At 40.5% G+C, this 70042-nt stretch overlaps 7 protein-coding genes and 1 gene segment (V, D, J or C); 5 read left to right on the top strand and 3 right to left on the bottom strand.

Annotated features, from left to right (window-relative positions):
- Positions 1 to 636, top strand: part of LOC120302017 (olfactory receptor 1509-like) — a 3940-nt gene extending 3304 nt beyond the window's left edge. The window contains exon 2 of the mRNA XM_039329918.1: positions 1 to 636. This exon is cut by the window's left edge and continues 742 nt beyond it. Coding sequence (XP_039185852.1) covers positions 1 to 225 — 225 coding nt within the window. The 3' untranslated portion in view covers positions 226 to 636.
- Positions 637 to 4539: 3903 nt separating this feature from the next.
- LOC120302006 (olfactory receptor 1509-like) lies at positions 4540 to 7450 on the top strand. Of its 2 annotated transcripts, XM_039329896.1 has the most exons (3): positions 4568 to 4658; positions 5442 to 5667; positions 6263 to 7450. In XM_039329896.1, the coding sequence occupies exon 3, from the start codon at positions 6297 to 6299 to the stop codon at positions 7308 to 7310; it is 1014 nt and encodes a 337-aa protein (XP_039185830.1). In that variant the 5' UTR covers positions 4568 to 4658; positions 5442 to 5667; positions 6263 to 6296; the 3' UTR covers positions 7311 to 7450. The 2 variants fall into 2 exon arrangements, with proteins under 2 accessions (XP_039185829.1, XP_039185830.1); XM_039329895.1 differs by lacking the exon at positions 5442 to 5667 and having other exon boundaries at positions 4540 to 4658.
- Positions 7451 to 16735: 9285 nt separating this feature from the next.
- LOC120302050 (olfactory receptor 1509-like) lies at positions 16736 to 22912 on the top strand. Of its 2 annotated transcripts, XR_005555085.1 has the most exons (3): positions 16736 to 16931; positions 19324 to 20627; positions 22734 to 22912. XR_005555085.1 is itself a non-coding variant. In XM_039329962.1 (2 exons), coding segments are annotated over exons 1-2 (972 nt in total). In that variant the 5' UTR covers positions 16736 to 16929; the 3' UTR covers positions 20294 to 21165. The 2 variants fall into 2 exon arrangements, 1 of the variants encoding a protein (XP_039185896.1); XM_039329962.1 differs by lacking the exon at positions 22734 to 22912 and having other exon boundaries at positions 19324 to 21165.
- Positions 22913 to 27970: 5058 nt separating this feature from the next.
- On the bottom strand, positions 27971 to 33898 carry LOC120302051 (olfactory receptor 4E1-like). 2 transcript variants are annotated; one of them, XM_039329963.1, is made up of 2 exons: positions 32828 to 33898; positions 27971 to 29165 (listed from the first exon to the last, which is right to left on the bottom strand). In XM_039329963.1, exons 1-2 carry the CDS (start codon positions 32831 to 32833, stop codon positions 28215 to 28217), a joined length of 957 nt encoding a protein of 318 aa, XP_039185897.1. In that variant the 5' UTR covers positions 32834 to 33898; the 3' UTR covers positions 27971 to 28214. The 2 variants fall into 2 exon arrangements, with proteins under 2 accessions (XP_039185897.1, XP_039185898.1); XM_039329964.1 differs by having other exon boundaries at positions 32832 to 33898.
- A 515-nt stretch (positions 33899 to 34413) lies between these two features.
- LOC120302063 (olfactory receptor 4E1-like) lies at positions 34414 to 40810 on the bottom strand. Of its 3 annotated transcripts, none has more exons than XM_039329991.1 (2): positions 40676 to 40810; positions 34414 to 35689 (listed from the first exon to the last, which is right to left on the bottom strand). In XM_039329991.1, exon 2 carries the CDS (start codon positions 35680 to 35682, stop codon positions 34720 to 34722), a length of 963 nt encoding a protein of 320 aa, XP_039185925.1. In that variant the 5' UTR covers positions 35683 to 35689; positions 40676 to 40810; the 3' UTR covers positions 34414 to 34719. The 3 variants fall into 3 exon arrangements, with proteins under 3 accessions (XP_039185925.1, XP_039185927.1, XP_039185926.1); XM_039329993.1 differs by having other exon boundaries at positions 34414 to 35684; positions 40676 to 40728; XM_039329992.1 differs by lacking the exon at positions 40676 to 40810 and adding an exon at positions 38107 to 38185.
- A 2880-nt stretch (positions 40811 to 43690) lies between these two features.
- Positions 43691 to 44884, top strand: LOC120302003. The segment is given in 2 exon segments: positions 43691 to 43786; positions 44556 to 44884. Coding segments are annotated over 2 exon segments (357 nt in total).
- Positions 44885 to 49376: 4492 nt separating this feature from the next.
- LOC120302030 (olfactory receptor 958-like) lies at positions 49377 to 50303 on the top strand. The gene has a single exon (XM_039329947.1). The coding sequence runs from the start codon at positions 49377 to 49379 to the stop codon at positions 50301 to 50303; it is 927 nt and encodes a 308-aa protein (XP_039185881.1).
- Positions 50304 to 59386: 9083 nt separating this feature from the next.
- On the bottom strand, positions 59387 to 67376 carry LOC120302002 (vomeronasal type-2 receptor 26-like). The gene is made up of 6 exons (XM_039329886.1): positions 67192 to 67376; positions 65906 to 66191; positions 62499 to 63350; positions 61050 to 61277; positions 60376 to 60502; positions 59387 to 60285 (listed from the first exon to the last, which is right to left on the bottom strand). Exons 1-6 carry the CDS (start codon positions 67374 to 67376, stop codon positions 59387 to 59389), a joined length of 2577 nt encoding a protein of 858 aa, XP_039185820.1.
- Between the last annotated feature and the right edge of the window lie 2666 nt (positions 67377 to 70042).

The raw sequence follows: 70042 nt of genomic DNA, 5'->3' as shown, positions 1-70042 counted from the left end.
TCCACATGTGCTGCCCACCTACTTGTGGTGGTCTTGTTCCTGGGACACTGTATTTTCATCTATACTCGCCCTGCTTCCAGCTTCCCAACAGACAAACTGGCTGCTGTCCTTTACACAATGGTGACCCCTTTCCTCAACCCTGTGATCTACACCTTGAGGAACAAAGAGGTAAAGCATTCCGTTAAGAAACTCTGGAATCAGAGGCAGATCTTGGCCAGGAGATGAGTTGGCCATCTTCCTTGTGTAGAACAAAATAAGTCAGCGTATGGAAAGAGACAATTTTACGGAAAGATTGATTATGTTCAGGCAGATGAGATATCTTAGTTTTGTACAAGAAGCCCATTCTTCTGTATCTGGAGACCTAAGAAGCCTGCTAAGTTTCCATATGAAGGTGCTGTAATAAGTGGACAATTCAATATTTCATCCCTTTGGGACATGGACAAGCTAACTGACTAAAGACTATCATGCAAACAGTTGGTGGCAAAAGCTTTAAACTAGGATCCTACATTGCCTTGAAGATGGATTGGATTTGTCTCTATAGGTAAGAGAGAGGGAAGAGGCAGAGATAAGAGACCAAAGAAATTACTGAACGAAGAACATATTTTGGTTTTGGTTTTTTTTGCCAACCAAAGAAAATGAACGACTTTGGGTGCTGAACACAATCTTCAGTTTTAACACTGGACAAAAAGCAACATTATTGGCTTTTAGTAGCTGTGGTCCAAAAAGTTGTATTTTAATGTATTAATGCACTGTGATATAATTCTATGTAATATTGATTTACATATTTACAGTATGATTATTTATAATTGGGCCAACTGCTTTTTAAAATTAGGTTTGCTTGTTTGACATGTATTCCCACCAGAATCCAACAACTGTTGACGACTTTCATACTGTACAATATAATAAATATTTTAAGAATCTATGGTCTAAGCAGAAATACTGATGATGTTACCTAGTTGGGTCATGAAACTTCTCCAAGGAAACAACCAAATTCAGAGAACACCAAAGACCAACACCAACACCTCCTCCTCCTTCTCCTCCCCCCTGCAAACCCACTACCCCAGCGGTTCTCAACCTGTGGGTCGCGACCCCATTTGGGGTCGAACGACCGTTTCACGGGGGTTGCCAAACAACACAGTCCGCCATTTCCCCCCCTTTTCTTAGCTGTGCTACTCCCTTTTATTCTATTGGCTTTTGAAAGCCAATAGAATAGACTTTCTTGAATAGAGTCTAATTCTATTGGCTTTCAAAAGCCAGTAGGAATTGTCCAGGCTGTCTCTGCCCTGCTGAGCCTGCCAAAAGTCCCATTCTGCAAACAGTGCAGCAAGTTGTCTGCAGCGAAGGCGAGCTGTCTCGAAGCTTCCACCCCTCCCTGCTGAGCAATTACTAAAAATGTAAGTAAAAGAGGGCCAGGGGTGGGAGGTGGGAGGCCGGTGGGCGCAGGGAGGGCTGCTGGCCCGTGTGGGGCCTGGCGGGTGCCTTACCTCCCTTGGGCTGGGCCAGCTGGTGGCCCAGCCAGTGGTTGGCCTGCTCTGTCTCTGCCGCTTGCCAGCTACGCCTCGGCTGGCGCAGGGGGCGGCACCACACATGCGCAGCGCTCCCGGGCAGGGAAAGTCCTCGACTTACAACCGGTTGGGCAGTTCTCAACTTACGTCTGGTTTAGTCCTCGACTTACGACCGGTTGAGTAGGCCTCGACTTACGACCAGTTGGGGGTCACGGCATTAAAAAGGTTGAGAACCGCTGCACTACCCTCTAGCACTGATGGTGTTACCTCCTTGTGTCATGAAATTTCTGCAAGAAAACAACTAAGCTCAGAGAGCATCAAGGACCCCACAGTCTTCCTCCTCCTCTCCACAAATCCCACTCCCTTCTAACCCTGATGATGTTACTTAGTTGGGTCATGAAACATCTGCAAGAAAACAACCAAGCTAATAGAGCACAGAGGACCCCCACAGTTCATTCCTGAGCTACAAATATTTTCTTCTATCAATATTCTAACTTTCATTGGCATCTTGGATAGCAGACAAAATGTGTTGACCTCTTAACTGGGCAGTGTATGGGGGTGGTGGGGGTGGTGGAGAAGAGATTATGATGAGGCTGATTGGCAGTTAATAGCAATTTTGTATTTATTATCTGAGCAACTACTAATAAATGTCGATCGCTTAGTTCAGGGGTCTTCAAGCTTGGCCCCTTTATGACTTGTAGACTTCAACTCCCAGAATTCCTCAGCCAGTGAACCTGGTTTCACCCATTTACTTTGCTCAGAAGCCATTTGGGAAAGTTGGGACACCGCAAAAGGTTGTGAGTAATGCCAGTTGCCAAATTTTGACCACTTGACCATGGGGGTGCTGCAATTGGTTGAATGCGTGAAAAAACTGGTCACGTCACTTTTTCCAGTGCCGTTATAACTTTGAACGGCCACTAAACAAATGGCTGTAAGCAACTCGTGACATTTAAATATCCTTTTTTAGCTCTTCATGGCTGCTCTATCCTGTGTTAGTTTGCACCGTATCACTTGCTGTTCCTTCCAGTTGATGGTGGATCCCAAAATGCAGAAGCTATAATGAAGATACCTTCATTATCATTTCTAAGGCTGGTTGCTCTCCTTTAATGAACTCATTAATCAAAGAGATTCCTATTGCTCTTTCCAAGACTCTATAACATACTACCCATTTGTGCATTGAAGACAGGGAATTTTTGCTCCAGACTTAGGCTATGACATAGGGCTAACATACACAATGAAACATGGTTCAGTTAAGTGGAGGAAAAAGTGCAAAGAAGAGCAACAAAAATGATCAGGGGACTGGAGGCTAAAACATATGAAGAACAGTTGCAGGAATTGGGTCTGTCTAGTTTAATGAAGAGAAGGACAAGGGGGGACATAATGCTGTGTTCCAATATCTGAGGGGCGGCCACAAAAAAGAGGGAGTCAAGCTATTCTCCAAAGCACCTGAGGGCAGGACAAGAAGCAACGGATGGAAACTAACCAAAGAGAGAAGCAACCTAGAACCAAGGAGAAACTTCCTGACAGTTAGAACAATTAATCAGTTGAAACAATTTGCCTCCAGAAGTTGTGAATGCTCCAACACTGGAACTGTAACAACAACAACAACAACAACAACAATAATAATAAAAGTTGGAAGGGAGCTTGGAAGTCATCTAGTCCAACCCCCTGATCAGGCAGGAAACCCTATACCATTTCAGACAAATGGCTGTCCAGTCTCTTCTTAAAAACTTCCAGTGTTGGAGCATTCACAACTTCTGGAGGCAGGTTGTTCCACTGGTTAATGGTTCTAACTGTCAGGAAGTTTCTCCTTCGTTCTAGGTTGCTTCTCTGTTTGATTTGTTTCCATCTGTTGCTTCTTGTCCTGCCTTCAGGCACTTGGAAAATAGCTTGACTCCCTCTTCTTTGTGGCAACCCCTAAGATATTGGAACACTGCTATCACGTCACCCTTCGTCCTTCTCTTCATTAAACTAGACATACCCAATTCCTGCAACTGTTCTTGATATGTTTTAGGCTCCAGTCCCCTAATCACCTTTGTTGTTCTTTTCTGCATTCTTTCTAGACTCTCAATATCTTTAGTACTGAGAGTAGTAACAGTTGCTACTATTAAGCAAGGTACCACCTGTACTATACCTGTGCATTTGGCTTTTCTTGCCTAAATGTAGAACCTTACTTTTTTCATCATTGAATTTCATTTTGTTAGAATATAATAGAATAGAATCACCTTTGTTGTTCTTTTCTGCATTCTTTCTAGACTCTCAATATCTTTTTTACATTATGGTGACCAAAACTGGATGCAGTATTCCAAGTGTGGCCTTACCAAGGCATTGTAAAGTGGTATTAACACCTCACGTGATCTTGAGTCTATCCCTCTGTTAATGCAGCCTAGCACTGTGTTGGCTTTTTTGGCAGCTGCAACACACTGCTGGCTCATATTTAAGTGATTGTCCACTAGGACTCCAAGTATTATTATCCTTCTAACAGTTGCTACTATTAAGCAAGGTATCCCCTGTACTATACCTGTGCATTTGGTTTTTCTTGCCTAAATGTAGAACCTTACTTTTTTCATCATTGAATTTCATTTTGTTAGAATAGAATAGAATAGAATAGAATAGAATAGAATAGAAAAGTTGGAAGGGACCTTAGAGGTCTTCTAGTCCAACCCCCTGCTCAGGCAGGAAATCCTATAACATTTCAGACAAATTGTCCAAACTGGTTTATTCTGAAAGAGTCAAGTCCAGATTGATCTGTGTTCTTTATTTGCAGTGAACCTCTGAATGTCATTATGGACCTATGCCTTCTGGTACAATTAATTTTGCCCATTAATTCTTACCAAACTTTGCTTCAAACTTCTGATACTCTTGGGGAATCTTTAATTAAAGATTCAAGCTCCGTGGTGTATTAATTACAATTAGGATCTCCAATCTCCCAAGATCTTCCCTTTTTTTCGGTCCTCCTTGAGTTTCCAAGATACCTGGAATGTAATTCATCGCTTATTTTCAGAGAATCTAAGGTTTTATAAAAGAGAAAGAGCCAAGATCAGATGGTGCTTACGAAAACCATCTCCCCAGCTAGCTGAAAAAAAAACAAAGATGGACAAAGAAGAACTCCTAAAGCTTTCTGTGTGATCTTCACGTTTCTTACCATGTCAGGTAAACCCACTCTCTTTCTTACAACAATTTAAATCTGAATCATAAAGTTATATATTAATAAGCAGATTTTTGATCACTTATGGGAAAAGAAAGGTGAATGCAAGCAAGACCTTGGAGGTCTTCTAGTCCAGTTCTCTGCTCAAGCAGGAGATCCTATACCATTTCAGACAAGTGATGATTCAGTCTTTTCTTAAAAACTTCCAGGGATGAAGCACCCACGGCTTCTGGTGGCAAACTGTTCCACTGGTTAATTGTCCTTGCTGTTAGGAAGTTTCTCCTTTATTCCAGGTTGCTTCTCTCCTTGATTAGTTTCCATTCATTGTTACTTGTCCTGCCCTCTGGTGCTTTGGAAAATAAATTGACCCCCTCACCTTTGTGGCAGCCTCTCAAATACTGGAATACTGTTATCGTGTCCTCCCCTAGTCCTCCTTTTCTCTAGACTAGCCAAACCCAAATAGTTATGACTAGCCAAACCCAAGTTGTTATGGGTCATAGATTAATATTAGAATAACAGAGTTGGAAGGGACCTTGGAGGTCATCTAGTCCAACCCCCTGCTCCTGTTTCCAGGATGGCTTTGCGGGCCACATGAAACCATTTCGCGGGCCGCATCCGGCCCTTGGGCCTTGTGTTTGACATGTCTACCCTAGGGATTAATGATAGTTGATGGCTTAGCCCAGCATACAAACCCAGCTAACCATGTCTGTTAACAAACAGTGGTTCGAACAAACCACATATAATGGATTGGTTTCTTCCTCTATCGCACTCAATCAAAAACGAAGCAGATCATTATCGGGCTCAGGGACATGTATGAACCCAGACTGGAAACATCTTGAAAAAGACACATCTCTTTTTAAAGACATGAGATTTTGGCACCACGATAATGAAACTCATGTCTTGATGAAGAAGGAATCAGAGTTATAGAGTAATTTGGAAGAAGATTCAACAGAATTTGGAAGAGCCCTTCCAAGGTTCAGCAGAAACAAAGACAGCTTAGACAGCACAGAGAAGGTAAATCCTGCCTATGACTTGTACGTTTACATGTCCTTTCCCATTCATGAAAGTCTGTTCATGGCCACTACGTAGGTTCCAGAGTTGTTCAAATTACCCCAGAGACTTTCTTTTTCCATATTACAGTTTTTATTAATTTATAATATAAAATGCAAATAGATGAGCAAAAGCAAATAGTAGGAAAAATAAGGGAGGGAAAGGGGAAAGGAAAAGTGTAGAAAAGAAGGGAGAAAACAGCAAAAAAAAAAGGTGTTGACTGTTGACTGCCTCTGGTGCAGTAAAATAAGACAATAACATCAAATCTCAACTTTTTTACTTTAACACAATCGTATAAACTAGCTACTTCTATAAAAACAAATCTATCTAATCAGTCAAAGCCAAAATCAAAGTTTAATTTTTTTCCAACTCAAGCACAAAGTCCAGAAGCGGTTTCCAAGTAGAAACAAAAGTAATTGTGTTTTTTTTCCCCCCTTTGATAAAGCAATCAAGTTAGCCAGCTCTGCTAGCTCCGTCAACTTTTGCAGCCATTCCTCAATTTCTACACCTACACACTTGGAGATGTTTTGAGCAAACTTTATTATTTCTCTTTGTTTAGGTTGAATGTATGGACTTCCATCTGTCCTGTTCCAATGGCGGAGCCGAACCAGACAGTGACCCATTTTGTGTTCTTGGGACTGACTGATAATCGGAGTCTGGAGCTGTTTCTATTTCTCATCTTCTTCATCATCTACCTGCTTACCTTAGTAGGAAACCTCTTGATTGTGGTGACAGTGGCTTGTGACCGATGCCTCCACACGCCCATGTACTTCCTTTTGGGAAATCTGTCCTTTCTTGACATCTGCCATTCCTCTGTCACGGCACCCAAGATGCTCCTGGACTCTGTCTTCAGGCAGAAGATCATCTCCTTCGGAGGCTGTGTGGCACAATTCTTCTTCCTCCACATCTGTGCCTCTGCTGAGATCTTCCTCCTGACCATCATGGCCTATGACCGCTGCGTTGCCATCTGCTATCCATTACAGTATGTGACTCTTGTGAATCTGAAGATCTGTGTGTGCTTGGTGGGTGCTCTGTGGATCGGGGGCATCATCCATTCTCTGGTCCAGACTGTCCTTACCCTTCGCCTCCCTTTCTGTGGTCCAAATGTCATCGATAGCTTTTTCTGTGACATTCCTCCAGTCATGAAGTTGGCTTGCGCTGATACATACTTCACTGAAGTGCTGATGATATCCAACAGTGGTGTCATCTCCTTGCTTTGTTTCTTGGCCTTAGTGTCTTCCTATGCCATTATCTTTCTCTCCCTGAGAAAGCAGACAGCTGAGGGCCGTCGCAAAGCCTTCTCCACATGTGCTGCCCACCTACTGGTGGTGATCTTGTTCTTAGGGCCTTGCATTTTTATCTACACCCGCCCCACTTCCAGCTTTTCCACCGAGAAGATGGCCGCTGTCTTCTATACTATGGTGACCCCTTTCCTCAACCCTCTGATCTACACCCTGAGGAACAAAGAGGTGAAGAACTCCTTGAGAAAACTCTGGTTCCGGAGGAAGGTCTTCTTCATAAGCAAAGGGGTTGGTCAACTTGCTTTGGTGGAAAACAACTCCGTCAAAAAGGAGAAGACAATTCAGTGCAATGAAGGATCTCAATGAAGTCAAGTGAGGTATCTTAAGCTACAGTTGTTTTGTAAGTACAGGTAGTCCTCAGCTTACAACCAAAACAAAAATTTCTGTTGCAAAGCAAATCAGTTATTAAGTGAGTTTTGTCTCACTTTACAACCTTCCTTGCCATCATTGTTAAGTGAGTCACTGCAGTTGTTAAGTTAGCTACACAATTGTTAAGTGAATCTGGCTTCCTGCTGACTTTGCATCTTCTTCTTGTTGTTGTTAATTGCGAAGTCATGTCCGACCCATCGTGACCCCATGGACAACATTCCTCCAGGTCTTCCTGTCCTCTACCATCTTCTGGAATCCATTTAAGTTCACACCTACTGTTTCAGTGACTCCATCCAGCCATCTCATTCTCTGTCGTCCCCTTCTTCTATTGCCCTCAATCTTTCCCAGCATTAGGCTCTTCTCCAGTGAGTGCTTCCTTCTCATTAGGTGGCCAAAGTATTTGAGTTTCAACTTCAGGATCTGGCCTTCTAAAGAGCAGTCGGGTTGATCTCTTCTAGGACTGACCGGTTTGAACGCCTTGCAGTCCAAGGGACTCGCAGGAGTCTTCTCCAGCACCATAGTTCAAAGGCCTCAATTCTTTGGCGCTCAGCCTTTCTTATGGTCCAACTTTCACAGCCATACATTGCAACTGGGAAAACCATGGCCTGGACTATACGCACTTTTGCTTTGCCTCTTACAAGGTTGTAAAAGGTGATCACATGACACCAGGACACTACAACTGTCATAAATATATGCCAGTTGCCAAGCATCCGATGCGACCATGGAAAGGGTGCAACGTTCGTAAGTGTGAAAAATGCTCATAAATCACTTTTTTCAGTGCTGTTGTAACTTCAGACTGTTGGAATACATGTTTGAATGTATTTTTGTATTGCAACAACTACAGATTTATTCAGCCAGTATATGGCAGGGTTTACTGTGCATCAATGGTTATAATCTATGATTTCTTTATTTTCTGAGGGGAGTTTCCTGATTCCTGTTACAGTATGCAGTGTTTCTCAACCTTGACAATTTTAAGGCATGTGGACTTCAACTCCCAGAATTCCACAGCCAGCATTGCTGGCTGTGGAATTCTGGGAGTTGAAGTCCACATGCCTTAAAATTGTCAAGGTTGAGAAACACTGATCTATAGAGTTGAGCAGTAAAGCACATGGTGACTGTAGTCTTCGTTGGCTCTGTGGTGCTATATATATAAACAGAATTTCTAACACAAATGGTCACTAAATGAATGGTTGTAAGTTAAGGATTACCTGTGCATTTAAGGCCCGCTTTTCTGCATTTGGAGACATGGAAAACCAACAAGCTATGTGAAGTTTTTAGGGCATTTGTAAGAAGTTATTAATTTCTTTAAAAAGCGAGGCAATAGTTTTGGAGCATGACCAACCCAAAGGCCTGAAATCCGTCCTGGAAACAGTTCTGTAGGAAAAGGACAAAACTACACTTTAATATATAAGGTGACCAACTTTTTTACAATGAAAAGGAGGACACAAATAAATTGAAGAAAAAAATACCATAAATAAAAGAAACATTGTATTTATTGCAACTATAATACAGAATACGCTATAATATGATAAATGCATAATGAAAAACATTTGTAACAATAAAATTTTATATTGTAATTATGCTTACATGCCTATTAATTATTATTTAAATGAGTACTGCACGGGGTGGGTGGCAGAGGCAGGTGTTGCGGGCCAGGCGCTCCAGGACGGCCACGTAGGCGTGCAGGGTGAGATGGTGGCAGCACAGGTCAGCACTGCGTAGACCACCAGCTGGCGTGGCCCATGGAAGGTCAACTGCCCGCCGCGCCCCCGCCCACAGCCGCTCCGCCAGCACCGCTGCCCTGCCGTGGAGAGCCGGCCCCGCAGCTCGCAAAGCACCAGCCGTGCCGGCTCTGGCCCTGCAGCCACCCCCCCAGCTGCCCCCAGCACCACTGCCCCCACCCTGCGCATCCCCGTAGAGCCAGCCCCACGGCTCGCAAAGCACCAGCCACGCCAGCTCTGGCCCTGCAGCCACCCCCCCAGCTGCCCCCAGCACCACTGCCCCCACCCTGCGCATCCCCGTAGAGCCAGCCCCACGGCTCGCAAAGCACCAGCCACGCCAGCTCTGGCCCTGCAGCCACCCCCCCAGCCTCCCCCCCCAGCACCACCGCCTACCCTTTGCATCCCCGTGTAGAACTGAACGGGGAAGATCAAGAGAAACTTACCGCTCCAGTCTCCTCCAGCTATCTTCGGAACTAAGTAGGAGATGGTGTAGTTGGGTAGCAGTGAGGGGTGCAAAGTTCCTGCAAAGTTTGCTGCCTGGATGTTTTGGCGTGCTCAGCAGCAATTCCTATTGGCTTTCAAAAGCCAATAGTGGGAATAGCACAGCTCATGCAAAAGTTGAAAAAAACCATCAAAAAAGGTCCCGAAACGCCTTCTGAGCGTTCTATGAGTAAAAAAAAGCCCTGCAGATTAGTCTTCAAATATGAAAAAGGAGGACATCTAGTCTTCAAATATGGAAAAGGAAGACATCTAGGAGGACACTTTTTGAGGGAGGACAAAACTTAAAAAAGGAGGACTGTCCTCCCAAAAGGAGGATGGTTGGTCACCTTATTATATAGGACTTGATAAGAACTGGTGAGCTGTCCCTTCCTAGCTAAGCTATAGGGAAGAGATGGAGTTTAGAAAGGAATCAAGGACATATATTTTGTTCTAACCAAAATAGGTATAAATGAATATTGGGGAAATAAATCTCAAAGATCAACGATGAAAGAAAAGGTCATTTGTGCTAGACCCCATAACACTAGTAGTCTGAAAAAGCTGGAGGACCACCAGACTGTTGAATGTTGTATGTTTAAATTCATTCTGTATTTTATTTTTATTCTATATTCATGAATATGACTCTGAGATTAATTTGTAATAGGACCCATTGCTTTCTTCTTTAAATGTTATTTAGGTTGTTGTTTATTAATTGTTATACTTATAGAATATACAGAATAATACAGAAGAACAGAGTTGGAAGGGACCTTTGGAGGTCTTCTAGTCCAACCCCCTGCTCAAGCAGGAGACTCTGTACCATTTCAGACAAATGGCTGCTCAATCTTTCTTAAAATCCTCCAGTGATGAAGCAGCCACAACTTCTGTCTAGTCTCTCCTTAAAAACTCCCAATGTTGGAGCATTCACCGCTTCTGGAGGCAGCTTGTTCCACTGATTAATTGTTCTCACTGTCCACAAATTTGTCCTTTTTTTCTAGGTTGGTTCTCTCCTTGATTAGCTTCCATCCTTACTTCTTGTCCTCACTTGGAATAGTGCATCCAGTTTTGGTCACCACGATGTAAAAAAGATGCTGAAACTCTAGAAAGAGTACAGAGAAGAGCAACAAAGATGATTAGGGGACCGGAGGCTAAAGCATATAAGGAACTGGAATTGGGTATGTCCAGTTTAACGAAGAGAAGGACGAGGGGGGACAGGATAGCAGTTTTCCAATATCTCAGGGGCTGCCATAAAGAAGAGGGAATCCAGCTACTTTCCAAAGCACTTGAAGGCAGGACAAGAAGCAACGGGTGGAAACTAATCAAGGAGAGAAGCAACCTAGAACTAAGGAGAAACTTCCTGACAGTGAGAACAATTAACCAGTGGAACAACCTGCCTCCAGAAGCAGTGAATGCTCCAACACTGGAAGTTTTTAAGAAGAGACTGGAGAGCCATTTGTCCGAAATGGTGTAGGGTTTCCTGCCTGAGCAGGGGGTTGGACTAGATGACCTCCAAGGTCCCTTCCATCATCATCATCATCATCATCATCATCATCATTATTATTATTATTAAAAATATTGGAAGACTGCTATCAGTTCTTGTTAATGATATTACTTATTGTAATACTGTTTTTATGAAAAGAGTCTGGAGTTGGAAACTTATCCAGCATTCTTCATATAAACATAAAATTTAATTGCATTGTGCTAGCATTCAAAAAGCTAGTTCCTGGAAAATTAAAATATTGAAGGGCATCTAAAATACTGGAGACAAATTTATCAGATTTGTCAAGGAATTCCTGGATACCCAAAATAACTTTCTACTTCTGTTTTTAAAATTATGCAGTTCAGTGCCATGTTACACTGTTCTTAAATATACCAGTATTTGAAATTAATTTATGATATTGAGTTCACTTCACTACATATCCTTAGTATACATTATCTCTTACACACTTGAATAGTAGAAATAGCAGGAGCACTTTTTCCTATGCTAATAAGTGGCTGCACTATAAAAGAATGCCAAGCAACTTGATTATCGATACAATAATGCACTAAATTGTACTTTCACAACTAAAACATGAAGTATAAGTATAACCTTAATGACCCATAATATTTAAAACCGTCATTTGAACTGGCATATAATTAACGGTCAATTTCTGCAAAAAATATTTATTCACGTCAGCTATAATTACACTTTGCTTAAAGGACCACACTAGCAAAATTAGAGTTGATAGAAGTTTACATCAGTATAAGGACTCTAAATTTTTTGTGTGAAAAGTGATAGCTGGGGGTTGATTCATCCTGTAAATCAGTCGGGAAGAAATTGTGTCATCTTTGACAAATAAGCCTAGTATATTTTCTTAGTCAAGGCAATGAAGTGACAGGAGTAGGAATTATAGAAGGAAGAGTATCTTTGACATACAAGGATGAAGAAAACAGGACAAGAATAAGAGAAATTAAGAAAATCTGGGGGAAAATGCTTTAAGAAAGAGCAGAGGGAATAGATGATAGATGATGATGATTGAAAGATAGATAGATAGATAGATAGACAGACAGACAGACAGACAGACGATAAATGATGGCTAGATGATAGATATATAGATGGATGGATGGATGGATGGATGGATAGATAGATAGATGGATGGATGGATGGATGGATGGATGGATGGATGATGGATGGATGGACGGACGGATGGACGGACAGACAGACGATAAATGATGGCTAGATGATAGATATATAGATGGATGGATGGATGGATAGATAGATAGATAGATAGATAGATAGATGGATGGATGGATGGATGGATGGTGGATGGACGGACGGACGGACGAACGGACAGAAAGACAGACAGACGATAAATGATGGCTAGATGATAGATATATGTATAGATAGATAGATAGATAGACAGACAGACAGACAAACAGACAGACAGGGGGAGAGAGAGGGAGGGAGAGAGGAGGGAAAGAGGGAGAGAGAGAAGGGGAGAGAGGGAGAGGGAGAGAAGAGGAGAGAGAGGGAAAGAGGGAGAGAGTGGAGAGAGGAAGAGAGAAGGGGAGAGAGGGCGAGAGAGAGTGGAGAAAGAGGGAGAGAAGGGAGAGAGAAAGAAAGAAAGATTATTTTGTATTGCTTTTCTTGAAACAGCATTGTGTTGCTGAAGTGAAACCTTGGAACTGCTGGTGGAGAACATTTTTGTCTCCACACAGGTAGTCCTCAACTTACAACCATTTGTTTAGGGATAATTCAAAGTTAGGACACTGGAAAAAAATGATTTATGACCAGTTTTCACACTTAACATTGTTGCAGCATCCCCACGATCACGTGATCAAAATTCAGACGCTTGGCAACTGGTTCACATTTATGCGGTTTCCGCGTCCCAGGGTCACGTGATCCCCTTTTGCCACCTTCTGGCAAGCAAAGTCAACGGGAAAAGCCAGTTTCACTTGACAGCCATGTTATTAACTTAACAACTTCAGTGATTCACTTAACTGGGGCAAGAAAGGTCTAAAGTGGGGCAAAACTCACTCAACAGTTGTGTTGAGACTCTAGAAAGAGTACAGAGAAGAGCAAGAAAGATGATTAGGGGACTGGAGGCTAAAACATATGAGGAACAGTTGCTGGAATTGGGTATGTCTAGTTTAACGAAGAGAAGGACAAGGGTGGACATGATAGCAGTGTTCCAATATCTTAGGGTTGCCACCAAGAAGAGGCAAGAGTCAAGCTATTCTCCAAAGCACCTGAAGACAGGGCAAGAAGCAATTGATGGAAACTAATCAAAGAGAGAATCTAGAACTAAGGAGAAACTTCCTGACAGTTAGAACAATTAACCAGTGGAACAACCTGCCTCCAGAAGCGGTGAATGCGCCAACACTGGAAGTTTTTAAGAAGAGACTGGACAGCCATTTGTCCGAAATGGTGTAGGGTTTCCTGCCTGATCAGGGGGTTGGACTAGATGACCTCCAAGGTCCCTTCCAACTTTACTACTATTATTTTTTTTCCAATTTTTATTATTTTATTTTCATTACAATCATAAGAAAAAAAATTCAGATACATAAGAAGTTAAAATACAACACACAAATTCCGACATTGCTCACCCATTTCCCCCCAGACCGCATCCCCCTCTCATCTCTTCACTTCCCCCTTCCTTCTACCTCCTCCTCTCCTCCCCTCCTTCTCTCCTCCATCTTTCTACTTACTTATCCCTCTCCTCTTCTTCTCAATCAGATGCAGTCTGAGGGAAAATGCCCGAGCAATCCTCTATCACCAAAATTTGAACTATTGAAAATACTACCCATACTCTCCTCTCCCCCCTCCCCCCACCCCCTTCCCCCCCCACTTCCCAGAGCTCAATACAGGGTTACAAAAAAAAAAGAAGAAAAAAAGTAAAAAAAAGAAAACTAAACATAGTCAACTTAAATTTACTACTTATACAATAAGCGGAGTCCTAATAACCCTTAACTCTCTGCAAACTTGAATTCATAATTTAGTAAAAATCCATTATTCATAAAATAAATGAAACTTTGTTGTTCCATACTTCTTCTGAATATATTCTATCCATCTTCTCCATACAGAAACATATCTCTTTTGTGAATGGTCCTTTAAGTAAGCAGAAATTTTAGGCATTTCTGCTAAGTTAGAAACCTTGAACACCCATTCTTCCAAAGAAGGCAGAGAATCTTTTTTCCAATACTGACCCACCAATAGTCTTGCTGCTGTTATTAAATTCAGCATTAAAATAGTTTCTTTAACATCAAAATCCACAAAAATTCCCAAAAGAAATAATTAATAATAATAATAATAGTAGCAATTATTTCCAACTTTACTACTATTATTATTATTAACATCTGCCTCACATAGCAACAAAAATTTGGGGCTCTATTGTGATCACATATCGAGGACCTACCTGTATCAATGACCTTGAATAAAAGAGAAGGGAAGATGTGGTTCACCGGATTTTATTATTCTCAATTTCCAGCGTTAAAAGTTTTCATTTTGGATGCACTTCCTCAAATTAGTAATATTAGAACATTTTGTTTTACAAATTCTATGCATGGGAATATTGTTTGTTTCAGCTTAGTAACTGATGGTCTCAACACTGATCTAGATGAATAATTAGGTCAGGGATGGATTTTTTTTTTTTTTTTAAATGCCCATCTAACAACTTTCTGCAACCTGGCTCACCTCATATATATTAATAAAATGCAGCCTTAGTAAGACTGCACTTGGAATACTACATCCAATTCTGGTCACCACAATACAAAAAGATGTTGAGATTCTGGAAAGTGTGCAGAGAAGAGCAACAAAGATGATTAGGGGGTTTGAAGGCTAAAATATACGAAGAATGGTGTCAGGTCCACATTTGTGTCCTGCCATTCTTTTGCGGGAGGGAAGGGTTGTTGACATTTTTTGGAGATGCTTTTCCTTTGCTGTAATGCTTGGGAATTAAGGAGAGATATTGTCTTCAGAAACGTGGCAGACTCCTTCCCAGCTGGTTCCAGCCTGGTTGCAAAGGCCATTGGGCCCTGAGAGTGACATGTTATCTGTCTAGCACCTCAGCATTCTCAAAACAACTTTGCGGCATCATATTGGCTGCCGGTGGACTGGTTGGGGAATTGGGACTGGGGAAAATGAAAAAAAAAATAGGTTTATGCTTTGCCCGGGACCTTCATATTCTGTCTGACTTTCTTGGAACCACTTTTTCTCAGTAAAAGTTCTTTTGATTCAACCATATGGATTCAAGACTCTTGTGTTTCTGAAGGACCAGCTGGGGCAGGTGCTTACAAACAAAGACATGGAATTTTTGCTCCAGACCTATAAGGCTAACATACACAATGAAACATGGTTTAATTAAGTGAAGAAAAAGTGCAGAGAAGAGCATCAAAGATGATTAGGAAACTGGAGGCTAAAGCATATAAGGAACGGTTGCTGGAATTGGGTATGTCTAGTTTAACGAAGAGAAGGATGAGGGGGGACATGATAGCAGTGTTCCAATATCTCAGGGGCTGCCATAAAGAAAAGGGAGTCGAGCTATTTTCCAAGGTGCCTGAAGGCAGGACAAGAAGCAATGGATGGAAACTGATCAAGGAGAGAAGCAACTTAGAACTAAGGAAAAACTTCCTGACAGTTAGAACAATTAACCAATGGAACAACCTGCCTCCAGAAGTGGTGAATGCTCCAACACTGGAAGTTTTTAAGAAGAGACTGGACAGCCATTTGTCTGAAATGGTATAGGGTTTCCTGTCTGAGGAGGGGGTTGGACTAGATGCCTCCAAGGTCCCTTCCAACTCTATTTTTCTATGTTCTATGTTCTAACTAGCTCCAAGAATTCTCAGCAAAGGCCATATTGGATGATTGATTCTGGGAACTGAAGTCTACATCGCAGGAAGGTACCCAAGTTGGCAGGTGACTGTCACAGGAAAATCATGGACGATTGTACTTGGTGGATGTGATGAACGTTAAATAAAAGCTCAGTTCTTAGACAGTTCAGCTTAAACCATGGCGTTTTGTAAATGTAAGATTCCTTCGGGATTTGGAAAGCTCAGAACTCATGGAAGGGCCAAGCACTGTCCATGTAGCATCTAGAAGTTGTGGGTCCTTCAACACTGGAGGCTTTTAAAAAGAGATTGGACAACCATTTGTCTGAAACGGTATAGGGTTTCCTGCTGGAGCAGGGGGTTGGACTAGATGACCTCCAAGGTCCCTTCCAACTCTGTTTTTCCTGCTGGTAGTTTTTACTGTCAAAAATAGAATTGGTTAGTCATGGACTAAGAGAGCCGAGGTGGCGCAGCAGTTAGAGTGCAGTACTGCAGGCCACTTTAGCTGACTGTGTTCAGCAGGTCAGCGGTTCAAATCTCACCGGCTCAAGGTTGACTCAGCCTTCCATCCTTCCGGGGTAGGTAAAATGAGGACCCAGATTGTTGGGGGCAATGTAAATATATATATACATTGCTTACTGGTGTACACCGCTTAGAGAGTGCTTGCACTTAAAGCGGTATATAAGTCTCATAAATAAATAAATAAATGGACCTCTGAACGTCATCATGGGATCCTTCCTTCCAACGCAATATTTTTTTGCTCCATGGTTGTTACTAAAACCTGTCTATAACCTTTGGCCCTCTTGAGAAAACTTTAATTAAACACTCCAGCTCAATGGTGAATTCATTAGCGTGCAGATTTCCAATCTGGAAAAATCTTCTTTTATCTTCAATGCAGCCTGTGATATCACCTCTATGCAAGAGAAATTATTAAGACAGAGCCCCTCCAGGCTCTTGGCTTGCTAGTGGATGTCGGCAGCTTATTTTTAAGCTTTTATCGCCCAATCCACTATCCTAGCTGGGATACCCTCACTGAGTAGATTGTCTTCAGGAAAATGTGAGTACTTAACTATGATTGTACATGAGCATGGAGATAGCTGCAAAGATGTGCATAAGGCTTAGAGGTGAATAAAAATAACCGAATAACAGGAAGTAGATAGTAATAGTAGTAAAGTTGGAAGGGACCTTGGAGGTCATCTAGTCCAACCCCCTGCTCAGGCAGGAAACCCTACACCATTTCGGACAAATGGCTGTCCAGTCTCTTCTTAAAAACTTCCAGTGTTGGAGCATTTACTGCTTCTGGAGGCAGGCTGTTCCACTGATTAATTGTTCTCACTGTCAGGAAGTTTCTCCTTAGTTCTAGGTTGCTTCTCTCCTTGATCAGTTTCCACCCGTTGCTTCTTGTCCTGCCTTCAGGTGCTTTGGAAAATAGCTTTGGAACTAGGTTGGGAAGAAGTCATCTGGACAGGGGGAATAATTGGATGAATCTCTGTACATCCGAAAAAGTTGGATGAACACAACAGAATAGCAGAGTTGGGAGGGACCTTGGAGGTCATCTAGTCCAACCCCCTGCTCAAGCAGGAAACCCTATACCATTTCAGAGAGATGGTTGTCCAATCTCTTCTTGAAAACCTCCAGTAATGGGGCACCCACAACTTCTAAAGGCAAACTGTTCTACTGGTTTATTGTTCTCACTGTCAGGAAATTTCTCCTTAGTTATAGTTTGGTTCTCCTGTTGATTAATTTCCATCCATTGTTTCTTGTCCTGCCTTCAGATGCTTTGGAGAATAGGTTGACCCCCTCTTCTTTGTGGCAGCCTCTCAAATATTGGAAGAATGACATCATGTCTGTCTGTCTGTCTGTCCGTCTGTCCGTCTGTCTGTCTGTCTGTCTGTCTCTCTCCCCCTCTATATATCTATATTTAATCTATATCTATATCCAGTGCTTTTTTTGTAAAAAAAAAAAATGTGCCGGAACTCACACATATCATACAAGCTGCCTTGCTTACCCTACAAGGTTTACCTTTGTAGTTGAAAAAAAACCTCTTTCAATTTTTAGTGAAAAGACTAGATTTTTGTTCAAGGCAACTCTGGAAAATCCATTGAAAAAAGATGCTGGAACTCTGTTCCGGTGCGTTCTATGACAAAAAAGCCCTGTCTATATCTATATCATCTATATCATCTATATCATCTATATCTATATCTATATCTCTCTGTATCATCTATATATATCTATATCATCTCTCTCTCTTCTCTATTTCTATCTGTCCGTCCATCCATCCATCCATCCATCCATCCATCCATCCATCCATCCATCCATCCATCCATCTATCTATCTATCTATCTATCTATCTATCTATCTATCTATCTATCTATCTATCTATCCCATGTGCTGTTCAGCTTGAAAAGATCTGGAAACAACAAATTTGTGTAAAATTTCTTTTCAGCTCTAGGGTGTATTAAACAATGATTTTCAAACGTGAGTAGTATTTCAGATCTACTCATTCATTAGATGTTGACCGCCAGTTGATAGTCATATTGAAAAAAAAAGCTATTGATACAAGGCAGAAGCTGAGGCAGAAATTTGCAGTAGCAAAAGTGTGTTTGTCTCAACATGCCTGAAGCCTGTCCTCAACAGTCTTTAGAAGGCAGAGACTTTGATCGCTGAACAAGGCAGATCCATTGAAAATCTGAAAAAAACCCTTGTAGAAACCTTTGATAAACATATCACAGTCTTTTGAAGTAATCTGGCAATGTACATCTGGCATGTGCACAAAGAGTTGTAGACATGAAGCAGTGGAGGGTCTACAAAGGAAGATTATTAGGGGACTGGAGGCTAAAACATACGAAGAATGGTTGCAGGAATTGGGTATGTCTAGTTTAATGAAGAGAAGGACGAGGGGGGTCATGATAGCAATGTTCCAATATCTCAGGGGCTGCCACAAAGAAGAGGGAGTCAAGCTATTCTCCAAAGCACTTGAAGGCAAGACAAGAAGCAACGGATGGAAACCAATCAAGGAGAGAAGCAACCTAGAACTAAGAAGAAATTTCCTGACAGTGAGAACAATTAATCAGTTGGAACACAATTTGCCTCCAGAAGTTGTGAATGCTCCAACACTGGAAGTTTTTAAAAAGAGACTGGACAACCATTTGTTTGAAATGGTATAGGGTTTCCTGCCTGAGCAGGGGGTTGGACTAGAAGACCTCCAAGATCCCTTCCAACTTTTCTATTCTATTCTATTCTATTCTATTCTATTCTATTCTATTCTATTCTATTCTATTCTATTCTATTCTATTCTATTCTATTCTATTCATATCCCATCTGCTACTGAAGTAAAGAAGTGGTTACGGGGTATATATTCATATTGAGGAATGATATATAGGTGTGTATTTCTACATATGTACATTTGGAGGTATTCTGAAACAAATATATTGTTTCTCTCTCTTTAGGTTGAATGTGTGGACTTCAGTCTATCCCACCGCAATGTCAGAGTTCAACCAGACAGTGGCCCATTTTGTATTCTTGGGACTGACTGATATCCGGAGTCTGGAGCTGGTATTATTTATCATTTTTTTAATCATCTACCTGCTTATTTTAATAGGGAATATCCTTATCATAGTGACGGTGGCTTGTGACTGCTGCCTCCACACCCCCATGTACTTCTTGTTGGGGAACCTCTCTTTCATTGACATCTGCCATTCCTCTGTCACTACACCCAAGATGCTGCTTGACATCTTCTTCTACCCAAAGGTCATCTCCTTTGGGGGATGTATGACCCAACTCTTCTTCCTCCACATGTTTGCTTGTGCCGAGATCTTCCTCCTGACCATCATGGCTTATGACCGTTGTGTTGCCATCTGCTACCCATTGCACTATGTGAAACATGTCAACCTGAAGATTTGTGCTTATTTGGTGGGTGGTTTGTGGGTGGGCGCGAGTGTCCACTCCGTGGTCCAGATGGTTCTCACCATTCTCCTCCCTTACTGTGGCCCAAATGTCATAGACAGCTTTTTCTGTGATGTCCCCCCAGTCATCAAGTTGGCTTGCACTGATACGTACTTCACCGGCGTTCTCATTGTATCAAACAGTGGCATGATCTCCTTGATGTGCTTCTTGGCCTTGGTGACTTCCTATGTTATCATCCTGTTCTCACTGAGAAGACGGACAGCTGAAGGCCGTCGCAAAGCTTTCTCAACTTGTAGTGCCCACCTACTGGTTGTGGTCTTGTTCCTGGGGCCATGCATCTTCCTTTACATTCGCCCTGCTTCCAACTTCTCCTCAGACAAACTGGTAGCTGTCTTCTACACCATGGTTACTCCTGCCCTCAACCCTGTGATCTACACCCTGAGGAACGAAGAGGTAAAGAAGTCCATGCAGAAACTCTGGCTCCGGAAGAAGATCTTTTTTACAAGGAGATGAGTTGGCCAACTAACTTGTCAAGAAGATAGGACAGGAGAATTCACCGGAATTCAGTCAGATAAGTTATCATTTACTGCAGATGTGAGCATTTTTGAAAGTTGCTAGTCTTCCCTATATTGGAAGATTGGCCACTGGGAATAGTACCTCAAGTTTCCAGGCATTTGTAAAGTTTATGAACTTTATAAACCCAGCAAATGATGTCCCATCATTTTGGAACATGATGAAGCTAACTATCTAGGACTGTTTGGGAACAGAGCTTGCTGGAATGGGAAACGGTTGACACTACGATCCTGCCTGAAGCCTGAAGAGCAACCTGTGATGTCTTCCTCCAGATGTGAGAAAGGGGGGCAAGAAACAGAGATGAAGGGAGGGGTGAAAGGAGAGCAGGCATAAGAGGGTTATTTTTGCCAGCCAAAGTGCATTCAGATGAAGATCTATGGAGATTCTCCATCATCCAGGTCATGGTTGTCCCAAAGGTGCTTTTTTCATGAGGCAACTGGACTTTCTTGTTTTTCTTGAAGATGTTTCACTTCTTGGATGAGGCTGAAAAAGTACAATTCTAATTTATTTGAAATATATATTAAGGAAATATACCAGTGTTTATTTTCCATTTTCAACCACAGTGCCTTTTTAGTTCAACGCAGTTCATGCAGCTTCGGTTTCATTTTGCAGTAACACAGATTTAAATGTTTTAATATGTTTTACTAAGTTGTTTGACATTCACTTTTAAAACTATTGTCATGCTCATTGATTGCATGCATACTTCCATAGTTCATCAAATGGGTGTTATTGTAGATTTTGATGTTAAAGAAATTAATTTGATGTTGAATCTTATAACAGCTGCAAGATTACTGGTGGGGCAATATTGGAAGAAAAATATTTTGCCTACTACGGAAGAATGGATACTTAAGGTGTCTAATTTAGCAGAAATGGCAAAAATCTCCACTTATTTAAAGGACCATTCACAAGAAAAATATATTTCAGTTTGGAGAAGATGGATTGATTATATTCAAAAGAAATATCAGACTGAAAAATATTATCTTGCTTATGAGTAATTTTTAGATTATTATTAATAGTTTAATACGACTGAATTTATATTACTTTATTTTATATAATATTTTATATTATGTTATTTGTAGTATTAGGGTTTAATTATATAATTATAGAATCATATAATTATTTTTGTTTTCAATTTGTTAATCTTTATTTTGAAGAGGAGTTAAAGTATGTTATGGATTTGATTAATAGTATAGTTGGGTAATGTTATTTAGATTATGTTTGTTTATTTGTAACCCTGTAATCAGCTCTGGGAAGTGGGGGAGGGAGGGGGAGGGGGGGAGGGATTGGGGATATATATTGTGTGAAATTTTTAAAACTTTTAATAAAAAAAAGAAAAAAAAAGAAAAACAAGAAAGCCCAGTTGACTCGCGAAAAAAGCACTTTTCGGATATTTAGATCAGTGGTTCTCAACCTGTGGGTCGGGACCCCATTTGGGGTCGAATGACCATTTCACGGGGGTCACCAAACCATGCTGTCCGCCATTTTTTTCCCTTTTCCCTAGCTGTCCTACTCCCTCTTATTGGTGGCCACACCCACTTGGGGGTCACCACAACATGGGGAACTGTATTATGGGGTCACGGCATTAGAAAGGTTGAGAATCACTGATTTAGATGAAGGGTAAGGAATCATTTGGAAGGTAGAACCAAAATAGCAATAGCAATAGCCCTTAGACTTATATACCGCTTCGCAGTACTCTACAGCCCTCTCCAAGTGGTTTACAGAGTCAGCCTATGGCCCCCAACAATCTGGGTCCTCATTTTACCGACCTCGGAAGGATGGAAGGCCGAGTCAACCTTGAGCTGGTGAGAATCGAACTGCCGAACTGCAGTTCCCAAAGGTGGTTTTTCAAGAGGCAGCTGGATTTTCCTTGAAGACGTTTCGCTTCTCAGCCTCTTGGCTTCTTAGCTTCTTCAGTTCTTCAGTAATGCAGACAGATATTCTCCTTTATCGGTATCATGGATGTTTAATTGATCAGTGGCTTTTAACAATCTTTGCCTCATCACATTCATCTGTTTGAGGAATGTACACAGGGCCACCCAATATGAAATTCCCAAAATGCATGCCAGAGAATTAAAAAAAAAAATAGCTCAACACAAGGTGTAGGTATCTGTGAGTATGTACTGTATATATTATAATTATATAATAATTCCATTAATCCCAGCATAAGTATGAAACTGTAAATATATGACATGTTAAAACGTCAGGATAATTTTCATAAAGAAAATTTTTGGTTGGTAATGAAAAGATAACAGATTTTGTTATTTCTCACCAGTGCATTCAATGTCTCCAGAGACTGATTGCCAATTCTTGATATTTAAAAAGCATTGGCTATAATTTAGGACTGTCAGTTTTTCATTGTATCTGTTCTGTTTTTCCATAGAACTCAAATTCCAAAACTTGGAGAGGAAACAATTCATCTTGGTTATGTATGAGTTTATATACCTTGATCCAGTGATGGGATTCACATAGGTGAACAACCGGTTCTCTGTGTGGATGCAGCTTCCGGAAGTCCATTCTGGGCCTGGGCAACAAAAAATTCGCCGAACTGGTGCGAACTGGCTGAATCCCACCACTGCCTTGATCTCAATCACATCTTCCTTCCTTCCTTCCTTCCTTCCTTCCTTCCTTCCTTCCTTCCTTCCTTCCTTCCTTCCTTCCTTCCTTCCTTCCTTCCTTCTCTCTGCTTTTCTGCCTTCCCTTCTCTTCATTCCCCTTCCCTTCTCTCATTCCCATCTCCTTCCTTCCTTCCTTCCTTCCTTCCTTCCTTCCTTCCTTCCTTCCTTCCTTCCTTCCTTCTCTCTGCTTTTCTGCCTTCCCTTCCTTTCATTCCCCTTCCCTTCTCTCATTCCCATCTCCTTCCTTCCTTCTCTCTGCTTTTCTACCTTCCCTTCTCTTCACTCTCCTTCCCTTCTCTCAATTCCCATCTCCTTCCTTCCTTCCTTCCTTCCTTCCTTCCTTCCTTCCTTCCTTCCTTCCTTCCTTCCTTCCTTCCTTCCTTCATACTTAGATATCCTCCTTCCCATCAGTCTTGCTCATATCTTTGTTAATAATGGAATATTAAGTTTGATGTCTCTTAACAATGTAACCCCAAAACTATGGTGCCCTAAGGGAGAAAACATGTATCAAACCCGCTATTACAGGTAGTCCTTGACTTACAACTACAATTGAGTGCAACATTTCTGCTGCTGAATGAAACATTGGTTAAGAGAGTTTTGCCCCATTTTACTACCTTTCTTGCCATAATTGTTAAGTGAATCACTACAATTGTTAAGTTAGTAAAATGATTGGCTTCCCTATTGACTTTGCTGGTCAGAAGATCCCAAAAGGAGATCACATAACCCCAGGACACTGCAATCGTCATAAATACGAGTCAGTTGCCAAGCGTCTGAATTTTGATGAAGTGACATAGGAATACTGTTATGGTCATAAGTGTGAAAAATGGTCATAAGTCACTTCTTTCAGTGCTGTTTTAACTTTGAACGGTCACTAAATGAACTGTTGTAAGTTGAGGACTGCCTGTATATTGCATATTATTACATGTTATGAAGCTGATATCTATTCTGCAGATTAAATTTATTTAACTTTGTTTTATTGCTTGTTTTTCATGTACTCTATAAATTTGATAATAATGGGGATGAGTGTCAACGCTGTGACAATGGATGTCAACGCTCTGACAACTGAGAAACAGTAGCCATTTTACTTTTGCTTTTAACGTGCTTTTTCTCTTCTTTTAGAGTTCAGATATAGGAGGGGGGAATGGGGTAAATGGCTGAGAGTTTAGCTAGCCATAATAATGTAGAAGTGTGGGAACTCAAGGATATGTTCTTTGGCAGGCTGAAGGGTGGGTGAATGTGATTTATGACAGCTTTTATGGGGAGGGAATTGCAATCTGTTGCTTTGTATCTGGGAAGAGGGAATCTCAGTTTTGGGTTCAACTTTGTAAGTGCCGATACTTTGTTTCCTAATAAAATGTTCTTTAAGGAAGAATTCTTGCCTTGATGTTCTTTTACCGGTTTCATCTATCGGAACCATGACAATGTGCAGTCTGGGGAAAATCGTCCCTCTCTTTCCTTCCCATCTTTACATCTTTAACCTTTAAATGTATACGGAACGTAAGCCTTCCCGATTAACTTCCATAAACTGAGGTCTAGCAACTTGATTGCTTGTAGTTTTAAAAACAGACCCAGCCATGCTGGCTTCTTCCAAAGAATGAGCAGATCTGCTGATGTTTTGTAAAGGAAAAATACTCCAGCAACTTTGCGGCATCTTTAACATTTAAATGAAACCTTAAAGGATTTAATTTATGTATACATAAAGGAAGCAGCAGCCATGTGACACAGTGGATAAAGAAGAGTTCCTTGCACTCAGTCCCTCAAGCCTTGGTCATCTTGAGCTTGGACTACTGCAATGTGCTCTACATGGGCTAGCCTTGAAGAGTATCTGGAAGCTACAGCGGGTGCAGAATGCAATGGCGAGCACAGCTCTTGAGACCCCTAGGATGGCCCATGTTATGCCTCTGTTCCTTGAGGTGCACTGCTTTCCAGTTTGCTTCTGGGTCCAATTCAAGGTGTTGGTGATCATCTTCATGGCATGAGTCCAGGTTACTTGAGGAACCATCTCACCCCGATGGGATTAGCCCACTTGACCCACACCAGCGGATGGGGCATGCTACAAGCCCCATCGGTCAAGCAATTCTACCTGGTGGGATCCAGGAGAAGTGTCTTTTCCACCATGGTTGCTGCCTTTTAGACCATTGTTTCCTCACCTGCCCCCTTGAGGTGACATCTATACCCAGCCATTTGGCCTTCTAAAGGAGCCTGAAGACCTGGCTTTGCCAACTGGCCTCTGGCCCCAATGGGGGTGCATCATTCTGCGGTCGGTTAATGAGTAAGATAAGAGACCCACCTCCCCCCCTGTGCCTATTGCTCCTTCCTCTCCATCCCTGCTCATTTTAAGCTACTTTTAACATTACTACTTATTCTTTGATGTTTTAATGTTTACATCAGCTTTTAATGATTGTAGGCTGTTTAGGGATACCACCAGGTGAGATGGGCAGCATATACAGGAATAGGAAGGAAGGAAGGAAGGAAGGAAGGAAGGAAGGAAGGAAGAAAGGAAGAAAGAAAGGAAGAGAAGAAGGAAGGAAGGAAGGAAAGAAAGAAAGGAAGGAAGGAAGGAAGGAAGAGGGAGAAGGAAGAGGAGGAAAAAGGAAGGAAGGAAGAGGGGAGAAGGAGGAGGAGAAGAATGAGGAGGAGAGAGAAGTAAGTAAGTAAGAAAGAAAGAAAGAAAGAAAGAAGAGGGAGAAGGAGGGGTAGGAGGAGGAGGAAGGAAGAAGGAAGGAGAGAAAGAAAGAATGAAAGAAAGAATGAAAGAAGAGGGAGAAGGAGAAGGAGGAGGAGGAAGAAGGAAGGAAGAGGGGAGGAGGAGGACGCAGTGAGGAGGGAGAAATAAGTAAGTAAGTAAGTAAGAAAGAAAGAAAGAAAGAAAGAAAGAAGGAGGAGGGTAGTAGGAGGAGAAGAGAAGAAGGAAGGAGAGAAAGAAAGAAAGAAAGAAAGAAAGAAAGAAAGAAGAGGGAGAAGGAGAAGGAGGAGGAAGAAGGAAGGAAGGAAGGAAGGAAGGAAGGAAGGAAGAAAGGAAGGATTTTGAAAGTGGTGCCATGATTTCACCCACCATGTGGGGTGTCTGAAGATGCAGACATACTTACAAAATAATGCAGTGTCCAGGGGTCATGTGGCTGTGATTTACAATGGTTTGTTTTTTTTGCTAGAAACCAAGATTTACTTCTGATTTCTGACAAAAAGCACTCATTGTGGACAGTGGATTTGTTCAACCTCTCTCAAAAACAGTAAACTGGGAGAAGGACCTTGGAGTCCTAGTGGACGATCACTTAAGCATGAGCCAGCTGTGTGCGGCAGGAGCCAAAAAAGCCAATACAATCCCTGGTTGTGTAAACAGAGGCATAGAATCAAAATCACATGAAGTACTGCTTTATAAAGCCTTTATAAGGCCACACCTGGAATATTGCACCCAGTTTTAGGCACCACACTACAAAAAAGATTTTGAGACTTTGGAAAAAGTTCAAAGAAGAGCAACTAAGATGATTCAATGCCTGGACACTAAAGAAAAGAAGAAATAGGGGTGACATGATAGCAGTATTCCAGCATTTGAGGGGCTGCCACAAAGAAGAGGGAGTCAAATTATTCTCCAAAGCACCAGAGGGCAGGACAAGAACAATGGATGGAAACTAATGAAGGAGAGAATTAAGGAGAAACTTCCTAACAATGAGGACAATTAACCAGTGTAATAGCTTGCCTTCAGACATTGTGGGTGCTCCATCACTGGAGGTTTTTAAAAAAAGACTGGACTGTCACTTGTCTGAAATGGTATAGCAGGGGGTTGGACTAGAAGACCTCCAAGACCCCTTCCAGCTCTATTCTGATTCTGATCTAGTGACCATTGAAAGTGACAATGGCACTGAAAAATGTCACCAGACCATTGCCACATCACCGTGGTCACATGATCAAAATTTGGACAAATTTGTGACCTTTGGGACCAAGCAAAATCAATGGAAGAGCCAGATTCATTTCACAATAGTGTCACTAACTTAGCAAACGTGGCAAGAAAGGTTGTAAAATGGGGCAAAACTCCCTGAACAACTGTCTTGCTTAGTGATGGAAATCTGGGGCTTCATTGTGGTCATAAGGAGAGGACTACGTATAACTATATTTTTCAAACTCGCATTCACCCCAATTTAAAGAGTAACAAGGATACAAAGCCCAGTTTTAAAATCTCATAGGATTTCCTGCTTGAGCAGGGGGGGGGGGTTGGACTAGAACAGTGGTTCTCAATCTTTTTAATGCCATGACCCCCAACCAGTCGTAAGTTGAGGACTACCCAACTGGTCGTAAGTCGAGGACTACTGCTGCAGCACCGTTTGCAGAATGGGACTTTTGGCGGGCTCAGCAGGGCAGAGACAGCCTGGACAATTCCTGTTGGCTTTTGAAAGCCAATAGAATTGGACTCTATTCAAGAGAGTCTATTCTATTGGCTTTCAAAAGCCAATAGAATAAAAGGGAGTAGCACAGCTAAGGAAAAGGGGGGAAAAATGACAGACTGCGTTGTTTGGCGACCCCCGTGAAATGGTCGTTCGACTCCAAATGGGGTCCCGACCCACAGGTTGAGAACCACTGGACTAGAAGATCTCCAAGGTCCCTTCCAACTGTTATTTTGGTATTTTGTTATAAAGCCTTAGTAAGGCCACACTTGGAATACTGCATCCAGTTTTGGTCACCACACAACAAAAAAGATGTTGAGACTCTAGAAAGAGTGCAGAGAAGAGCAACAGAGATGATTAGGTGCCTGGAGGCTAAAGCATATGAAGAACGGTTGCAAGAACTGGGCATGGCTAGTCTAGTGAAGAGAAGGACCAGGGGTGACGTGACAGCAGTGTTCCAATATTTGAGGGGCTGTCACAGAGAGGAGGGGTTCAACCTATTTCCCAAAGCGCCTGAAGACCAGACAAGGAATAACGGATGGAAACGGATCAAGGAGAGATTCAGTCTAGAAATAAGGAGACAGTGAGAACAATCAACCAATGGAACAGCTTGCCTTCAAAAGTTGTGGATGCTTCAAGTAGAGACTGGACAGCCATTTGTCCAGAATGGTATAGGGCTTCTTGCTTGAGCAGGGGTTGGATTAGATGACCTACAAGGTCCCTTCCAACTCTGTTATTCTGTAAATTCTGTAGATAACATTAGATCTGAAGTCTGCTTCCTTGCCTGTGGTAGGCACCTCCCTATTTCTATCAATTATCAAATTATTGAAAAGAAACGGTGCCACATCTTGAAAGATTTGACCCTTCTTAATGAACTCCTTTGGCTCCTGCGTGGACTTGCCGACCGCGGAGTTTGGTCAAGGCATTTAACATGTCCTCATTACGCAGCGTGTAGATGACCGGGTTCAGCAAGGGTGTGACAGCGGTGAAGAAAATGGAAACAATTTTGTCTGCGGCCAAACTCTTGGCTGGCCTGAGGTAAATGAAGATACAGTGGCCCAAGAAGAAGGTCACGACGGTCAGGTGGGCAGCGCAAGTCGACAGAGCCTTGCGTCGTCCTTCAGAGAAGCGGTTCCTCAAGGAGACCAGGATGACCACATAGGAGATGACCAAAACGATAAAGCAAATCACGGAGATCAGCCCTGAATTGGAGACAATGAGGATCTCAAAAACATAGGTGTCGGTGCACGCTAGCTTGATGACTAGGGGAACATCACAGAAGAAGTTATCGATAGAGTTGGGGCCACAGTAGGGCACGCTGAGAGTCAACGCCGTCAAAGCAATGGAGTGGACGAGGCCTCCGAGCCACATGGCCACCGCCAAGCTGAGACAGACCCGGCGGCTCATGATATTTGTGTAATGCAAAGGATGACATATGGCAGCGTAGCGATCGTAGGCCATGATGGTCAGCAGGAAGATCTCTGTGCAGGCAAAGAGATGGAGGAAGAACATCTGCGCGATGCATTCTCCAAAGGAGATGGTTTTGGACTCGGTCAGGAAGTCTGCTAGCATTTTGGGCATGACCACGGAGGAATGGCAGACGTCGATGAAGGAGAGGTTGCTGAGGAAGAAATACATAGGGCTGTGCAGCTGATTGTCATAGATGATGGTGATCACGATGAGAATATTGCCAACGAGGATCAAAGAGTAAATGGCAATGAAAAGAACAAAAAGCACCAGTTCAGTGTTGTGATTGGCGGTGAGTCCAGATAAGATGAATGCCGTAACTTCTGTAATGTTCTCTGCCGGCATGGTCTTCTGTGGAGAAAGTAGGAGGGAAAGAAGAACAATATTATAACAAAGTAGCAGAGTTGGAAGGGACCTTAGAGGTCTTCTAGTCCAACCTGCTGCTCAAGCAGGAAACCCTACATGATCAGGGGACTGGAGGCTAAAACATGTAAGGAACGGTTGCTGGAATTGGGTATGTCTAGTTTAATGAAAAGAAGGACGAGGGGGGACATGATAGCAGTGTTCCAATATCTCAAGGTTTGCCACAAAGAAGAGGGAGTCAAGCTATTCTCCAAGGCGCCTGAAGGCAGGAGAAGAAGCAACGGGTGGAAACTAAGCAAGGAGAGAAGCAACCTAGAACTAAGGAGAAATTTCCTGACAGTTAGAACAATTAACCAGTGGAACAACCTGCCTCCAGAAGCGCTGAATGCTCCAACACTGGAAGTTTTTAAGAAGAGACTGGACAGCCATTTGTCTGAAATGGTATAGGGTTTCCTGCCTGAGCAGGGGGTTGGACTAGATGACCTCCAAGGTCCCTTCCAACTTTATTATTATTATTATTACTACTATTACTACTACTACTACTACTACTACTACTACTACTACTATTACTATTATTATTATTATTATTATTATTATTATTATTATTATTATTATTATTATTATTATATGGTTGTCCAGTCTCTTCTTAAAAACCTCCAGTGTTGGAGCACCCACAAATTCTGGAGGCAAGTCGTTCCACTGATTAATTGGAATTAAATTAAATACATTTCTCCTCAGTTCTAGGTTGGTTCTCTCCTTGATGGGCTTCCATCCATTATGAACTTAGGTGACTCAAATTGTCATGGTAAGGCAGTATTATGTAACAGGAAGTAGATGGAACTAGGTTGGGAAGGAGTTGTCTGGACAGGGAAAATAATTGGATGAATCTCTGTACATCTGCCAAAGTTGGATGAACAAAACAGAATAGTGGAGTTGGAAGGGACCTTGTAGGGATCTTCTTCTAGTCCAACCCCCTGCTCAACAGAAGACCCTATACCATTTAAGATAAGCGGCTGTCCAGTCTCTTCTTAAAATCTTCCAGTGATAGAACAGCTAAAACGTCTGAAGGCAAGCTGTGCCACTGGTTAAGTGTTCTCACTGTCAGGAAACTCCCCCTTAATTCTAGTTTGCTTCTCTCCTTGATTAATTTCCATCCATTGCATCTTGTCCTGCCTTCAGGCACTTTGGAAAATAGCTTGACTCCGTCTTCTTTGTGGCAGCCCCTGAGATATTGGAACACTTCTATCATGTCCCCCCTCGTCCTTCTTTTCATTAAACTAGACATACCCAATTCCAGCAACCGTTCCTTATATGTTTTAGCCTCCAATCCCCTAATCATATAGGGCTTCCTGCTTGAGCAGGAGGTTGGACTAGAAGGTGCTTTGGGAAATAGGTTGACCCCCTGTTCTTTGTGGCAGCCCCTCAAATATTGGAACACTGCTAACATGTCGTCTCCTAGTCCTTTTTTTCACTAGACTGGCTACATCTGATTCCTGCAACTGTTCTTCATATGTTTTATTCCCCAACCTCTTAATCATCTTAGTAGCTCTATCATATACATCAGCTATCATGGTCTACAATAGCTGAACTATCAGACAGACTTCAGATCTCCAAATTACCATGTCAGTTTTAATAAAAAAAAATGGGCATGTTAGTTCAGACAGCTGAACTGCATTTCTACCCACCTGGTATGGCCATGCTACATATTACGCAGGAGACCCAATGTTATTTGAAATGGATTCATAGGGGAGATTGAGACTAGGGTCATGGCATGAGGGGAGATTCTAGTTTTGAAAATCGCAAGATTCCAAATCAAGGTCCCCAAATTTCAGAGCCAGGATTTATGATCTAGAATCTGTGCTCAGGAGCGACATTCAATCCTAACTTTAGATATATTCTTGTTTTCATTTCTGCTTCACCTAAATTCACAGGAAAGGATCAATCTGTTATCTGAAAGATTAGACGCAGGGGTAGTCGACCTTGGCTCTTTTATGACTCGTGGACTTCAGTTCCCAGAATTCCTGAGCCAGCTTAGCTGGCTCAGGAATTCTGGGAGTTGAAGTCCACGTGTCATAAAAGAGCCAAGGTCGACTACCCCTGGATTAAAGTCATACAATAGGGAAAGGATGCCAATAAATAAAACACTCTCCTAGATGCTTCTTCTGGAAAGTCAGTAATAAAATAATAGATTGTCAAGAATAACACCACTGCAGTTGCAGCTAGTTCACCCAGGTTTACAGTTGAGGTTTACAGGTTTACAGGTTTATAGTTGAGCTCTTCACATTTCCGGTAAGATATTATCTGGTGTTCCACAATTACTTTTTCTGCATGAAAAAGTACAGCAACAATTGACACATTCCGTACAGGCAAGGACTGTCAGAGGACAAACTTATTCCTTCCACATAGTTAATTTTAACAGATTTACAGTTACTGTGCTCAAAATCTCTTCATTTATTTTATACCTCGGAGAGAGGGGGGAAAAATGTGGGATTTCTTTGCAGTTGAAAACACAGTTTGCAACTGGGGGAGGGTTTTTTTTTGTTTTTGTTTTTAAAAGGACTTATTGTTTGAGTGAAACCTTTCTGCAATATTTTGGTCCCATTACATTAACGAATCTCTTCCATATTTACAAAGCAATTTTTAAAATGTAGTTTATATTGCTTTCAAAATAACAAAAAAGAAAAGAAACAAGACAGAAAGATAATTATGATAGAAATACATGCTTTGTCAAAGAGGGAGAAAAAAATGATTTAAGTACCAGGAAAAAAATTGGGCAGGTCCTATGTTGTAACTTTCAAGATTAAATCTTCATCATTGTCTATCACAAAGAATGTATTATTAAAACACAAATATGGATGGATAATACATCTCAGTGTTTCTCAACCTTGGCAAATGTTATTTCTGACCAATGCACTCCTAATAAAGGAGAATATTTGCACTCCAAGTCACCAGAGACTGATTGCAAGTTGTTGATGTTCACAGTTAAAACATCTGCTATAATTTAGGATTATCATATTTTCACTGTATCCATTCTGTTTTTCCATAGAACTCAGATTCCAAAACAATTGGAAACAATTCATCTGTGTTATGTATGAGTTTATATACTTTGACTTCAATGTATGTACAATTTTGTGCAGATCACTAGTGCTAAGTACTCTCCCCCCTCCCCCGTATGCACCAAATGCTATTGTGTAAATCATTTGCTCTGTTCTAAAAGCCTGGAAGTGTGTTGTCGAATGCACAACATGCTGAGTTTATCACCTGCAGAATTTATGCCATTGCTGTTCATCAGAGGGCACTTTATGCGTTTCATATATTTGGGAAATGATCTTTTCAGAACTCTGGACTAGGAATTTATTTAAAATGTAGCACAGGGGTTTCATGGCACTAAGTTATTATTTATTTTTCAGCATTTGTCTTGTGCAAATGCAGAACACCACTACCAGCAGGCTAGAAAGACAATGAATAATCATGCATTATTTTCAGAATTAATTATAGTTAAGTGCAGCAATGTAAGTTTTCACAAAATTAGAACTTCAGTTTCTTTCTCTAATGCTATATCCCACCCACCCCAAAATTATGTATGGCTTAAAAAAAAAAGATGTTTGTAAAACAACCTTTTAAAATAGAAAGAATAAAATAGCACTTACATACATGCTGGTGCTTGCAATAATTAGGAGAGTTTTATTTCTGAATAAATTCTTTATGCTCAGTATCACAAGAACAAGGTTTTAGGAGAAGCCACAGAGGTCAGTTTAAAGAAATTAAGTCAATCTGTCTTCAAACCCTTGTTTGTTCCTTCCAGGATGTGATGATAATAAAAGTTCACCTTTAATAGTTTAATTCTTCCTTTGGAAGTAAATGATATCTGCTTAAGTAGTCAAATGCATACTCCGATTAATTCCAAATCCATATAACTCAAAATAAAATGGGCAGAGAGAGATGATCTTTTTGCATCAAAATTTACCAGCATGGAAGCAATCTAATGTTTTTTTTCAGTGCCTTTGACTTCTAGAAAATTATTCAGCATCTGTCATTAAAATGCATCTCTCTCTCGCTCTCTTTCTAAAAAAAAAAAAGGAATGGTAAACATAAAATCAAATATAATTTGCATCATCCTTGCAATTAGCTCTTAAATATAATTGTGAGTCGGTAATAATTCATGTCAGTTATTTGGAGGTCAAAGAGAAGCATAATGCTTTGAGGATTCAACTCAGAAGTAACACCAATTAGGCCACTAGGGAAGTTGTCATGCTACCCAAAGTTTTGGAAACTGTAAAGTTAATCTCAGAAATGTTTTAATAAGCCCTCTCAGGCTTTGAAGAGTTGGATTCTTGGTGTTATGCAGAGGAAGAACAGCACACAAACACCCAAACATTACAGCAAAGTTTGGCAGAAAAGTATCTTCACAAGTTTTAGACAACAGCACTTCTAATTCACTAGTTTTGGCAGTACAGCCTGAAATTTATGGAATTCTGTCATCCAGAATACCTGGAAACCCCCATGTTGCTGATCTCTAACTTTGAAAAAGGGTGAAGGACTTCAAGGTGAGGGCTTTTGCTAACTTCATGGAGGCATCTCTATAGTTTGCTGTGGGCAGAATAACAAAAAACAAAGCTGGAAGGGATCTTGGAACTCTTCTAGTCCAACTCCCTGTAGGTAGTCCTCAACCTATGACCACAATTGAGCCCAAAATTGCCATTGCTAAGCAAGACAGTTGTTAAGTGAGTTTTGTCCCATTTTATGACCTTTCTTGCCACAGTTGTTAAGTGAACCACTGCACTTAAGTTAGTAACACGGTTGTTAAGTGAATCTGGGCTCCCCATTGACAAGGTCGCAAAAAGGGGATCGATCACATGACCCCGGGGCCACTGCAACTGTCATAATTCTGTTTGCCAAGCATCCAAATTTTGATCATGTGACTGCAAAATGTTCATAAGCCACTTTTTCAGTGCCGTCACAACTTTGAATGGTTATTAGATGAATGGTTGTAAGATGAACGGAAGGGAAAGGAAAGGAAAGGAAAGGAAGGGAAGAAAGAAAAACAGAGAGAAGGAAGAAAGAAAGAAGGAAGGAGATGGAAGTGAGAAGAAGGAAGGGAAGGGAGAAAAGCAGATGGAAGGAAGGAAGGAAGGAAGAAAGAAAGATGAGTATAAGGAGAAGGAAAGGAAGGAAAGAGAAAGAAGGGGAAGGGAAAGGAAAGAAAAGGAAAGGAAGGAATAATACTAAACTCTGCTTTATTTCCAAAACATTTAATTTAATGAAACTATTAATCTTTATGGAATTTATGCTCCAAGCTGCCTGAAGCTACAGAGTGTATATGGTACATGAGGAAGCAGTAAAGCCATTCTGCATCTTGTTCTGAGTAACCAGATTGTATTTGAGGTCCCAAATTCTACCACTGAATGATGACCTTATAAAAGATGTGAGATCCATGGAGGTCCCGATCTTGGTCTATTGATGTTCTTCCCCTTTGGAACCACCCCAGTCACATTTTATTGAATATTCTTGATGAGCAGCATCTCACATTAGGGCCAAGGTCTCACTTCTCTGTGTCTACCTTCCAGCCAAGTAATTTATTCAGAGCCCGTTTCATATCTTCATTCCTTAAGGTATAGATAATGGGGTTGAGCAATGGAGTCACTGCGGTGAAGAAGACCGAAACCACTTTGTCCTCTGCAAAACTTGTGGAAGGACGGGAATAAATGAAGATGCAATGTCCCAGGAAGAGAGTCACCACTGTCAAATGGGCTGCACAGGTGGAAAGAGCCTTGTGTTGGCCTGTCACCAAACGGGTACGCAGGGAGACCAAGATGACACCATAGGAGGCCACCAACACCACGAAGCAGACCACGGAGATCAGGCCTGAGTTGGACACAATCAGGACCTCAATGACATATGTGTCAGTACAGGCAAGCTTGATGACTGGGGGAACATCACAGAAGAAGTTGTCCACCACCTTAGGGCCACAATAGGGGAGTCTGATTGTCATGCCAATCAAAGCAAGGGAATGGATGGTTCCACCAACCCAGATGGTGCCCGCCAAGAGCAGACAGACCTTATGGTTCATGACTTTGAGATAGTGCATGGGGTTGCAGATGGCTACATAGCGATCATAGGCCATAACGGTGAGGAGAAAGATCTCAGTGCAGGCAAAGAGGTGAAGGAAAAACATCTGAGCAATACAACCTCCAAATGAGATGGTCTTCTCGGTAGATAGGAAATCAACTAGCATCTTGGGCAGAGTGACAGTGGAGTGGCAGATATCAATGAAAGAGAGGTTGCTCAAGAAGAAGTACATGGGGGTATGGAGGTTCTGGTCCAGCATGATGGTGATCATGATGAGTATGTTCCCAGCCAAAATCAGCAGGTAGATCACCAGGAAGATTGCAAATAGAACCTGTTGGGTCTCAGGATTGTTGGAAAGGCCAACCAGTATGAATTCGGCCACTGAGGTCCAGTTCTGTATGGGGGTGGTCCAATTTGAAGTCATCTCTTCACCCATTTCTGTTCTGGAAAAAAGAGAAAACAATATCCTGTATTATTTTTCCTAGGAAAAAAAATGAAGGCAACCAACTCACAGATCTACAAGCTTCATGTCATAAAATTAGCATGTGATACTTGCTTTATCAGGACAATGAGATTTACCAAGTCCAGCTTTCCCCTTCCTGGTTAAGCAGATGTCTTTAAGAAACCCACCAGCAAAAGTTGATGGCCATAATTCTCTTTTTCTGGTTCCCTGCAGCAAACTGATATTCAGTAACTGAATGCCTTTGAATATGGTTCTCTGTAGCTATTCTGCAGTCACGACATAAGCCTAAGACTGAAAATCAGGCTTGTCAGATGCTATATTTTTTTCTATCCTGCTCTATGGAGTAGAGAGCTGGTCTCTGACAGAAGGCCACCGGAAGAGACTAGAAGCATTTGAAATGTGGATTTACAGGCGGCTGTTATGTACAAGCTGGGTTGACAAGATCAGAAATGAGGAAGTGATAATCCACCTGGGAAAGCCCAGGGAAATCATCAAAACAATCAAAAAACGAAAATTAGAATATTTCAGACATGTGATGAAACACCCAGAAAAATACGGCATAATCCATTTAATCCTCCAGGGAAAGACTGAAGGCAAATGAAGTCCAGGCAGAAGAAGAACATCCTGGCTTCAAAATCTAAGGGACTGGTTTGGACAAAACTCAGCAGCACTATTTCCTGCGGCTGCTGATAAAAACAGGATCGCCAACATGATCGCCAATGTCTGATGCCTGCCTGTCTACCTGCCTACCTGCCTACCTGCCTACCTGCCTACCTGCCTACCTGCCTACCTGCTTGCCTCCTTCCTTGCTTCCTTCCTTCCTTCCTTCCTTCCTTCCTTCCTTCCTTCCTTCCTTCCTTCCTTCCTTCCTTCCTTCCTTCCTTCCTACCTACCTACCTACCTACATCTATCTATCTATCTATCTATCTATCTATCTATCTATCTATCTATCTATCTATCTATCTATCTATCTATCTATCTATCTATCTATCTATCTAAAGTTTCTGTCATCTCCTAGTGGTCTCCTGCCCAAGGTCTTGGTAACATGGTTTTTTTTTTTAAAAAAATAATCCATTCAATCACGTCTGATTTTCAAAAACTGCCTGGACAAGTCCCTGCAGGAGTTTTTTTTTTTTTTGGCAAGGTTTTTCAAGAGTGGTTTGCCATTGCCTCCTTCCTAGGGCTCAGAGAAAGTGACTGGATCAAGGTCACCCGGTTGTTTTCGTGCCTAAGGCAGCACTAAAACTCACAGACCCTGGGTTTCTAGCCTGATGCCTTAACCGCTACACCAAACTGGCTCTCTTAGTAACCAACTGAATGATACAATCCTAGAATGTTCTTTAGAACGTTTTAGAACCTCAGGTTAAATCTTCTATTCCATGTAAAAATCCTAATTGAAGCCTCTGGAGAAATGGACGCCCCTCTGCTTAATTATATCTAGCTAAGACGAACCCTGTTTCTGGGCCATCAGTTCCATTGTCAAACAGAAAGCGTTCAGGCAGAATTCATCACCTGTCCAGTTCTGGACAAAGCAATTGCATATAAGTGATGCTTGAGCAGGGTCGGCAGAATTGTCTGGGATGCTATACACCCACTTCAACACCTGTTTTCCTTTTTGCCTTCTGGGAGAAGGCTTCGGGGTATCCGAAGCAGAACATCCAGATTCCATCACAGTTTTGTTCCACGTAGCATCAACCTTGTGAACTCTCAAGTTTCCTCTTTCCACTATGTGTTCAAAATATTTGTATGTATGTATGTATGTATGTGTATATACTCGATAGGTAGACAAAATGCCAAATCCAGTCGTCGTCGTCATCATCATCATCATCATCATCATCATTATTATTATGGATCATTGTACAGTCAGCCAGATGTTCAGACTGGATTTGGCATTTTGTCTACCTATAGAGTCCTTACTCAGGACCTGGGATAGGCAGATGTGGATGTTTGATGGTATTACAGGTATCGTCGCAGGATGGAAGCAGTTCCTAGTAAGGCTGCCTTTTGCAATTGACTAATAGTGAATGTGTCAATGCCAATGGTGTTCAAGTGGTGCTCCAGTTGTTTTGGGATTGCACCTAAGGAGCCTATTACTATTGGTACTACCCTTGCTTGCTTTTGCCACAGTCTTTCTATTTCTATTTGTAGGTCTTTGTATTTTGTTATCTTCTCCAGTTCTTTCTCGTGTATTCTGCTGTCTCCAGGCACTGCCACATCCAATATCCAGACTTTTTTGTCTTTCTTATCGACAAATAATAATAATAATAATAATAATAATAATAATAATAATAATAATAATAATAATAATTATTATTATTATTATTATTATTGATCATCGCACAGTCAGCCAGATGTTCAGACTGGATTTGGCATTTTGTCTACCTATTGAGTCCTTACCAAGGACCTGGGATAGGCAGATTGGATGTTTGATGTTATTACAGATATCGTTGCAGCATGGGGGCGGTTCCTAGTAAGGCTGCTTTTTGCAATTGATGATGATGATGATGATTTTGCTTTAGATTCTTGTAGGATATTCTTTTTTTCCTTCGCCTTTCCTGTGGTGGAAACAAAAGGGAAATCGCTCGTTCCTAGGATGGTGGAGAGGGGAACATTGCTAGAGAAATGCTTGAACTCTCATGCCATGCTTGGTGTTTTCTGTTGCACACCTGGGATGAATAAATGCTTTCTTCTGCTCCTAAGCAAAAGATAGATGATGTATTGTCCTTACTTCGCACCTGGCAAATAAATGCAGATTGCCAGCTTTAAATCTGGCAACTGAAATCCAGTGAGACAACAGAAAATCTGACCTTGAAAAAAGTGGGCGAGGGTTTTGGCTTTGCTTAATCAAAAAGCTTTCTAAAAACTAATGAATTCATTAATTAAAACAATTAATGTGTTAAAATTCTCCTTCTCTCTCTCTCTCTCTCTCTCATATTGGCAGGAAACAAAGGGCTGGTGATACACAACTGGTCTTTTATGTCCTTTCACAAGTAGTGTTGACCACAAGTTGGAACACAAGTCCCATCACTCTTGTGAGTGAGCCAGTGTAGTGTAGCAGTTAAGGTGCTGGTCTAGAAACCAGGAGATTGTGAATTCTAGTCCTGGGTTAGGCATGAAAGCCAGCTGGGTGACTTGGGGCCAGTCACTCTGTCTCAGCCCAACCCACCTCACAAGGTTGTTGTTGTGAGGAAAAAGTGGAGGAGGAAAGAGCATTAGGTAGGTTGGCCACCTTGTGTTACTTATAAAGTAATAAAGATGGGATAAAATCTAATAAATATTAATAACTCTCAGGATGAGAAAGGAAGCTTTAAAAATCACATCTTGTTCTCTCTCTTTCTCTCTCTCTCTCTCTCTCTCCCCCCTCTCTGTGTGTCTTTCTCTTTCTTTCTTTCTTTCTTTCTTTCTTTCTTTCTTTCTTTCTTTCTTTCTTTCTCTCTCTCTCTCTCTCTCTCTCTCTTTCTTTTTCTCCCCCCCCTCTCCTTGTCTCTATCTCTCTCCCTCTCTGTCCCCCCCTCTGTCTTTCTCTTTCTCTCTCTCTTTCCTTGTCTCTATCCCTCTCTCTCTGTCTTTCTCTGTCTGTCTCTTTCTTTCTCTTTTTTCTCTTTCTCTCCTTTCTCCCTCCCTCTCTCTCTCTCTCTCTCCCTCTCTCTCTCTCTGTCTCTATTTCTCTCTCTCTCTCCCTCCCTCCCTCTCCCTCTCTCTTTCCTCTCTCTGTCTTTCTCTCTGTCTCTCTCCCTCTCCCCCCCTCTCTTTCTCAGTCTTTCTGTTTCTCTCCCTGTCTCTAGATTTCCAAATGGAAATGAGTTAAAAATGCCAACCACATCATGAGCACTTATACACATCTCTAGTAATCTCCTGTCCCACCGATCTTAGAAATGGAAGATCTCTTTTCTTTTCCTCCCACCACAAAGCCATCACTTGTTCAGAGAAGGTGAAAGAATAAAGAAGATCCTCAAAGAATTTGAAATTAAAAATAAGGAAGATGCTTAGCTTAGCCACCAATCCTTTCTCAGTGTTAACAGTGCACAGCTCATCACATCATTCTTCATTAACTCTTTGGATTTCATGTAGCTGTTGTGAGGACAGAAATGTCATTTCTTCCTCATTTTGCATCATTTTCTCCCTTTGGGATTGTCACCTCTAGAGCGGGCACTGACTGGTATACACTGTAAAGTCCTTTTTGGAAAGATTTTGGCTGAAAGAGCATACTTCTTTCGTATAGTGTTCCTTTGAATAAATGAACATTATTTCATATTCATTTCTCAGAGATTATTTTTTTCTGGTTAGCTGCTCTTTCTTGTTAAGATTTGGCTTCAGCAAAATAATGTAGCATTTTTTGGGGGTGGGGGGAATGCAACCCACTATCCCTAAACTGGACACCAAAATGGAAAAGTCTTCCACAGACACTATGTACCTTCCCTTGGTGCTCAGGTAAGTTGGAGCGAAAGGCATCCAAACACTGCAAAACAGCAACATGCTGAAGGTAATAAACTTGGCTTCATTAAAAAGAGCGGGTTTGATTTTCTGCTCAATTTAATGGTGGTGTAGACCAACCTATTCCCTCCTTTGTAATCTAGCCGTCCACTTTTGGAAGTTCCCCCCAAAAAGAAAAAAAAGAAAAAAAGGATTTTGCGTAAAAATCCCTGGAGTCATCTTACAGACACAAGAGCTCAGAATCCAAAATCAAAAAAAGTAGGCAAAATTTAACAGTGCTTTAACAGCATTAAGAACAACATCCATCAGAGAAGGTTGGCTGTGCATTTATTATCATCGTCCTTATAATGAGCACATGTATTTATTTTTAAATTCAGTGGTATCTTTTACCCTGCACAGTAACACAAGCAGACACATAGAGAATCCCTACTGTAAGCTCTTTGCAAGATACATTTCTGCTTTAAAAAAAAGGAGACAAACTCCTTGTCAATGAATTCCTGCTTTCAGATAATGACAGAAAAAGAAAACTTACAATTTTGCAAAATCTGAAGGACGGTTCCTTTTGTTGCTTCAGCTCCAGAGACGTTTTTTAACTTCATCTGTATTTTTTTCCCCTCTTGCCATATATAACCCTCTCACTCTCTATTTTTTTTTTTTTGCATCAAGGCAAAGTCTTTTAATGTTGCTTTGTAACAGCCACTTGTTGACCCCATAGAGAATGCAACTGATGACGTCAATGTGGCAGGGAGGGGGGGGATAATTACACAATCTTTCCAAGACATTTTCAGTTTTAGTAGAAAGGACACCAAGTTTTTTTCCTTTGACAGACAAGGGTGAAGTGAATGGGAAGGCCTGAAATAAAATAAAATAAAAATCTAGTTTTATTCTACAGCTAGAATGCCAGATGGCCTGATGAATAAATCTGTGTTCCTTCATTTCCCAGCCAGAAAGTGTTTTCTAAGTATTTTAGAAGAAGTTTCTCAATTTTAGCAACTCAAAGATGGGTGGACTTCAACTCTTAGAATTTCCCAGAAATTGAGAAACACCATTTTTGGATCTATCATCCTCAAAATATTGTATTATTTTTTTGATACTATGCTTTATCCTCCATGCTGCTCAGGGCAGTCCTGCATTAGAGGGAATCACACAATGTGCGAAACCTAAAACCACAATGGTGGCTTGTTTGATCGTGTTTGTCACCATTGTGGGGTGGTGGTGGTGCATTTGAAATCGTGGCTTTTTGATGCCACACAGTACCTGGAGTCACGGTATGTGAGTTGGGAAGCCATAATAATTTGTTTCATAAATAAATAAATGAAGACCAGATGCACGGAATAAAACACAGCATCTGATAGCTAAACAAATAAATCTGTTTGTCGGTTAATCTGCCTCTCTTTTTCTAGCTATGTCTTATTCACTTGAACACCATTCGCCATTAGTCAATTGCAAAAGGCAGCCTTACTAGGAACTGCTTCCATCCTGCGATGATATCTGTAATAACATCAAACATCCACATCTGCCTATCCCAGGTCCTGGGTAAGGACTCGATAGGTAGACAAAATGCCAAATCCAGTCTGAACATCTGGCTGACTGTGCGATGATCCATAATAATAATAATATTGGATCACAAGCAAAGTCAATGGGGGAAGCCAGCAGGAAAGGTCACGAGTCACGATGATGTGCTGCCTTGCTTAACCAAAAAAGCATAAAAAAAGGTCACATGATGCCTCACTTAATGACAGTGCCACTTAATGACGAACGTTCCTATCCTAATTGTGGTGAAGTCTACCTACCTAAGGCTACCTGTCGTTTGACATCGTGTTGAGAAATGTCTCAACTCACCACTAGAGGGCAGGAAAGTATCACAAAATTTGGCTTCTCAAAGCCAGAAAGAAAATTTACAAGGGCTGGAAAAAGAGAGGAACAAGGAATAACAGGAATGTGTTGTCACAGAATGGGGATGGAGGGTGGGGAAGTTATTGTTTATTTATTTATTTTTATTTTCTATATTATATTCTTGTTGCTTGCAAGCTGCCTAGAGTCTCTGTGAACCAGTAGGGGAGCCATATAAATTTCCTAAATAAATAAATAAATAAGCAAATTTGCAAGACACAATGACCACACCCATTAGCCAGTTTTGTTCTGGCCTCCTGCAGTTTTGTAGATCTGGCTTCTGCCAGTTGGTTGACGGGTTCCTATAAAGTTCAGAGCAATCACAGTTCATTACCCCCCCCCCCAGCAAGAAAGACATGCAAATGAAGGACCTCCATCAAACTTTATTGCATGCTTATTTATTTAGGAGCAATACCTCTCCCTCTCAGCCCAACCCACCTCACAGGTTTCTTGTTGTGGGGGAAATAGAAGGAAGAAGGAGTATGGGGGAAAGAAAAGAAGTGAAGAAAGAGAGACAAAAGAAAGAGAGAAAGAAAGAAAGAAAGAAAAGAAAGAAGGAAAGAAGGAAAGAAAGAAAGAAAGAAAAAAGAAGAAGGAAGGAAGGGGGGAAGGAAAGAAAGAGAAAGAAAGAAAGAAAGAAAGAAAGAGAAAGAAAGAAAGAAAGAAAGAAAGAAAGAAAGAAAAGAAGAAGGAAGGAAGGAAGGGAGGGAGGGAGGGAAGGAGGGAGGGAGGGAGGAAGGAAGGAAGGAAGGAAGGAAAGAAAGAAAGAAAGAAAGAAAGAAAGAAAGAAAGAAAGAAAGAAAGAAAGAAAGAAAAGGGATCAGGGGATTGAAGGCTAAAACATACAAAGAATTGGGTATTTCTAGTTTGAGGGGTGACATGATAGAAGTGTTCCAATATCTCAGGGATTGCCCCAAAGAAGAGGGAGTCAAGCTATTCTCCAAAGCACCTGAAGGCAGGACAAGAAGCAACGGATGGAAACTAATCAAGGAGACAAGGAACCTGGAATTCTGGAGAAACTTCCTAACAGTGAGGGCAATTAACCAGTGCAACAGCTTGGACAGTTACTTGTCTGAAATAATATAGGATTTTCAGCTTGAGCAGGGGGCTGGACTAGAAGACCTCCAAAGTCCCTCCCAGCTCTATTCTGATTCTGACTAAAGAAGAGAGAGAGAGAGAGAGAGAGAGAGAGAGAGAGAGAGAGAGAGAGAGAGAGAGAGAGAAACAGACAGACAAACAGACAGAAACAGAGACAGAGAGAAACAGAGACAGAGAGAAAGAGAGAGGAAGGAAGGAAGGAAGGAAAGAAGAAAGACAGACAGACAGACAGACAGACAGACAGACAGAAAGAAAGAAAGAAAGAAAGAAAGAAAGAAAGAAAGAAAGCATCAGTGAGGTCACCAGCAATCAAAAGCAAGTAATGGAGGTTTTTTGTTTAATTCAAATTCTTCATCCTGACCCTTGAATTCTGATAGAAATATGTTATATGCCAGTTCCAAAAGCCATACTAGAACGCCCAGCATTGTTTTGATTTCAAAGCAAACCAGGCTCATGAGAAGACTACCTCCAGTTGATGATAGGGGCATGTGGTGGGGAGAAACTCATCTGAATTTCTCCTCCCATTGCTTGTCTCGCAGTCCTGATCAAATGGATCCTTTCTTGAAGTCTTAGGCGTGATTGTGAGTCCTCATCATTTCAGGGAAATTACTTTCCTCCACAAGGATGTTCTTCACTCTCCTCTTCCTCTTGGGTCAGTCAACTGTGGAATGCTTAGGAAGGAAGTTTTAATGATGAGCAGAACCAACAACAGCATGTAGTTCTGGGACAGCTGTCAATTTGTTTTGATGAGTACAAGGATTTTTCCACAGTTTTATGGCATTTCGTAATTTGGAGGCTTGCTTTGTATGCTTCTGTTATTAGATTTGTTTAGCTTGTTTCGCAGAGGCTAGCAATGGGTCTAAAATACTGGTTTCCTTGGGTTTTAATCCTGTCAAACAAATGTGTTTGGTTTCACCCTGTTCTCTACAGTTTGTCTATTAGTTTTAGCACAGCACTTTTAATAAACAGGCAGACTTGAGGCAATATTTCCGCTTTTCACAATAGCCAGGGGTTTCAAGAGTGAAACATTATTTCTGTATTTTTTTCCTCCCGAGCTTTATTCTTGTGATTTGGGGGGCATAGTAAAAAGGATTGTGCATTCTTATCGCAATAATAACAAAATAAAAGAGTTAGAAGAGATCTTGGAGAAATTCTAGCCCTTGCTTAAGCAGGAAATCTATACCATTTTGGACAAATGGTTGTCCAATCTCTTGTTAGACTTGGACCAAGTTTGCTCTTTCAGCCACTGGGTGGCTTGGGGTCAGTCCTTGATTCTCACCCTGACCTACCTCACAGGATTATTTTTTTTCAGTTGGGGGAAAGGCAGAAATAGATCTTGTAGCATGCTCATCTCAAATTTACGCCAAATGATGCTGAGGAGGCTGAAGAAATAAAAATATTGATCTTCTCTTTACTCACAGAAGTTCTCCATCTTGTCTCCAGCCAAGTGTTCCAATCCGAGCAACTGATCCTCATGGAAAAAGAGGAGATTGTCTTAAAGTGCACTCACAACATCACTGTCATTAACAACATGTATTGGTACAAGCAAACTGGTGGAGTCCTCACATTTCTGGGGGCCAACTATAATGGAAAATTGGATCTTCCTGGCAGATTTACGATGGACGTGGACCAAAAATCCCGCTTGAGCAAACTTACAAGAGACGTAGCGAGGCTGAAAGATGCTGGTGTGTACTTCTGTGCTGTGAGAGACACAGCAGCAGGAAGCAAGCTGGCCTTAGTTCAAAAATGATCTTTAGAACAAAAGAAAGAGTACAGCTTGCCTGCAATCTTACCAGGGTGGTGAAAATTTGGGGTGGCAATGAAAATTTCTGTGGAGATCTCTGTGGTGTTTTTTTCCCCCCACCTTCCGTTGTGGATCTGTGTAGGTGCCAAGCCTCTCTAGAGTTTGATGCTCAGGATAAACACATCACTAAAAGGTTTTTATGTTAGTGGGGGATGAATTTTGAGACTGGGTGAGTGGGGTGTAATTTTGGGAGAAGGAGAAACAGTTTAGTTTAGGGCAGTGTTTCTCAACTGTGGCAACTTTAGTTTGCATGGATTTCAACTCCTGGAATCCTCCAGCCAGCATGAGTGGACTTTAACTTCAGAATTCTCCTGCCATTTTGTATGAACTTCAACTCTCAGAATTTCCTTCCTTCCTTCCTTCCTTCCTTCCTTCCTTCCTTCCTTCCTTCCTTCCTTCCTTCCTTCCTTCCTTCCTTCCTTCCTTCCTCCCTCCCTCCCTTCTTTCTCTCTCCCTCTCCTTCTCCCCATCTTTCTTTCTTTCTTTCTTTCTTTCTTTCTTTCTTTCTTTCTTTCTTTCTTTCTTTCTTTCTTTCTTTCTTTCTTTCTCTCTTTCCTTCCTTCCTTCCTTCCTTCCTTCCTTCCTTCCTTCCTTCCTTCCCTCCCTCCCTCCCTCTCTCTCTCTCTCTCTTTCTTTCTTTCTTCAACTTCCAATATCCATTTTTTAAAATTGTCCTTTGTTTCTTTTGAAGTCTGGAAAAAGATGGCTGCATTTTATATTCTAAAGACGTCCATCTTCATCTCTGACATCACTGCTCCATGAACTGGTCATCAGATTTTCAGGAACCTGGAATCTTGTTTTCAGTTTGCTGTCTCCCACTGATAAAAAAAAACAAACCCTGATGCCTGGGGTGAACACTGCTATCTTATTCAGAAGATGGCCTGGTTGATTATAAGTAATAATAATAATAGTAGTAAAGTTGGAAGGGACCTTGGAGGTCATCTAGTCCAACCCCCTGCTCGGGCAGGAAACCCTACACCATTTCGGACAAATGGCTGTCCAGTCTCTTCTTAAAAACTTCCAGTGTTGGAGCATTTACTGCTTCTGGAGGCAGGCTGTTCCACTGATTAATTGTTCTCACTGTCAGGAAGTTTCTTCTTAGTTCTAGGTTGCTTCTCTCCTTGATTAGTTTCCACCCGTTGCTTCTTGTCCTGCCTTCAGGTGCTTTGGAAAATAGCTTAATTCCCTCTTCTTTATGGCAGCCCCTGAGATATTGGAATACTGCTATCATGTCCCCCCTTGTCCTTCTCTTCGTTAAACTAGACATCCCCAATTCTAGCAACCGTTCCTTATATGTTTTAGCCTCCAGTCTCCTAATCATCTTTGTTGCTCTTCTCTGTACTCTTTCTAGAGTCTCAACATCTTTTTTACATCGTGGTGACCAAAACTGGATGCAGTGGTACTAGGACTTCTATGTAACATGGAAAGTATGCCACAAGTGGAATGGAAGGAATATCTCTAAAGAGCACAAGACCTCCATCGTTAGCTAAGTCTCCCAGGGGGTTACATTTCTCTTCCAAACAACTGATGCAACATTGATAGGTTTGCTCATGGGATAAGATGGCTGGGATTTCTCCAGGTTCCCTGTAGAGAGATACAGAAGCTATATGGACCTTAGCACAAGGCAGACGTTCATAAAGCTTTTTAAAACTGGAAAAGCATATCTCCAGCGAAGCTGCATTGCTCCAAGGTCAATGCAGATTCTTTTATGGATATATATATATATATATGAAAGTCCCGTCTGATCAAAAAATATAGGCTTGTAGTTCATAAGCATAGAATATACTTTCAGGGAATGGAATCAAACAAAGAAAATTAGTCATCATGTATTAACTTCATTTCTTTCCTCCATGCAAGGTAAGGACCAGCTTCTTGTATTTTTCTTTTATTTTTAGCGTTTTTCTCTTTTTTTGTCAAGGCTTCCTTATGAGAAGGGCTTTATTTTTCTGCTACTGTTTATAAAGTCTCTCTCTCTCTCTCTCTCTCTCTCTCTCTCTCTTTCTGCCTCTCTCTCTATCTATCTCTGTCTCTGTCTCTCTGTCTGTCTGTCTGTCTCTCTCTCTCTCTCTCTCTCTCGTCTCTCTGTTTGCCGTGTTTCTGTTTGTGAAATCTTTGTCAGGTCTAGAAACTAATTTTGGGATATAGAAAAGTAGAAAATTGATGGCAGGAAAAAAAACCTATTGGGCATCGAATCTGCCCTTTGAGTTTATTTTTATATTTTTTGTCAGATGATGGACATGTGTTTATCCCAAAGCGTGTTCAAACTCAGTTACCGATGACTGACCCATTAACTCTGCTGGAAGTTAGTTCCAAGCTTCCATCACTCTTGCTGTGAAGTAATGCTTTCTAACATTATTTTTGATCTTCCCTCCTATCAATTTGAAGTTATGTCCCGGTGTTCTTGATTTTTGCTTCATATTGAAACTATTGGATGTGTCCTGTTCTCCAGGGTGGTTGTGATGAACTAAAAATGTAAGGAGATCTTTTATCTGGGCTGCAGAAAAGTACTGAGAGAAGTCCAGTAAAGAAACTGATCAAGGGCAGAAGCAACGTAGAACTAAGGAGAAACTTCCTGACAGTTAGAACAATTAACCAGTGGAACAACCTGCCTCCAGAAGCGGTGAATGCTCCAACACTGGAAGTTTTTAAGAAGAAACTGGACAGCCATTTGCCCAAAATGGTGTAGGGTTTCCTCCCTGAGCAGGGGGTTGGACTCAATGACCTCCAAGGTCCCTTCCAACTTTATTATTATTATTATTATTATTATTATTATTATTATGGATCATCGCACAGTCAGCCAGATGTTCAGACTGGATTTGGCATTTTGTCTACCTATCGAGTCCTTACCCAGGACCTGGATAGGCAGATGTGGATGTTTGATGGTATTACAGATATCGTCGCAGGATGGAAGCAGTTCCTAGTAAGGCCGCCTTTTGCAATTGACTAATAGCGAATTTGTCAATGCCAATGGTGTTCAAGTGGTGCTCCAGTTGTTTTGGGATTGCACCCAAGGAGCCTATACTATTGGTACTACCCTTGCTTGCTTTTGCCACAGTCTTTCTATTTCTATTTGTAGGTCTTTGTATTTTGTTATCTTCTCCAGTTCTTTCTCTTCTATTCTGCTGTCTCCAGGCACTGCCACGTCCACTATCCAGACTTTTTTGTCTTTCTTATCGACAATTGTTAAGTCTGGGGTGTTATGTTGCAGGTGCTTGTCTGTTTGAATTCTGAAGTCCCAGAGCAGTTTAATTTTATCATTTTCTATGACTTTCTCTATTTTATGATCCCACCAGTTTTTGCTTACAGGCAAATGATATTTTTTGCAGATCTTCCAATGCACCATTGTTGCTACTTTGTCATGCCGCTCCTTGTAGTCAGTCTGTGCAATCTTCTTGCAACAGCTTACCAAGTGGTCCACTGTTTCTTCAGCTTCTTTGCATAGGCGGCACTTACTGTCTGTTGCTGTCTTCTCAATTTTGACTTTGTATGCATTTGTCCTTAAGGCTTGGTCTTGTGCAGCCAGAATTAGTCCCTCGGTCTCTTTCTTCAATTTTCCTGCTCTTAGCCATTGCCAGGTCTTGTTATTATCTGCTTTCCCAGCTATTTTTTTAATGTATTGGCCATGTAGTGCTTTGTCTTCCCATGCCTCTATTCTGTTCTTCATTTGGTCTTTCTTGTAGGCCAGTTTGGTCTCTCCAGTAGTTAGTAAGCCTTCCTGATATATTAATTTCAGTGCATCTTCATCATTGTTCTTCAGATATTCTTCCAAAGCCACTTCTTCTTCTTCTTCTTCTTCTTCTTCTTCTTCTTCTTCTTCTTCTTCTTCTTCTTCTTCTTCTTCTTCTTCTTCTTCTTCTTCTTCTTCTTCTTCTTCTTCTTCTTCTTCTTCTTCTTCTTCTTCTTCTTCTTCTTCTTCTTCTTCTTCTTCTTCTTCTTCTTCTTCTTCTTCTTCTTCTTCTTCTTCTTCTTCTTCTTCAGAAAGAAATAAAATGAGTCAGAAGGAGAGAAATTGTCTTTTGTTCTGTTACCAGTGATCCTAGTTCAACAGGGGTCACCCTTGAAAGTGTCTTGATAACAATAAAGATCTGGGCTCCAGAAGTTAAGAAAGTTCTCCAGATCTTCCTCTCGAAAGAAAGAGATAGTGAAGGAGGCTAAGAATGGAAGCATCCAGGAAGCATCCAGAAAACAACTGTTTAGCAAAAGAGACTTCCATCCCCCTCATCATTAAGTCATTAAAGATGTCTATGGAGATTATCAATCATATTAGTTATGATTATCCTAAAGGGGCTGTTTTCCAAAAGGCAACTGGACTTTCAAAAAAGCAGTTTGGGACAAATCAGTAAGAAATTCTCTGAAATAAAATGTGATTTGGAAGAGAAAAAAAAAAGATTGAATATCCTTTGTGTTTTCTTATCTTCACAGGAAGGGGCTAAATATAATGCCCAACCATACAGTCATTCTGGAATTCATTCTCCTGGGGATTCCCCACACCGAAGACCTGCAGAACATCCTGTTTGTGGTCTTCTTGTCCTTCTACCTTCTCACGTTAACTGGCAATCTACTTATCCTCACGGCTGTCATTTCGGACGCCCGCCTCCATACGCCCATGTACTGGTTCCTCTGCAATCTCTCTGTGGTTGATCTTGGCTTCTCCTCCATCAGCACCCCAAAATTCTTGGCCAACCTTTGGGCAGGGAGCCGCATCATCTCTCTGGGTGGCTGCATGTGTCAGGTGTTCTTCTACCATTTCTTAGGAAGCACCGAATGCCTTCTCTACACCGTCATGGCATATGATCGCTATGCGGCCATCTGTCACCCACTGCAGTACTCCATCATCATGAATCGGAAAGTTTGTGCCCTCCTGGCAGCTGGCACCTGGTTCACCAGCTCCTTCCATGCCACTATCTTGACCAGTTTGACCTTCACGCTACCCTACTGCCGGTCTAACGAGGTAGACTATTTCCTGTGTGACATTTTCCCTGTGGTCAAGTTGGCTTGTGCAGACACCTACATCATTGAAACAGTGAGCTTCACCAACATTGGGGTGGTGCCCATGGCTTGTTTCTTCCTTATCCTCACCTCCTATGTTAGGATTTCCATTTCCATACTGAAAATGCAGTCAGCAGAAAGCCGGAGGAAGGCAGCCTCCACTTGTGCATCGCATCTGATGGTGGTTTGTTTCTTCTTTGGACCTTGTGCTCTTCTCTACACCCAGCCTTCTCTCAGTGACATTCTAGCCACCCCCATCCAAATTTTCTGTAATGTTGTCACACCAATGTTGAATCCTCTTATTTACACTTTGCGGAATAAGGAAGTTCAGGCAGCATTCAGAAGGCTGAAAGGTGGACCAAGTGTTTTCTCTTGAAGAAGGGAAGGGAAGATAACTCGAAAGAATCCACCAGCTTCATATTTGTGGGGTCCTTGGTGCTCTCTGAACTTGGTTGTTTTCTTGCAGGCATTTCATTACCAAACTAATCTCATCAATGCTAGGAGGGTTTGCTTTCTTTTTGTATACTAGCGGCTTGCTCTGTCAGTGTTGTTAATCTTAGGTTGTTATTTCATGTTAGTTTGTTTGTCTGAAGTGATTGTTCCTTGATTTAGTTCTTGATTGTTGTCTTAGTCTTAATCTTGATGTTAATCTCTGCTCAGCTGGGTGTGGATTGCTGCTGAGGAAATGGCTTTTTTGATTGTCTCTTTGGATGGTATGTAGACATTGTTTATCTTTGTGTGCTGGTTGATGACTGATTTGTTTGAATCCTAGGCTTCCAGGAAGTCTCTATCATTTTTGGACTTGGCTTGGTCTAGAATGCTCACAATTTCCCAGCCGAGTGTTTTCTTCTCTTGAAGAAGGGAAGACAACTAGAAAGAGTTCACCAACTTCACAATTGTAGCTCATGATGGCATGTTCAGGGCACACTGTGATCCCAGTCCAAATGTAGAACACGTAGCTCTTAGAGGTGAGCAGTTATAAGATTAACGTATAAAGCACTTTTATTTATTTACTTAAGACAATTTATATGGCTGCCCAACTCACTCTCAGTGACTCTGGGTGGCTTACAAGGATAAAAACCCTACACAAAAAGCAATAACATCTCCCTGGCAACAACAACCAGACAATCCACTTTATGAACTCCATATCTGTAAGGACCTACCTCAGCTAACCACCCAAGAAAGCAGAACTCTTGAAACAGGCATTGTCTCAAAAGGAACTTTTATTAGGGGTTAGTGACAGTAGGGAAGTCAAGGCGAGATCTGGAGGAAATTCTGCTTAAACAGTATAGTTAAACTAGCAATGTTCCTCCTCCCACCAAAGTCATAGTGTCCATTTGAAAACCAGCCAATCCGCAGGTGGTATGATGTTTGGGTAACTGGCACAGTTGATGTGCATCTCAAGGTCTTCTCCAGTTTCGTTTCTCCATAGCTGTCTCCCTGATAAGGAAGACACAATCATCTCTCAAGTGGATAGGGGCGGGAGAGGAAAAGCAGAAAGCAAAAGTTATCCCAAGAGAAAGAAAATTCCCCCCTCCCAATAGAATGGCAGGCCCCAAACAAGAGCACATATGTAGGGAAAACAATAAGGACTTGGGGGCCTGACATATGCCCCCCCCAGAAGAAAGGGAATTCCACCTAGAAAACAGAAAAGGGAAGGGAAAATAGACAATACAGACATATCAATCAGGTTTATCAGGATATTTAGCATGGAAACATTTGAGAAGTCTAGGGGCTCTAACATGTTTCTTGTACACCCACTCATTCTGGGCAGAAGGGAGATCCTTCCAGGCTACTAGGTACTGTGTCACCCCATGATGTTTTCAAGAATCCAAAATATCTCGAATTTCAAAGTGTTGTTCACCCTCAGCCATGATAGGCCTGGACACCTGAGGTGCAAGAGGCCTAAGGTTAGAGGTAACCTCCATTTTTAGTGAGCTGCAGTGGAAAACAGGGTGGATTTCCCATAGGTTTTTTTGGGGGCAAGTCCAATTCAACCGTCATAGGGTTGATGACGTGCTTGACAGGGAAAGATCCTACAAATTTAGGGCCTAATTTCTTTGAAGGTTGTAAAGATTGCAAATACTTAGTGGACAGGTATACCCTTTTTGTTCTTGCTAGATGGACTTTCTTAGGAAAGAGGACCCACACAGTCCCTCCCTCCCCGCTCTGGTGGATTGGGTAGTTAGTCTTTATGTCTAAATATGAGAAGTATGGAAAACAAAGTACAGTGGGGAAGGAAAATTATGAATTAGCAATACTGTAGCAATAGCAATAGCACTTAAGATTTAGATACCACTTAACAGTGCTTTATAGCCCTCTCTATGTGGTTTACAGAGTCAGCCTATTGCCTCCAACAATCTGGGCTCTCATTTTACCGACCTCAGAAAGATGGAAGGCTGAGTCAACCTTGAGCTGGTCAGGATCAAACTGTCGAACTACAGTCAGCCGGCATTCAGCAGAAGTAGCCTGCAGTACTGCATTCTAACCACTGTACCACCAATTAGTGTGTTAGAAGTCATTAGAACTTCATATAAAGCTTCTTCTAGAAGTCAAACAATATCATAAAATAGTATTAAATAACATTTTTTGTCCTATCAGTTATTTTAACTAAAATTGCACAATGGAGAAATGCCAAAATGATAACACTGGGAAACTGTGCCATTGTTTTGGAAAAAAAAAAGCATTTAATTATTTTTTTAAAAAGAGGCAGTATATTAACAAAATGTATGAGTTTCAATTACAGTTCTGCTTTTCAACTAGAATTCTACTAAAACAGAAGCTTCCATTTTTCTCTTCTATTAACCCTTACATTTGAACTTTACTCTAGTGCCAAGATAATTTTTGATGAGCGATAAATAAGATATTACACCTCTTTTTTTCTCTATGTTTTTTCCTGTGTTTTAAGTCATTCTTGCATTAAAATTACTTTGCATAACCTCATTCCAATAGTGAAATTCTCCAGCTGCGGATCCTTATGTATCAAAAATTGTCCCCTGCATACAATAAAGGAAATGCCAGCAAGAAATATTATTATTCCTGTATTTCCAGAGATACTATATTTTGTCTTTGTGTCTTTGTGTGTATGTGTAAACCCTAAAATTAGAAAGGAGAGAACTAAAATATTTTAAAAAAGCATACTCAATGGGTACAAATTGTTAATTGAATATGAATTGAGGGCAGAGGAAGAAGAGGAAACATTCAGAGTTCAATTTCTAAATATAGAATAGAATTATCTAGAAGCGGTTGATATTTGGTTCACCTGTATTTGAAGTCCTGTTACACTGGATTCTTTGGTTTTTCTTTCTGGCTCCCATAAGGGATCTAAAAATTCCTACTTACTCACAGTAGCTTTTCAAAGGGGGCTACCCTTGAAAAGTATTCGGAGACTACAGTTGGTCCAGAATGCAGCCGTGCGAGTGATAGTGGCTGCTCCTCGATACACCCACGTTACACCTATCCTCCGTGAGCTGCACTGGTTGCCTATTGGTCTCTGGGTCCAATTCAAGGTGTTGGTCATTACCTTTAAAGCCCTATATGGCTCAGGGCCAGGCTATTTGCGAGACCACCTACTACCTCATAGTTCCCTACGTCCGGTTAGATCCCACAGGCTGGGCCTCCTTCAGGCCCCGTCGGCCAAGCAGTGCCATTTGGCGGGGCCGCAGAGGAGGGCCTTCTCTGTGATGGCGCCCACGTCTTGGAATCAGTTCCCCCTGGAGATTAGGACCGCTCCCACCCTGTTGGTCTTCTGTAAGCTACTTAAGACCTGGCTTTTCCAGCAGGCCTGGGGTTTATAAAACCTAACCCCTGAATGATTGTCTTTGTACTGTTGTTTTGTTATGTTTTATGTGTTTTTTATTGTTAGCCGCCCAGAGTCCTTCGGGAGTGGGGCGGCTTATAAATTTTAAAAATAAATAAATAAAATAAAATAAATAAAAGAGATAAACCATCTCAAGAAATTAATCCTCAGCCTTCCGGTCTGATGCCATGACGAAACGGGTGGAAGAAACTGGGGCTCCAGCTTCTTAGCCTGATTTTGTTTGGTCCAGCGAACCCAAGGGGTCGGAAAGTTTCTCTGGAGGGGCAACGAAGAAGAAGGGAAACTTTGGGAGTTTGGCCCAGACGGCGGTCAGTCCAAATGAACTGAAGAACCTCTTCAAAAGGACAAAGAAAGGTTGCCTGTAAGCACAGACAGTCTAAGTCATGAGGGGGGACATGATAGCAGTGTTCCAATATCTCAGGGGCTGCCACAAAGAAGAGGGAGTCAAGCTATTTTCCAAAGCGCCTGAGGGCAGGACAAGAAGCAACGGATGGAAACTAATCAAGGAGAGAAGCAACCTAGAACTAAGGAGAAACTTCCTGACAGTTAGAACAATTAACCAATGGAACAACCGGCCTCCAGAAGCAGTGAATGCTCCAACACTGGAAGTTTTTAAGAAGAGACTGGACAACCATTTGTCCAAAATGGTATAGGGTTTCCTGCCTGAGCAGGGGGTTGGACTCGATGACCTTCAAGATCTCTTCCAACTCTATTATTATTATTATTATTATTATTATTATTATTATTATTATTAAAAAAAGTGAGGAGTTGTGGCGTGGCGCAGAACAGCTGATGGTCAACAATGTGTTGAAACTGGGTGAGACTGTTTTTATTCCTCTTCCTTATGGACTTGGAAAGAGTGATCCCCTGATTGGAAAAAAATTCCGAAGTAAAGACCCCAGAAAGACTAGAGGAGAAGGGAGTTAAAAGCAGCAAGAAACTACAAGAGGGGGGAGGAATTTAAGAAATATAAAAGAATACCTAAAATGGAACTCAGACTCACTTAATGAAAAACTGTTTAATTCCTAGGACATGGAAAATCTTTTTAGATTAAATTTTCAGGGGAAATAACTTAAAGAGAACTTTAAAAGAAAACATTTTAAACCCAGATACAGACAATATAGTGAATAAGGACATATAGTGGTGAAAGGAGATGCTACAGCAATACCAACTATTAAAAGAACTTGAAAAGTTTTTGACCTTGAAACAACACCTTGTGTAAACAAAGTGCCCTTATATGACTTTACATGAGAAAAGACTCTCTACAATTATATCATTTGACCCTGGATATAACTAAAACAGGAATTATTTGGAGACACGGGCTTTTTATATCTTTGATCTGACTGGAGCATTTGGATTTAGCCTAAAATAGTTGGCTCATTTTTATGGTTGGATTTTAGCCTAAGATAGTTGACTTTTTCCTTTTTCTCTTTTTATTTTATTTTTCTCCTTGTGGATTTAGATTTAGCCTAAAGTAATTGGCTCATTTTATGGTTTGGATTTTAGCCTAAGAGAATTGGCTTTTTTTCTCCCTGTGGATCTACTGTATTTTCCGGCATATAGGACGACTCGGCGTATAAGACGCGATGGCGGCTACTTTGTAGCCGTCCTCCTGGGTAAGTGTTTGAATCGCTATGAACAGTGGACATCAGCTGTTCAGTGGTTCAAAAACCCCCTCCCGGGCAAAGGGGGGGGTAGAGAGGTGTCTGAATAGTGGTAGAGCCTCTTATGCACCCCCAATTTTTTTGGGGGGGGTGAAAAGAGTGCTCCCATGGAGTTCAGACTGTCTCCGCTTCCCAGCTGCTTTTGTCCCTAGGGACAAAACAAGCCGCTGCAACCACCTCCGCGATTAAAGTTAACTGGTGAGTTTTTTTTTAGAAGCGGACAGAGCTGAGTAGAGGATTTAGTTTTTGCTTTCTTGGATTTTATTTGGATTTTAAGTTCAAAGATTTATTTTTACTTTTATATTCCCTCTTTTTATTTTTTTTTCCTTTGTTGAAAGGGAAAGTAAAATGGCGATCAACAAGTCTTTTGGTGTTTTTTTTTCGGAAGGCAGAATGGCGATCGGCAGGTTTTTTGGGGTTTCTTTTTTCTCTTTCCCTTTTCCTTTTTTCTGTTTTATTTTTAATGATCGGAATGGAGTGTTAGTATTATTATTTTTGTACTTTTTTGGTTTGTTTTTTGTACTGTTTGTATTTTAAAAAAATGGAATGGATTTTTTCTATTTAATTATTCTTTTTTCTTTCTCTCTTTTCTTTTTTTTTGAACTCCTTTTTTATTATTATTATATTTTATTTTTTATTATAATGATCTCCTTTTGAAGGATTTTCTTTTTGATTTTATGGAGTTAACTTCCTTTTTTCCTTTGTTTAATTTTTGCAATTTTTAAGAAGGAGTAAAGATTTTTTTAAGATGGCTCCAAAGCGTCCAGTAATTCCTACAGCTTCTAAAGTGGCTTCTTCTTTGGTGTCATCATCAGCGCAACAACCTAAATTAATAGCCTCATCTTCTTCTTTGCTACAGTCAACAATGGTGAAGGATTTGCAAGATATGATGGGAGATGTTATACTTCAAATTAGGGGAGAAATGAAAGATATTCTAGAGGAAAACAATAAGACTTTGAGACAAGAGATAGTTTTGGCTTTAAAAGGAGTTGCCTCTGTTCTTGAAAAGTTGAATTCTCGTGTAGAAGAAGTAGTAGAAAAAGTGGAATTGATGGAGGAAAAATTTGAAAGTATGGAAAAAGAGATGAAAAATTTTCAAGATGAGATCCTTATGCTTCAATATAAACAAATGGAATATGTTTTAAGAATCAGAGGTCTGGGTGAGTCTGTGCAAGGAGATCTGAGAGAGATGCTTGCAAAGGACTTTGCTGTGATTTTGAATAGAGAAAAAGAGGAAATACTTAGTGAAATTGAACAGACATTTAGAGTTAATTCTGTGGTGGCAGAGCAAAAGAATTTGCCAAGAGATGTGGTAATATACTTTGGGAAAAGATCCCTGCGCAATGAAATTATACAAGCTTTTTATAAGAAGAGGTTTCAAATTGCTTCACAAAATGTTATAATTTTAAAGGAGATCCCATCTAAAATTTTAAGAAGAAGAAAGGAGTTTGCTTTTTTATCAGACGAACTTAAAAAGAGACAAATTTTGTTTAGATGGGATGTTCCGACTGGAATGGTGGTGAATTACCTGGGGATACGTTATAGTCTTAATACTTTTTCTAAAGCAAAAGACTTTTATACTTCGGTCCTGGGGGTATGTTCATCGCCACCTATCACGTTTAAAGTTTTGGAAGATAAAAAGGCAGAATTGCAATCTGAAGTGCTTACACTTATGAAAATTGGGAAACTTCAGTTTGAGGGGCCTCAACAAGTAGAGATGGAGGAGCAGAAGACAACCGGTGTAACATACAATTGTAAAGAAAAGGATCAACAGAAGAAGATCAAGGAAGTTTCACAAGTATTGGTTCCTGAATCTGCGGGAGAAGTAGGATTTATAAACTCCTCGGAGCAACCTTTAAGGGCAGAACTGCAGTGTGAAGAGCCTATATTAATTAAAAATGGGAAATTTCAGTTTGAGGGGCCTCAACAAGTCGAGGTGAAAGAGCAGAGGACAACTTGTGCAACATATAAACGTAAAGAGAAAGACCAACAGAAGAAGGAGGTCAAGGAAGCCTCACAAGTATTGGTTCCTGAGTTTGTGGGAGAACCAGGACTTACAAATTTTTTGGAGCTACCTTTAAGGGCAGATTTTAAAGTACTTCTTTCGAGATTTATGGACAAGAGAGACTGATAAGGATTGTGTTTACAGTGGATGGAACTGGTTATTGGAGAGAAGACTATGGAGATCGAATGAAAATTTTAGATAAGAAGTTTAAGTTTAAGTATTTAGTTTAAGTACTTAGAAGACTATTGAGATTGTGGGAGAACTAAGATTTATAATTTTTTTTGGGAATTACCTTTAAGAGGTTTATGGATAAGAGAAGGAATGTGTTTACTGTGGAGGAATTTGTTATTGGTAAAGATTTAAGCAGGTATAAGGGAATTTTAATGTTTTAAGTTATGTTTATGGGATCTATTATTATTATTATTTTTTAGAGAAGCTAATTTGTTTAATTAAACGTATTTAGATTTGTTTAGGATTTATATTACCTTTAAGAGGTTTATGGATAAGAGAAGGAATGTGTTTACTGTGGAGGAATTTGTTATTGGTAAAGATTTAAACAGGTATAAGGGAATTTTAATGTTTTAAACCTGAACTTTTTTTATTAGGTATAATGCCAGAAAAGACTGATAAACAAAGCATATATTTGATTTTACATGTAACAACAGCGGTGAGAATTGAGTTTTTGTATGCTCTGGCTGGTGTCAGATTTGATGCTGTCCAGCCACTGTTTTAACTGGTGGCCTGGTTTCCTTTTAGCACTAGCTCTTCCAAACATAATTCCTTTTTCCATTGAAAAGTTTCTTCAGATAATCTGGTTCCAAAGGCTCAGCAAATTCCAAGCAGGGCTCACTCAGAGATCTCATCAACTGATACTTAGAATCACCGTGTGCCTTTCATTCAAGCGCTGTGACACTCTATGTACTCAAAGAGACTTATGACCATGGAATGTGCTGTTCTACAGAGTCATCATACTTGACAGAATTTCCTAGAAAGAGACCATGATGTAAATTAGATACTACCATATACTGGACTTCTGATGGAATTTACTTGGATTTACTAGAATTATTTTTCTGCTAGAGATTTCATTTTTTCTTGTTACTGAGGAGAAGATATATGACCAACTGGAAGACCTTTTGAATTTGCCCCCAGGTTTTGTAGGTGACCACTACACATGATGTGCACCAAAGAATTCCCAGTGTCCGATTCCTTCAGAAACAATTCACAAGCCTTCTCTGTTTAAATGAAAGGCTCATTTGTATTTAATCCCCATTTCTTTTTACACATTCTAATCTGCATATGAATTAAGATGACCAGTCAAAACAAATTTATAAGTGACATTTAATTTACATATTTAGTTAGAGTTCTCAATCACATACAGAAATATATTCATACATTAATTTGTGATATTATTTATTTATACATTTTTGTATAAATTATAAATGTATTATAATTATTGTATAAATTATAAATGTGTTATTATAATTATACATTTATAATTCCTTTCCAAAAGTCTATGGAGATTCTCAGCCATCCAGGTCATAGTTATCACAAAGATACATTTTCACGAGGCAACTGGAATTTCTTGTTTTTCTTTGAAGAAGATTTGCTTTTCATCCAAGAAGCTTCTTCAGCTCTGACTGGATTGTGGGGAATGGATGGACTTATACCAGCTGTCTGCAAGCAGTATAGGTCCTTCCATTCCCCACCATCCAGTTAGAGCTGAAGAAGCTTTTTGGATGAGAAGTGAAACATCTTCAAAGAAAAACAAGAAAGTCCAGTTGCCTCATGATAAAGCATCTTTGGGATCCTTTCCAAAAATAAAAAAGTTTCTGACCCATTTGAACCTCGGAACAATGCAACACAGAAGGACAAATCTAATTGTACATTGCTTTTTGGCCTTAATGTGCTTAAAGGTAAGGAGGATTGCTAACATCTTCATATAAGGGTTATCAAGCAAATAGAAAGATTTGTTAAAACTTTCTCTTCATGAGTTGATGCTTATCATTCAGTTCGGGTCTCATCACAATGATAAAACATTTGGGAAGGAAGATGCACACCAATAAGCCAGCACTGGAGGAGATCATGGAGAAGATCTCCACAGTCAGCATATATTTTCCCCTTGTGCTTAGATAGGTTGGAATGAAGCACAGCCAAACACTGCAGAAGACCAACATGCTGAAGGTGATGAATTTGGCTTCATTGAAACTATCAGGCAACTTCCTAGCTAGAAAAGCAGCAGAGAAGTTAACAAGAGCAAGAAAACCCATAAAACCCAAAACACAGTAGAACATAACCGAGGCTTCATTGCACTCCATGATGAGTTCTTCAGACACTGAGTGTACATCAAAATCTGGGTATGGTGGGGACATTATCAGCCACACAGCACAAAAACACATTTGAACAAGGGAACAGGATAGAAGAATAAAAGTGACCATTCTTCCCCCCACCCATTTCCTCAATCTGGAACCAGGTTTGGTGGCCATGAATGCTAGAACCACAACAAAGGTTTTGGCCAAGACACAAGAAACTGCCACAGAAAAGATGAGGCCAAAAGATGGTTGTCGAAGGAGACACACAATTGTGTTGGGTCTCCCAAGAAACAGAAACACGCAAAGGAAAGAGAGGAGGAGGGAAACTAGGAGGATGTAGGTGAGATTCCGGTTGTTGGCTTTGACAATGGGAGTGTCTTTGTGTTTCATGAAGATTGTGATTACCAAAGTTGTCATTAAAGAAAAGCAAAGAGAAAGAACGGTCAGACTGATCCCCAAGGGTTCCTCATAGGACAAAAAGGTGATCCGCTTTGGAATGCACATATTTTTGTCAGGATTTGGATATTGATCTTCTGGACATGGAGAACAGTCATCTACATCTGAAAAAGAACATAGTGGGATTGATACAGTGCATTAGAGACAGTGTTGTACCTCCTGGTTTAGTCCCATTATATTTGGAAAATTCCTACCCTTCTTTGTTGATATTTTCCCCTCTGGACACAGAAGACAAACATAGCAGCAAAACGACTCCCCTTCTATCTTTTTCTTGCTGTATCCTGTCTCACAAGGATCATTACACAAAGATAGAGGTAATGCCTACCAATGAATGAAGAAGAATATTTTAAGATACACAGGGGAAAAGAATTGCTTGGAGAGCTACTGTTACAGTGGAATCACTAGCATAAAAATGGATTTATGTACTAAGTAATTCAGTACAGAAGTAAAGCAATGACATCATTTTAGAAGTAATTGGTCTGAAATTATAATTCATTAAATATCCACCCTTATTGGCATTTATGGACTTTTATAATCATCATCACCACTCTCGAAAAATAATTTTGGTGCTGGTTAAATAACAATTTTTTTCTCAACTTCTGAATTTTGAAGTCACTAGATTTATTAAATTTAGAACACTGGATTGTAGATTTTACTTAAAAACCATGAAACTATTGTCTATAATTAACAGAGGGCCAAGGTAAAGAGTACAATATTTTAGGTCAACTATTACAAAAGTAATCATTCTTACTTCTATGGAACATTTGTACTTAGGTTAGTTCAGAGATGATGCTCCAAGACTTTCAACAATACATTTTTTTTTTGCTACCTAAAGGAAGGGAGACCAATCTAGATTGAAAGAACTAACCTGATTAAAACCTACTGGCCACGTGATGGAATCTACAGAAATATTGAAGAACTTGTCTTCTGGAGCTGTGGGATCTATCATCCCAATTTTGACCGTAACAAAGGATTGGTTTGGGAATGAGATCCAGTTGATAATATCATATCCACCAATGAGTTCTCCATTTTCATTAAAGGAGATCTTCTCACCAACACTGTTGTTGAATCTGACACTTCTCAGAAAAGAATGAACCTGAAATACAGAGACAGACAGAGAAGAACAAAGAGAGAAAAGTACAGAGGAATATATTCAAAACATAGATAGGGATGTTTCTTGAAACAAAGAAAATATAAACACTTAAAAAAAAAACTTTAGTTGTAGGCCAGTATTAAACAGATAGCAATCATTCCAATATAGAGCTAGAGGTAAAATATTAGATTACTAAAATAAAATTAAAATATAATTGTTAAAAAACCCCAGCAATATTTTTTTAGAACTATTGTAGTTTAATTGCTAAAGGCTCTTAAGCCAGATGACTACTGATAAATATATAAGAAATACTAGGAGATACAGGTATATGGCTATAAAAATTAATACTATTCTTATAAAGAGCTTTAGACTTGCTGCAGCCATGCTAAAGTTAGATACGAATTATTGTAGTTAAAATCCAAAAGACTGGAAGCAAGATAATAACAAGATAAAAGAAAATGTAGTTGAAAAGGTTTATGTGTATGTGTGTATACACTTATACACACACACACACACACACACACACACACACATTTTCCAGTTACATTATGTTTTACCGTATTATTGTTTTATAAATTTGAATATATTATCTATAAGGGAATGTAGGCCCTTCCTCATACTTCACAGAGTATATTGTTGATACCAATGATAGATTTTGTCTACAGATGTAAAACTATAAAGAAAGCAGCTTGGAAGAATCATTGTGTGTCACCAAGAAAGTTTTGGACAATTTTCTCAATTTCATTGATAGAAACATATTCTAAGAGATATGGTTATAATGTTATAGAATTCAATTTGCAATGTTAACATAATCTTATAAATATTTCAGTTCGTTAATCCTTTACTACATCTCACTTTTAGATCTAAAGACAACCCCCCTAAGAATATTGTTTGTTAGAGTTTGCAACTACAGATGTGGTTGTCCAAAGGTGTTTTTAAAAAAGGCAATTGGACTTTTTTATTTTTCTTGGAAGACGTTTTGTTTCTCATCCATGAAGCTTCTTCAGGTCTGATTGAATGGTGTGGAGTGGAAGGATTTATATTCCTTGCAGTCATCTGGTCATTGGCACTCTCCCTGAGAGTCATTGAGGCCACTTGGAAGTCTTCAAGGAAAAAAAAAAGTCCAGTTGTCTCTTGAAAAAGAACCTTTGGGACAACCATGACCTGGATGACTGAGAATCTCCATACACCTACATATATGTTTGTTTCTGCTTACAGGCTTACCTGCCACCACACTTGATTGTGAAACTCTTTCCTTCCTGCTTTCACTATTGTTGCGTCCCTAGATTTGGATAAATACAGAGATTGCAAAGCATGTGCCACAGCATAGACTGCATTGTAAATATTGTAACTCTGGCCACTGATGTGTGTTTCAAACACAGATGTAGGAAGGGTCTCAAGTCTCTCCTGTCCAGTACAAGTTGTCTCAGACACCTCTGATGTTGAATTAGGGAAGACACAACCGAATGCCTGTTCCCAGAAATCTTTCCGAAAATGATCATGATGATCATTGTTTGGACTTAGATTGTGGAAAAATTCCTGGAAGTCTTGGACTTCTTTTGTGTGAACTGCAAAGGATAAAGCACCGTGTAGGAAATGGACGTCCCATGATTTATGAAAGAAGATTGAAGTGTAATCTGTCTGAGCATTTATAAGCCAGATCTTTGGCTTCCTTGGTATATCCTCCACTTCTGAAAACCGGAGGAAACTTCTCAGAATTGTCATGGTATGAATTTTACCATATACAATTATCACATTGGCTGTGCTGTTCATGAGAACGTGGTATATACGTTGTCCTTCATCCATAACATCAGTAAAATCATTATAGAAATCGATATTTGGTAACTCTTCTATGAACTCAATGCAGATGCCGTACTCTGAAAAGGTGGGGACCACCTCCTGGACAAATTTCTCTGCTTTCTCATCCTTTACTACAAGAATTCCAACCCAGATCCATCTTAAGTATTTCAATAGCTGCATGAGGCCCTTATGTTCATGGGATTCACCTGGAAACATTTGTTGGAAAAAAACTGCTTGAGTCTCTTTATCCATGGCTGGAGCAGAGCCATAGGTCAACTGCAGGAAGACAAACATATGTGAATGCGAAGGTCTAAGTGAACCTCTGAAAATGTGTACATTCATTTGAGTCTCTGGGCGTCTTTGAGCTTATATACTGAAACTGTCAACGCTGCTAATATTGAATATTCTTGCTTTGACAAAATATGCAGAACTGTCTGGTATTTTTAGAGTTAATTCTGATGACAGAGAAAAGGGAGGGGAAATAACAAAAGCCCGGGAAAAGGAACGGAAGTGAATCTCTGCCCTCTGGGCTAATTGGAAGATGTGACTTGTGACTGCAAGATAAGGGAGGGGTTTAGCAAGAAAAGTTAGATGCGAGCAAGAGGAATTCAGATTCTGGCATAAACCTTCCGTTATGCCTGTGCCGACATTTTGAAGCAATAAAAGACTTTTAGGGAAATCAATGCCTGGAAGTTCTTTGAAGTGTTGCATTAGTCGGAACCATGACAGCATGCCAGAATCTACAAATTTTTCAAACCAATTAAGGGGTCCCGAACTCCAATCACTATTCCTAAACTAAGGGGTAGATTGATAAAGATTCGGGGAAGATCTCATTATGAAAGGGGAGAGATGGCTTGAGGCCAGCCCCTCAGTAGCAGCAGCTTCCCCAGGGACTGGAGCGGCAGCCAGCCAGCTGGGGGAGAAAGAATTCTGGCAGATCTCCCAGCTGGGAGTGAAGACTTCAAAAGCAGAATCAAAAGATAATGAAGCTTTGGGTGAGTCACTGGAAAGATTTCAAACCCCAGATGTGAAAAGCAGAAATTGATTCCTGCAGAGAGAAGCCTACAACCCTGCCCCTCGTAGATCAGATCCTGATTCCCCCGGCCAGGAACTGCAGTCCTGAAGACAGAGGGAGTCCCAGACTGAGGCCTCTGCAGCAATGGGCAGATTGGCACTCCCCACAGGTAGATGATCAGCAGCAGCTGAGCATACCACAGCTAATAGAGGCCTTGCAGTGGCTTGGGGTGATACAGAAGCCAGGAGATCAGCAGCTGGTGGGAGAACGACCACAGCAAGGGGACTGGCCACAGCCCCCAAACGTGCAACCCCAGGCATAAATCTGCAGCCAGGATGGGGCCAGCAGCGAGGAGATTGGCCATAGCCCCCAAACGTGCAACCCCTGGAGACAAACCTGTAGCTAGGATGGAGCCAACAGCAACAGCCCCAGTGGGGACCGCAACCACCTATAATGGCACCCCCTTTCAGAGCAACCTTCAATGGGGACCCAGAGAAGCTGGCTTTTTTCCTCAACCAAGTGCGCTCTCATTTGAATTGCTGGGCCTATCTCTACCTGGACCCAGGGGCCATGGTTGATGTCATTGCGTCCAACCTAGAGGGAGAATTCACCCAGTCGTCCATTGCAGTTGTTGAAACCTTATCGGGGCTCCACTTTAAGACCTCCCCCGAAGAAGGCACTTGGGCCCCTCGTAGTTGAAACGTATTCTTGACTCTAGAATCTTTAAAGGGAAATTGCAGGGCCTAGTACAATGGAAGGAATACCCATTGTCTAAAACCACCTGGGTGAAATCCATTGAGGTGAAAGCTGACAGGCTTGTCAAAAGGTTTCATGTGAAATACCCCAACAAACCCAAAACTAGTAATTAACATATGCTTTTGTTTACATTACAGGATCTGTCTTTTTTTGTAAGGGGGGCCGGATGTCAATGCTGCTAATATTGAATATTCTTGCTTTAACAAAATATGCAGAACTGTCTGGTATTTTTAGAGTTAATTCAGATGACAGAGAAAAGGGAGGGGAAATAACAAAAGCCCGGGAAAAGGAATGGAAGTGAATCTCTACCCTCTGGGCTAATTGGAAGATGTGACTTGTGACTGCAAGATAAGGGAGGGGTTTAGCAAGAAAAGTTAGATGCCAGCAAGAGGAATTCAGATTCTGGCATAAACCTTCCATTATGCCTGTGCCAACATTTTGAAGCAATAAAAGACTTTTAGGGAAATCAATGCCTGGAAGTTCTTTGAAGTGTTACATTAGTCGGAACCATGACAGAAACATTATGCAGTTGTCCTTATTTAGAAATATCAACCAAGATGTCCCTCTATATACTGAGGTTGACAAGAATAAAAGAAGAGGGAGCCCACCTATTCTCCAAAGCACATGAAGGCAGGACAAAAAGCAATAGGTGGAAACCTATCAAAGAGAGAATCAACTTAGAACAATTAATCAGTGGAATGACTTGCCTCCAAAAGTTGTGGGTGATCCATCACTGGAGGTTTTAAAGAAGAGATTGGACAGCCATTTGTAGAGAATAGTGTAGAGTTTGTTGCTTGAGCAGGGGATTAAACTAGAAGACCTCTGAGTTTTCTGACATTCAACTCTTAATTAAATGTCAGGCTTTGGGGAATGTTTTTCTATGCCCAATATCCTCAATGTCTGTTCAGAGTTATAATTACTCATACGTTATGGTAAACCTAGCAAGCAAAAAATGATATCTAAGAGTCTTGAAAGTTGCTCTGTTTTTTAAGAGAAAGAAGCATGGAGACCTCTGGAGAGGTATGGCCATATAATAAAGAATATCTTCAGCACATCTTACCTGAGGAACTTTGTAGATGCACAATATAGTTGCCATGTGAAGAGAGATATCAGGTCCCCCAATGACTGCAGCCAAAAGTTTTGGGACCCCACACTTGTAGTTAGGGATGAATTTGCCCTGAGTGAAAGGCAGAACCATTGAGGCAAAGTAGGTCCAGCTTGGGCTGAAATGGCTGTTAAAAATATGGAAGCCCAGCGTGACATTGGGTAGGATCTGCCGATTTTTATTGATCTCTTTTAGAGTAAACGCTAAGGCCAGGACATGCTGGTAACTCTGAAAAAGCATTCTGTGAAAAAACACATGAAGAAAGGTCTGCTTCAAATCATGGCACCTGGTATCCTTAAATACCAAACATAATATTCCAAATGGGGTCTGACTAAAGCCTTGTACATCAGGATTAGGACCTACATTTTCCTGCTCCTGTTCCCTCTAGTGATGCATTCACCTTTACTATTCAGCTCGGATCCTGGAAAATGCAAAGCAAAATGCTAGCACATATATTCCCCTCCAGGAACTGGAGTTATTTATATTACAAAACAAACACTGGGTTGAAATTGGAATCACTATTTCTTAATAAATGAGAAAGGCCCAGTATCAAACTGCAGCTTTTAAGAATGGCTTATATCCAGAAGGAAATTCTGAAAAAATATTCTGTGAAAAAACACATGAAGACTGCTTCATATCATGGTACCTGGAATCCTTAAATACAAAACATATAATATTCCAAATGGGGTCTGACTAAATATTCCTGTTCCCTCTAGTGATACATTCACCTTTACTATTCAGCTTGGATCCAGGAAAATGCAAAGCAAAATGCTAGCATATATATACCCCTCCAGAAACTGGAGTTATTTATATTACAAAACAAATACTGGGTTGAAATTGGAATCACTATTTCTTAATAAATGAGAAAGGTCCATTTTAAAGCAATAAAAGACTTTTAGGGAAATCAATGCCTGGAAGTTCTTTGAAGTGTTACATTAGTCGGAACCATGACAGCTGTATTTTGATACCAGAAATATCAAACAGATAATTCATCAGGGGAAATAGGCCCTTCCCCCAAATTTTAGTTATAGTTACATCTTCATAAATACATTCTTTTATGGTTATAGATATTTGATGAGTTTACGCAGATGCTGAAATTTCACTTCACATAATGTAAACCTAGGCATTTTATTTAAAACATGTTTTTTCAGGAGCCTTTGTGAGTAGAGGAAAACATTTCAAGCATCGTGTGATTTAGCAGCATGGTCTAGAGTCTGACAATAAATTGATGATGTACTTACACAGATCCATTATGAAGTGCCTGAGAAGGATGTTGACTGAAATCAATAGGATCAGAAAATGTAAACAATACAGAAATAATGGCAGCAATGTTGATGTCTCCAATCTGATGATAGGTGTGATAAATAGGAAGAGGCTCCTCAAAGTCACACTGAAGGCTAGGATCCTTGCACACCATTTGAGGCATTGCTATTAATAGCAACTCTTTGAATACAAACATCTTCCATGTCTTCTTTCTGTGTACAAATGCCTCTGTCTGCCACAAGATATTTTACACGTATCCATCTGACCTGTCCTGTTGAGATGTTCTTCAGATACAAATAGCAATATACTATCAAAGCAATTCATGGAGCCCTGGGGCTCCCAGCCATGGGATGGAATATCATGGGGAAAATAAGTATTGTCCTTCAGGCCCAGTTCCTCCTTTTTCCATGGGATCCCACAGGATCTGGAGGAGAGAAACTGGCTAATTTCATAATGATAGTGAGACTGTCACATACGTGAACATTGTCAAAACATTTGAAGGCCTCCTGAGGCAGGAAGGCATGAGCCATAAGAGAAAAATAAAATCATTATATTCATTAATGAAAATACAAATGTAACTATAGGCATTGATATATAGATACATTCTATTCTATTCTATTCTATTCTATTCTATTCTATTCTATTCTATTCTATTCTATTCTATTCTATTCTGTTCTGTTCTGTTCTGTTCTGTTCTGTTCTGTTCTGTTCTCAACCCATTTGTCCTGTCATATATTATATATATATATATGTAAGAAAAAAATAGTTAACAGGTTAAACAACTGCAAAATTAAAGTTCAAGGCCCTCTGTTAATAATCTGTTATTATAATTTATTCGTAGAAAGCCTGCAAATGTAAAAAAGAGGCTTTTTATCATTTATGGTAGACATGTAATAAAGCAAATAAATATTGCAGTAGGATTCACAACTTAATACTGAAGATTCTCAAACGGAATATAATTATAAAACCAGAAACTATTCATTTGGGTTTCATGGAAAAAGACTTGGAAAAAAAATGGAACTTTGATGTTAATATATGTTGATGGTGACAGGATTAGTTTATGCACAAAAATGAAAAGACATTTTGATTCCCATAATTGATGAATGGCTGTAAACGTTGATGGAGTTTGCAGAGATAGCTAAATTAACTGCTTTGATTAAAGAAAAAAAACCCACAATTATTTTTGTTTCCACTTGGAAACTGCTTCTGGACTTTGTGCTTGAGGTGGAAAAAAAATGAAAGTTTGGTTTTGGGTTTTACCGATTAAATAGGTTTGTTGTTATAGAAATGGCTATTTTTTACTATTACGTAAAAGTAAAAAGTTGAGTTTTGATGGTATTATTTTATTCTACCGCACCAAAAGGAGTTTAAAATCAGTGCTTTTTCTTTCTTTTCCCCCTTTCCCCTGCACTTTTCCTTTCCCTTCTCCTCCCCTATTTTCCTACTATTTTCTTTTGTAGTTTTGTATTTTATAATATAAATCAATAAAGAAAGTCTACAATGGTTTCTTATCTACCACAAATCATTATCTCTGATCTGGCCAGGATCAAATTCTCTCTTTTGGTTCTTCATAGTGAAATCTTTCATTAGGCTTTTAATTGGGAATTATCCCAACAATTGCATCTCATTTTTGGAGTTCTTTAGTCTCTGTTGTAAATATCTCTGCAGTATCCATTCTTGAAAAAATCTCCTTAAAAACACAACATTCCTCTTGCCAAGAAAATCCAGTCCATCCTTCTTCAATTCCGTTATCTCAGAAATTCTTATATTTATATTCCTTTCCATCTTTTCTGGAAGACCTATAACTTTCAAACCAACTAATTTCTCACAGATGAAGGAAATATACATGTCCCAGGATAATGTTGCAGGATCCAACCTGGGTCGGTCACCGGGATCAGAGGTTTAGTCTTCCGATCTTTTGGACTGATGCTAGATCCCATCCTCAGGAAATGTCTCTATACCAGAATGTGTGCTTTATGCTACTCTATGCACCAATGGAAAGGCATTACAAAAAAATTACATTTTTAGAATGGCTCTGTACCTAATCAAAAAGGGTACCATTGAAGGAATGTTTTTGACATGAACATCCAGAGAATGGGTACAAACATGTCAGAGAGGTGATGCTGTGCATGCATGTATTCTGCCCAGGCAAGATTGAGACAGGCATGTTCAGCACATGTTCAGATTTGTGCTAAGTTTGTCATTCTGAGTGGGCACTGTTAAAAGTAGTGTCTGCAGGTGATTGTGAACTTCAACAGTTTAAACAAGTTCCTGCATTTGAGAATAATATGGCAGCCTCAGACTCCAAAGAAGCACTTGATAAAGTGGCTATTTGAGAGTAAGACATCAATTTGATATAAAACTGTTTCCTGAATTAGCCAATTGGGGTCACTTAGAACTAAGATACATAATATTAATGGAGGTGATTGCAATATGATGATGAAGCCCTGTCATTGTCAGTTCTATAGGATACCCAATGGTGAATCCAATCATTGTATTAAATTTAGTATTTTCATTAGCTGAAACCATCAATGTATGATATCTGTTCTTTTAGAATGGATGTTTCCTGTTGCATTTTGGAATTACACATATTCATAAGGCATGTATTGTAAAAATACCGCATCATTGTTTAATGTGATGTGAAGAAAATGAAGACCAGCTGGATGGAACTGATGAAACAGATATTATTAAAAATCATTAAAAACTAACTGGTTAGAACTGAAGAAGCTGATGATATCTCATCCCAAGGTATTGGATATCTCACCCAGTGCAACCATGTCACATCATTCTTAGTTTTTCCTCCAGTGGCACTGAACCAACCTTTGGACC

This window comes from Crotalus tigris, unplaced genomic scaffold, assembly GCF_016545835.1.
Source record: "Crotalus tigris isolate CLP2741 ecotype Arizona unplaced genomic scaffold, ASM1654583v1 scf7180000024422.1470167, whole genome shotgun sequence".
Taxonomy (NCBI): domain Eukaryota; kingdom Metazoa; phylum Chordata; class Lepidosauria; order Squamata; family Viperidae; genus Crotalus; species Crotalus tigris.
The sequence above is the reverse complement of the archived record's forward strand: the minus strand, read 5'-3'. Positions and strand labels throughout refer to the sequence as shown.

Excerpts from the sequence above, each read along its gene's own strand:
- LOC120302006 (XM_039329895.1), top strand. The coding sequence starts at position 6,297 with ATGGCGGAGCCGAACCAGACAGTGACCCATTTTGTGTTCTTGGGACTG.
- LOC120302063 (XM_039329991.1), bottom strand. The coding sequence starts at position 35,682 with ATGGGTGAAGAGATGACTTCAAATTGGACCACCCCCATACAGAACTGG.
- LOC120302030 (XM_039329947.1), top strand. The coding sequence starts at position 49,377 with ATGCCCAACCATACAGTCATTCTGGAATTCATTCTCCTGGGGATTCCC.
- LOC120302002 (XM_039329886.1), bottom strand. The coding sequence starts at position 67,376 with ATGCCTCAAATGGTGTGCAAGGATCCTAGCCTTCAGTGTGACTTTGAG. Across the intron at positions 61,278-62,498 it reads ACAATCAAGTGTGGTGGCAG|GTTCATTCTTTTCTGAGAAG; the intron begins GTAAGCCTGTAA and ends TCTGTATTTCAG. Across the intron at positions 60,503-61,049 it reads GGCCAGTAGGTTTTAATCAG|GCATTACCTCTATCTTTGTG; the intron begins GTTAGTTCTTTC and ends ATTCATTGGTAG.